The sequence below is a fragment of the Trachypithecus francoisi genome, unplaced genomic scaffold, assembly GCF_009764315.1.
Source record: "Trachypithecus francoisi isolate TF-2019V2 unplaced genomic scaffold, Tfra_2.0 Lachesis_group19, whole genome shotgun sequence".
Lineage (NCBI taxonomy): Eukaryota > Metazoa > Chordata > Mammalia > Primates > Cercopithecidae > Trachypithecus > Trachypithecus francoisi.
In genome coordinates this window covers 31141270-31213358 of record NW_022681464.1, presented here as the reverse complement: position 1 = coordinate 31213358, position 72089 = coordinate 31141270, and the positions used below count along the sequence as shown (strand labels likewise).

General features: G+C 40.7%; 1 long non-coding RNA gene across 1 annotated transcript; it reads left to right on the top strand.

The window, feature by feature from the left end:
* The first annotated feature begins 13664 nt into the window (after positions 1-13664).
* Positions 13665-55374, top strand: LOC117064041. Its single transcript, XR_004429231.1, has 3 exons — positions 13665-13887; positions 14558-14640; positions 55170-55374. It is a non-coding gene; the product is annotated as an uncharacterized LOC117064041 (long non-coding RNA).
* The last annotated feature ends 16715 nt before the right edge of the window (positions 55375-72089 follow it).

The window sequence follows — 72089 nt, the reverse complement described above, 5'->3', positions numbered from 1 at the left end:
ACGAATGCAGGGATGAAGACAGGCTTATTGACTTCAAGGAGTTTAGAATCCAATGGACATGCAGCGGGTTTCTGTTTATATGAGACCATTTGGAAATTATGTTGTGGTTCCTGGCATTATAGGTGTTTAACTTTCTTCAAAATGTGGTTCTTCTTTTTCTAGATCTTGGATGGCATAACTTGTTTCCAAATACAAAGGGCAATCTCCTTCTCTGTGTGTGCATATGCATACAAACACACTTCTACAAGTAAACATTCTTCTTTATTATCATAGTCATCATCATCACCAGGTTGGCAACTAAAAACGAAACTACAAAACTCTCATGTTAGCAGTTGAGTAACTTTTAATAACCAGATACAAACCATTCTTCACTGTTTACAAGAGGCATTAAAAAGAAAAGGAGGTTGAACCGCAATGTGACATGTAGTTAAATATGTAGACATCTTGGATTCTAGAACAGTTTGTAATGGATTAAAGGGTTAAGCTATGAAATTGTTGCCCTCTGTGATTTTTCCACACTAGAACAGACTGACATGGTTTGAAGTAGCTGGGCTTTAACCTATAGATAGAAGGACAGAGATGATTGCCTATGAAGCAATTATTAAAGTAGCTGCATTTTGGCATGTTCTAGTTGAGCATGTTCTAGTTGAAAAGTTTTAGTTTCACCTATATCAGCTCATCATCACTAATTTAATCATCCTCAGAAAATGCAAAAATAATGATATACATTTGATAAGTCATATACAAAATTATGTTTCATAGCTTTGTGGTCAGAATTAAGCCATGTTCTAAAATACAAATGAATAGTCTGCAACCCACTAATGCTTAACTGTAAGTGTTGAGTCTATGGAAAAATAAGAGACAACCTTGTGATCAGGAATAGCTTCTAATTATGAAAAATTTAAATAAAAATAATAGGATGTGCTTAATTTTTTTATCATATACAAAGTAGACAGAGGTGACCAAAATGATTCATTATGGGAATCATTTCATGGGAATAAGTTTGACAATATTAAGTGCTGGAGATAGAATATCAGGTAATCTTATATACTGTTCATAGGAATGTACTACCATTTTGGAGAACAGCTGGAATTATCTAAAGAAAGCTGGAGATTTTCCTAACTCATAATTTTAAAAATTGGCACATGCCCTCAAATAACACTTGCATACCCAAGGAGACAGGTGTAAATATTTTCACAGCAGCATTATTTGTAATAGCCCAAACTGGAAATGACCTAAAATCATATGTTCTCACAAAGGAGTACTATACAACAGTGAAAGTAAATAAACTATAGCTAAATGTTATCTATCCTGAAGGCATTTATAAGAATAATGATGCTTTTACAAAGTAAATTGCAGAATGTTATATACATTATGATACAATTCATGTAAGTTACCAAACCTGCAACACAACACATAAAATCATCCAAGGATAAGTATAAAGGCAGTAAAAGTATACATAAATTTAGGATAATGATGCTTGCTTGAATATTCTTTATACTCTTTTGCACATCTTTAATATTATTTAATAAATGAATAGACAAATCAGTAACACTAAAAGCAAAGTCCAAGGGTGCCAGATTCCATTCAAGAAGTGGAAGAAAACTGCTGGAGGACAGGTGGAGATTGCAAGACATAAATGGGTTTAGAATTTTTTTCCTGTATTTTCCTCTGTGACAGTAGATATTAAGTTGCTATTTTCTTTAGAAAATAAGTTCAAAAAGGGAGATGATCCCCATTCCATTTTTTTTTTTCCAAGACAGAGTCTTGTTCTGTTGCCCAGATTGGAGTGCAGTAGCGTGATCTCGGCTCACTGAAACCTCTGCTTCCTGGGTTGAAGCAATTCTCCTGTCTCAGCCTCCCGAGTAGCTGGGATTACAAGTGCCCGCCACCATACTTGGCTAATTTTTGTGTTTTCAGTAGAGACGGGGTTTCACCATGTTGGCCAGGCTGGTCTTGAACTCCTGACCTTGTGATCCGCTTGCCTCAGCCTCCCAAAGTGCTGGGATTACAGGCGTGAGTCACCTCACCCAGCCCTATTCTATTTTTTATCTGTCACTTTTTTTTATTCTGAGAGGGCATAAAGATATGGGGTTATGAAAGCAAGTCTTTCAGAAGGCCCTCCTCTTTGAGGGACACGAATAGTTCAGTATGTCTTAACCAGATAATTTCTGAAACAGAGTTATGTTACATTGGAACCAGATATTGATCAAACTGTGGCAGTGCTTAAATGTAAGTGTGAAGTGGTGAGACTGTGTCATAGACGTTAGAGTGCTACTAATGTATGCGTGCATGTAGGGAAACAGGATAAGGACAGATAGATTAATAGAATAGGTACATACCCTTATATACAGCTATACATAAATACATACGCATATATATCTTACATCTATAAGTATGTGTCTGTTATCTATCTATCATTATTTATGTCTATAATTATCACAACAACTATATATCCTCTTTAGAATACTCTGACTTATCCAGGATTGGGATGGGGGTGGGAGGCAGAGTGTTGAAGAAAAGTTATAAAAATATTAGCTGATGGGCCGGGCTCAGTGGCTCATGCCTGTAATCCCAGTACTTTGGGAGGCCGAGGCAGGCGGATCACGAGGTCAGGAGATCGAGACCAACCTGGCTAACACGGTGAAACCCCGTCTCTACTAAAAATACAAAAACAAATTAGCCAGGCATGGTGGCAAGCACCTGTAGTCCCAGCTACTTGGGAGGCTGAGGCAGGAGAATGGCGTGAACCCGGGAGGTGGAGCTTGCAGTGAGCCGAGATTGCACCATTGCACTCTAGGAAGTGAGACTCTGCCTCCAAAAAAAAAAAAAAAAAAAAAAAAATTAGCTGGTTTCATTTGTTTTATTACAGTATGAGAATGGAAAATGTCACTTTAAAATGAAATGCCTATATTTAAGTGGTATAGCTTTAATAATTAATAGTAACTAATAGATTCTCAAAAGACCTTTAAAGATGAGAACGCCATATACTGGGTAATGAGAATGACTATTATTGATAAAAATAGTATTAACTTGTGAACACACAATTGGGAAGGGAGATATACAAAATACTTTTTCCTATGTAAAAACAGAGATTGATATTTCTAGCTGTGGAAGGTAAACTCAGAAATTAGCTCAGTATTTCACAATTCTTTTAGAGATGTGACATATACTTCTTAAAATATTTTGTAAATTTTTCCATCTTAAAAAAGGTGTAGAATACCATATTTATTTGAGGAATTATTTTTGTTTTAATATCATAACATAAAGCCGTAACAGGTGTTTAACAAATGATTGAAATAGCACATCTCTTCTAAAAATAGCGTCCTTATATTTGATCACACTTTTTCTTTATTCTTTTACCTATTTTTTCATTAACCACTTATATAGCACCTATTATGTTTTGGGTATCATGCCAAACACCCCAAAGAAAAGACATATAGGTAAAGTCTTAGGAGAGTCGCAATCTGCGGGAGAGAACAATGTAAACAGCTGAAATGTGATATGTAGATTAAGGAGCAAGCTCTGAAAGGGCCATTAGATCAGTCTAGAGCAGGGTTTCTCAGTCTTCACACTACTGACATTTTGGGCCAGGTAATTCTTCAGTGGGTGGGTGTCCTGTACACTGTGGGTTTAGTGACAGTTCTGGCCCCTACCCACTAGTTGCCAGCAGCACTCCCCCTTATCAAAACGTCTCCACCAAAAAAGTCTCCAGGTATTGCTGAGTATTTGGAGTGCTGGGGGTCAAAATGGCCTGTAGTTTAGGCGGACTTCTCTAGACAATCTACTTATATTTCAGAAGTGAGAAAGATTTCTATAGATTTATTTTAAAATTATCACTATTATTTCAGCCATTTTTTTTTCTATTCAGCCAATATGCATTTTTTCTTTCTCTCTCTCTCTCTTTTTTTGTTTTTCTTTTTTGAGATGGAGTCTCACTCTGTTGCCCAGGCTGGAATATAGTGGTGTAATCTTGGCTCACTGCAGCCTCTGCCTCCGGGTTCAAGTGATTCTTCTGCCTCAGCCTCCCAAGTAGCTGGGACTACAGACATGCGTCACCAAGCCTGGCTAATTTTTGTATTTTTAGTAGAGACAGGGTTTCACCACGTTGGCCGGGCTGGTCTCGAATTCCTGACCTTAAGTGATCCGCCTGCTTTGGCCTCCCAAAGTGCTCAGGCAACATGCATGTATTGAGGAAGTATGGAAACTAGCATGGATGGAGAAGATAGAGTGAAAACTTTCTCCTTTTATAGGACATAAAGGATATCAGGGATTCTGTGTGAAACTTGGTTACCTGGATAGTTTCAATATTGTTATGATTAAGAAATGGGATGATCTAGAAAGAATGTGGCACAGATTACAAATTCCAAGAGGCAGGGATCAAATCTGTTTTTAAGAACTTTTATTGAGGAATGATTTAAATACCATGAAATGCACCCACACTGTAAGTGGATAGAAATTCTACAAGTGTAGGTAAATTCACACAATTACGCAGTCATTACTATGATCCAGTTTAAAACATTCTCATCATCCTGAAAGTTCCTGTGTGGATTTCTGCAGTCAATATCTGTTTCTACCCAGTCTCATGCATCCATCAATCTTTTCTTCTGTTTTGTAGTTTCCCTTTTCTAGACATTTTCTATAAGTGAAATTATATAATACATAGCCATTACTCTCTGGCTTCTTTCAAGTAGCACAAGTGTTTTGAGGTCTAGCCATGTTGTTGCGTGTTATCAGTAGTTTGTTCCTTTTCATTTATTCCATTGTATGAATACCAGATTTGGTTAATCCTTTCACTAATTGATAGCAGTTTGGATGGTTTTCAGTGTCTAGCTATTATGAATAATGCTAGTACAAACAATCTTCTTGTGGACATATTTTCATTCCTCTTTAGCAGATAACTCAGAGTGAAATTGCTCAGGGTGAAATTGCTGAGTCATACGGAAACATTTTGCTAAACTGCTAAACTGTTTTCTAAACAGACCATGACATTTTATTCTCACCAACAATGTGTGCAGTTTCCAGTTTCTCTACTTCCTTGTCAACACTTGGTAGTGTCAGTCTGTTTGATTTTAGCCATTTCAATAATTTTGTAGTGATGTCTTTTATTGTGTTTTAAGTTTGCATTTCCCTAATGACTAATGATTTTGAGCATTTTAAAATGTGCTTTTCTGCCATGTGTATGTCATCTTTGGGGAAGTACCATTCAAATCTTTTGTGATTTTAAAATGTTGTCTTATTATTGAGTTGTAAGAGTGCTTCATATATTCTGAATAGAAGTCTTTTATGAAATGTATGTTTTGCAAATCTTCTCTCCCAGTCTGTGGCCTCTATTAATTTTCTAATGATGTCTTTTGAAGAGCAAAATTTTTATATTTGATGGAGTATAATTTATCAATTTTTTTTTCTAATGATGCTTTTGATTTCATTTCTAAAAAAAATTGCCTAGCCTAAGTGACAAAAATTTTATCCTAGGAGTTTTATAGTTTATCTCACTCTTATAGTTAGTTCAGGCATCCATTTGCATTAATTTTTTTCTGTGATGAGGGTTAAGGGTCAAGCTTCTTAGTTTACTTTGTATATGAATGTCCAATTGTTCTAGCATACTTTCTGGAAAAGCCTATTCTTTCTCTGTTGAATCGCCTTGGCACTGTGTTGAAATCAGTTGACAATATATGTTTTGGTTTATTTCTGAACTCTGTTCCATTTTTTATCTACATGACTATTCTTACAACCAGTACCACATTGTCTTGCTTACTGTATAGCTTTACAGTAGGTTTTGAAATCAGTGAGTACAAATCCTAAGAAGTTTCTTATTCATTTGTTTTCAAAATTGTTTCAGCTATTTAAGATCCTTGTATCTCCATATTAATTTTATATCAACTTGTCATCAATTTCTAAAAAAAAAAAAAAAAATGCTTCTTTTGAAGCAGGGTCTCTCTCTGTCACCCAGGCAGGAGTGTGGTGGCACAATCACGGCTCATTGCAGCCTTGGTCTCCCGGGCTGAAACTATCCTCCTGCCTCATTTTTTAATTTTTTGTAGAGATAAAGTCTCACTATGTTGCCCAGGCTCACATCCTGGGCTCAAGTGATCCTCCTGCATGGACCTCCCAAAGTGCTGGGATTGCAAGCGTGAGCCACTGCACTCACACTTCCTGGGATTTTAATAAGAATTGTCTTGAATGCGAAGATCAATTTGGAGAGAATTCCCATCTTAATAATATTGACTGTTTCAACACATGAATGTGGTTTATTTTTCCACTATTTTAGGTCCCCTTTAAGTTTCGTCATTCTTTCAGTACATTTATTTCTAGGTATTTTATTATTGTTGATGCTTTTGTGAATGATTTCTTAATTGAGGTTTTGAATTGATTGGTGCTAATATATAAAAATGCCACTCATTGAATTTTGTGTATTGGCCTTATAATTGTGACATTACCAAATTTGTTTACTTTAGTAGATTTTTTGGTAGATTCCTTAAGCTTTTCTATATCAAAGATTATGTCTCTGTATAAAGACAGTTTTGCGTCTTTCTTTACAATGTGCATGCCTTTTATTTATTTGTCTCATTTTGTACCACAGTGTTAAACAGAAATGGTGAGAGCATGCATTTCTCCCTTGTTCCTGATCTTAGGAGGATAACTATCAGCCTTTAACCATGAAGAGTGATGTTAGTTGCCAAATTTTTCTGTAGATGTTCTTTATCCAGTTGAGGAAATTCCCTTCATTCCTAATTTTGTGAGAATTTGTATAATGAATCAAATCATCAAGTAATTTTTTTCTATATCTATTAAGGTGATTAATTTGTTTGTTCTATTAGTATGGAATTTTATGTTAATTGATTTTAAGATGTTAAAACAACTTTGCAGTTCTGGGATAAACTTCATTTGACCATTGAGTATAATCTTTTTCATATGCTTTTAGATTTTATTTGTTAATATTTCTCAAGGATTTAAAAATCTGTGTTCATGAAGGATATTGGGCTATAGCTTTTTTTTATTTTAATTCCTTTGTCTAGCATTAGTATCAGGCTAATAGTGGTTTCATAGAATATAATGGAAAGTATTCTCTCCTTTTCTATTTTTTGAAACAGGTTTTGTAGAATTAGTATTATTTCTTTCTTAGATGTTTCAAAGAATTAATCAGTGATGCCATCTGTGCCTGAACTTTGTGGAGAGACTTTAAATTACTAATTCAATTTCTTTACTTGGCATAAGTATATTCAAAATTTCTATTTACTCTTGAGTCAATTTGGATAATTTGTGTCTTTCTAGGAATTTGTCTATTTCATCTAAGTTAACAAATTCATTGGCATACAGTTGTTCATGATATTCTTTTATAAGCCTGTTAATTTCTATAGTGTCTGTAGTCTCGTTCCCTCTTTCGTTCCCAAATTTGGAAAAATTTTCATCTCTCTTTGTTTCTTGACTGACATCTAGCTAGCCTACTGTTTCAATTTTGTTGATCATATCAAAGAACCAACTTTTGGTTTCACTGATTTTCTTCGATTGCTTTTTTCTATTTTCTAGTTCATGGCATCCTGCTCTGATTTTTATTATTTCCTTCCTAGTACTTTGTGCTTAATTTGCTTTCTTTTTCTAACTTCTCAAGATGAAGACTTACATTATTCATGTAAGGTATTTCCCCCTTTCTAATAGAAGTGTATAAAGCTCAAATTTCTCTCTAAGCAACATTTTAGCTGTGACACATAGATTTTGATATACTGGTTCTCATTTACATTCAGTTTATGATATTTTTGAATTTCCCTTATGATTTGTTATGTGAATCATGAGATATTCAGAAGTATGTTGTTTCATTTTGAAATATTTGGGGATTTCTAAGATTTCTGCCTGCTGTTGAAAATAATGTATATTCTGTTGTTTTTGGGTTAAATGGTCTGTATTTGTCAGTTTGATCAAGTTATTCAAGACTTGTATATCCTTACAGATTTTCTGTTATGATCTTTCAATTACTGAGAAAGGAGCATTAAAGTCTCTCTATATAATTATTAAATTATCCATTTCTCCTTTCAATCTGTTTTATGTAATTTTTTTGGCCCTGGTGATAAAGTATATGCATATTTATGATTATTGTATCTTCTGGTCATGTCAATACTTTTATCATTATGAAATGTCCCTCTTTGTCTCTAGTAATAGGTCTTTTCTTAAAGTCTGCTTTGTCCGATATTAGCATAGCCACTCTAATTCTCCTACAGTTACTCTATTCATGGAATATAGTGAACATGTAAATTTAACATGTGAATATGTGAATTTAATCTGTGTGAATTTGAGGTGTTTCTCTTGTAGACTGCATATAAATTGAATCTTGTTTGTTCTTGTCTGATACTTTCTGCTTTTTGATTGGAGCACTGAGTTGATTAATATTTAATGTAATTGTTGATGTCATTGAATTATGCCTCCCATTTTGCTATTTTTTCCCTATAAGGCTCATGTCCTTTTTCTTGTCCCTCTATTCCTCTTTGGCTGACTATTTTGCGTTAAATAAGTATTTTTTAGTGTACCATTTTAAATCCTCTGTTTATTTTGTTGTTGTAGCTTTTGAAAACTTAAAAATGTGGCTGCTTTAGAGATTACAATATTCAATTTTAATTTATGACAATCTCAGGTTAATACTGGTTTAACCTGAGAAAAGTATAGTAACTAACACAACTCAATTTTCTTGTTCCTTCTACTGCTATTATTGTATATGTTATATCAATGTCAGGTATAAATAAAAAAATATGGTGTTGTAATTAATGCCCTAAACAACCTTATGTCTATAAAAAATTTGTATAAGAAAAGAGAAAAACATATATGATCTTCAATCTTTAATATTTACCAATTTACTTGCCATTTCAAATTCTCTTTATTTCTTTCTGGAGATTCCAGTTACTCTGATATTTCCTTTCATCCTGAAGAACTTAAATTTTAGTATGTATTGTAGCAAAGTTCTGCTATAAAGGAATTTTCTTTTTGTCCACCTGGATGTTTCTTTAATTTCTTTTTGAACAATGATTTTACTGAATATAGGATTTCAGATTAACTTTTTTTTCTTTCAGTGCTTTGAATATGGTATTCCACTGCCCACTGGGTCACACTGATTCTGATGAAAGTCAGCTGCTTATCATGTTATTCTTTTGTCCAGGATTAGTCATTTTCTTTTGCTGCTTTAGAGATTTTCTCTTTGTTTTTATCTTTTGGCAGTTTGACAATGATGTATCTCTATGTGGTTCTCTTTGTGTTTATTTTATCTGATGCTTGTTGAGCTTCTTGGATCTGTAAGTTAATGATTTTCATCAAGTTTTGGGAGATTTCAGCCATTATTTCTTCAGCGAATTTTCTGGACCTTTCTCTTGTCTTCCACTGGAACTCCCATTACACATATGTTGAAATGCTTGATGTTATCTGGCAAGTCTTTGAGAATCTGTTTATTTTTTTCCCTTATTTCTCTCTGTTCTTCAGATTTCCATTTATCTATCTTATCTATAAACAGTTTCCATTTATCTATCTTTAAGTTTCCTTTTATTCCTTTTGCCATTTCAAGTTTGCAGTTGTTCCTAGCTAGTAAATATTTTTCTTTCAGTTATACTCTTACACTCTAGAATTTCCATTTCGTTCTTTCATTTAGCTTCTATTTCTCTGTGTGGACTTCTTACTTCTTGACCAGTTGTTAGCATATTTTTCTTTTAACCTTTGAGCATAATTTTCTCTAACTCTTTTTTGTTTATTGTTTTAGTTTAATTATTTGAACCAATCTATAACAGCTGTCAAAAGTCTTGTCTGCTAAGCCTAACATCTAGGATCACTCAGAGTCAGTTTCTAAAAATTGTTTCCTCCCAAATCCTCCAAGTATGGGTCACACTTTCCTGATTTTTTACACGTCTATTAATTTACATTGTGGAAAATCTCTCTCACAAAATGTGCAACTGCTGATGCCTCGGCCCATCTGTTTTTTCTATTTCTAATTTTTAACCTGGCTCTCTAGAGGTCACTCCTCTGTCTGTATAGTTTAATGGTCAACTAATGATGGCTCAAGTTTTGTTCAAACACCTTGAACCTATTAGACTTCCATCCTGTGCCAACTGAGTTATGTGAGGAACATATTCAAAGTTGCAGCCAGTTCTCATGTCTCCCTTGGTTTATCACATTTCCTAAGTGTCCTTTGGCTCTCTCCTACACACAGGTAGTTTAGTTGTCAGCCAGGGATGTGTGGAGAGCTAATCTCAGCCCTTTCATGATGTTCTAAATTCCAAGATTGCCTTATTAAATTTCTGGTTGGTCACTCAGCTTAAACTGAGAAACATGACCTTAGTCTAGAAAAGCTGCAGCTTTTTACAGTCTATTCCAAACTAAAGTTGCCATATTTAGCTGTGAATGTAATAGAAGTTTGTTCCTTCCCCTATACCCCAAGGCAAGTCTACCTTCTTTGGCAGAAAAGTCCCTTTCTAATTACAGCCTGCCTAAGTTGGCATGGCCATATTCTTGCCAATTGAACTGAGAAAGGGGAGCATAGGAATAGCCCAGGCAAGAGACCACAGACTTCCATCATTCCTGCCCAAAAACTCTATCAGTTTTTGTATATTAGAATAAATTCTGCTTAATTTATTTTTTGGCTTTGGTAGGTTTCTGCATGCCAAAATAAATTTTTTAAAAGACAATTTTGTCCATTTTATGCTTGTTTTCTCTAAAGGAGAATCACCTGACCTCTTCATTATTTCTATTTTTGAGACAAGGTCTTGCTCCATCACCCAGGCTGGAATGCAATGGCATGATCATAGTTAACTACAAACTCAAACTCCTGGGCTCAAGTGATCTCCCACTTCAGCCTCTTGAGTAGCTGAGACTACAGGCACACCCACACCTGGCTATTTTTTTAAATATATATTTTGTAAAGACAGGGTCTTGCTATGTTGCCCTGACTTGTCTTCAATTCCTGGCTTCAAGCGATTCTCCCTCTTTGACCTCCCAAAATACCGGGATTACAGGCATGAGCCACCATGCCTGGCCATTATTTTTATTTTTAAAATTTATAGGTACATAGTAAGTGTATATATTTATGTGGTATGTGAGATATTTTAATTCACACCTGACCTCTTCATGTTGCCAATACCAAAAGGTCAAATCTGCTTCTATAATAAATTTGCTAGAAAGTAGTATTTAATAAATATGTGTTGAACATGATTTGTTGAAAGGTAGACTCTGTACTGAAAAGCTTTCAGAGCACAATAAACTATCCCAAGATGCCAAGTTATTCTAGGAACAAAAATAACTGTTTGTTGAGTGAATACATGATCTAAAGCATCAGCCAACTTTTTCTTTGCTTTTATGAGAAATTGAGGAATAATAACCTAGAAACTCTTTTGAAACTTTTTCTTTTTGTTGTTGTTGTTTTTTGTTTTGTTTTGTTTTTTGTTTTGAGATGGAGTCTTGCTCTGTCACCCAGGCTGGAGTGCAATGGCACAATCTCAGTTCAGTGCAACCTCCGCCTCCTGGATTCAAGCAATTGTCCTGCCTCAGCCTTCCCAGTAGCTGGGACTACAGGCACCTGCCACCATGCCCGGCTAATTTTTTGTATTTTTAGTAGAGACGGGGTTTCACCATGTTTCAGTCTCCTGACCTCATGATCCGCCTGCCTTGGCCTCCCAAAGTGCTGGGATTACAGGCGTGAGCCACCATGCCTGGTCTGAAGCTTTGTTTTGATAATAAATGTATTGATTTATTTGAGCCATTATATTAGATTCTGCTAAGATAATAAAAATTCCATACTCTTCTACATCTTAAGAAGACTTTTACAGAGCTTCAATATCTCTTAATTTTCATTTACATAAAAAAAGCCGAGCAACTATAATGTAGGTAACCTTTCCCTGTAAAGGTTCTTACCCTCTTCTAGTTCAAACTTCTGCACGAGCTTGTTAGAAGTTTCGGTGATAGTCACCGAATTTGTCAATAGGATGGTGCTGTGTTTAATTAATAAATGTTTCCATTTAGGGATTAAACAAATTCTAGCTGTGAAGGAAGCCATCTTTATAAAGCCAGGTAGTTCTGAATTAGGTTGGTAGATTGGGTTTATTATCTCACTAAAGCCCTCATTTAATCTGAAACTATACATCAGAGGTTTCAGATTGACAGCCTGGATCCAGCCCACAAACATGTTTTATTTGGCCTGTGCAGTGTTCTAACAAAATCTCTTGTTATCATTCAGAAATCAGAGATTTTGTGCAGCAATACAGATTTTCTAACTTGAAGATCTCACAATACAGCTTTGCTTCCCTGAGGCAACAGTTGGCCATCAGCCCTTTAGAAGGTCCTGGAGCTCTGCTATCCAGCTCGCCTCGGTCCTGACCTAGCCCCACATGATTCGCTTTTTAATGAGCACCTGGCCCTGTAGACATTTGATTTCATGATTTTTTGGGACTGTGAATTTCTCTAAGGCCAGGTGGCTACTAGGAGGATAAATTGATCATCAGTGGAGGAGTAAGCTGCATGTATTTATCATAAAGGAACTTGGATCAAATAAGAAGTATTTGAGCCAGGTTAGAGAATAATGTTTTGCATCCAGAGTATATATCAGTGAAATCATTTAAAACTGAATTTGGAGAGATAGGAGGAATAAGTTCTAGTGTTCTATGCCAGTGTAGATGACTATAGTTAACAATAATATATTAAATAGTTTCCAATAGCTAGAAGAAGGATACTGAATGTTCCTAGCACAAAGAAATGATAAATGTTTGAGATAATGGATGTTAATTACCCTGATCTGATCAATATACAGTATATGTATTGAAACATCACTATGTACTCCAGAAATGTGTACAATCATTACGTCAATTAAAACAATTTAAAAAAATCTAAAAAGCCAAAATGGGGGTGGGGAAGAATAGCATTGCTGTATCTAAAATAATTAAATTGAAATAATATAAATGCAATGTATTTGTTCATTCATTGTTCATTGATTCACAAAATATTTATGGATTGAGTGTTTCTGGTTCACCATCATCTCTCCCTCATTCCTCATGTATAATAAGCCTAACATAATAAGTGTTCTATATCTAATAAGCTAACTCTTCCATATACATTCTGTGGATAAATAAATGAATGAATTGCATCCATATTATTTCATTGCTCTAGAAAATGAGATAGCTTACTTCCTCAATTTTCCCCCTCCCAGCAGCCCTCAAATTTCTATTTTAATTGATTTAAAATTTGTATCTAGGGTATTAGTAAAATTTTTCACACTTCATTAATGAAAAAAAGAATTAAAAAAAAAACCAACCTGAAATATTAGACGTTTTACCTGTAATTAGGTCTGAACGGTCTAGTTCTCATAAAACAGAAAAAACCCAAACTTGTGGAAGCAAGCAGCTTATGATCATGAAGAAGACTTCAACCTTCCAGTTTCTGAATGAAACTAGGGACAGTAATATTAGAAACCGGAGTGGACCCTTTGCCTGAGAAACATGTTCATCTCTTAGTAATTGGGACTAGAGAGCACGCAAAATATGCATCAATATAAAAATCAACTAACACAAATTCCAGGGTCACAAGCCCAAATAACAGTAAGATCTGTAAATATCAAGGAAAACATAGATTTAAAATTTCAGATCAGATTTATTCCTCCACTCATAGCTTATACATATTGTGGTCAGAAGCTGCAAGGAAGTCTGTGCTCTAATGAACTGTGCTCTGGGAGGCGAGGCTCTCATGAGAGAGAGGAGAGAGCGGGGGATGGGGGGTGGAGAGGATTGGGAGCACTTCAGAGAAAAGATCTGAGAGAAAATCCTGGGACTCTGCCACCCAGCTCCCTGTCCCCTGGGAGGAGCCATGGCAGATATTTGGGATGAGGCAGCATGCTGGTCCCTCAGCAGCATCCTTATCAAGTCAGCTGTGGTAAGTGATATTCTTGGTACTTGATGTTTTGCCAGAAGTTAGAATATTGCTTTTCTCTTCAATCTATACGTGCTGCTTAGAAACCACTGGGTTTCTTGGCATGTCTATTTAGTATTACAGATATCCCAGTAAAAATTTTCAAACATCATGTAACATGTATTATCAGTCCAGGCACGTGTAGGTATTTGGACTCACGGAGACAGAGGAGTGTCATGAAAAAAGCATTGCATCAGCAATCAGGAGGCCTGGGGCCTAATTGTATCTTTGACACTAATGTGATTTTAGCAAGGGGGCTTAACTGCACGGAGGCACTGTCTTCTCTTCATGGCAGACCACCCCCCATCATTGCTGCTATCTCCATAAATCCCAAAGGAAAATAATACTCAGTCTATTCCAGAGCTGCAAGACTTACAATCTCCCAGTCAGGAATTTTAGGCTCTAATCCATATAAGAGATCCTGGTCTTTTAGCAGAAATAGAAATGTCCTCAAGTGGGGCACTCTGTTCGAGAATTTTTAAAAATAAATTGGAAAGTCATTGGTAATTTGTAGTAAGGAAAAAGACTTGTTTTACAAATCAAAATGCCAGAGTCCAAAACGAGCGAGAATTCCAATTGCTGACTATGAATATCTGAATACAGCACTACTTTCTACTTGCTTCACTTGCTCCAGAGAGAAATAAAACCGTGAGACTGTGAAGTGTATAAAGGATTCTACCGCTCTCCCGGGGCTCGGAGACCCACAGATTGGAGAAAGTAAGTGAATGCCTTTCTGACCATTGAATTCCTCACTCTCATTGCTAGTTAGAAAACTCTAAGGACTTGAATGAAACCAGTCTCTGCACGTCCTAAAAGAGTACTGAAACAGCTGGAGAGACAGCGCCACCTCGTGTCCACCTAAAAAAACTCCCTGGCAATCATCTTTGCGGAAATGGGCCCCAGTAACTTCCATGAAATAGGGCAAAGAAAATAAATCCATCAAAGCGGACTGGATAAGAGAGAAATGCCAGCTGAAAGCGTTTTTGACTGTTGATGACTTCAAAAGCCAGGAAACTTAATCCTAGCCTTATGTTTCTTTCTCCGTGCCCAAAAGGCAGCCGAGCTCGTCACTAAACCAGGGGAGGTGAAGCAGGTCACTAAGTTTATAATGTAGTTCGTTACTGGCTTTCATTTTTTCTCTGCATCCTGGCAGCAGGATACAGGCAGCTTGTTATAACTTAGAGGGGCTCCTGGAAAGCCTGCTTGCTGGGTGTATTTCTGTAGGCGTGGGCTCACTGGGAATATTATGACCTCATGGAGTCACGAGTTTAATAGCATTTCTTCCACTTCATTCAGCACAGCACCAAGTTACAGTGACTCTGGCTGCAGCACATTGCAGACGCACATTGTTCCCTGCAGCATCATGTCTTCACGGTCCCATGTGGGTCCCAGCCACGCTGCCTGCTCTTGCACACATGAGCCATTCTCACACCTGCAGGCTCTCTGGCGGGGTCTTCTCCACCTCCTACATCCCTTGCTGGTTTGCACCTCTCTCTACCCGTTTTCTCTCCCCTATTCTCCTACCTCCCTCTTCCCGCGGCCTTTCCTTCTACTCTGTCATAATGACTATCATTTGCGGCACCTGCGATCTCTTTGCACATCATTTGCTACTTGAGATACTTCTGTTTCTGTCTTGCAGCTCAGGAGACTGTGGCTCCTGCAGTCGAATACAGTCAGGGGAGAGGAGTGCTCTGCTCTCCTCATGCCGCTTGCAGTCTCCTGACGTTCCTGCGGGAGCTTCACTAGCAATTACACTCCTGACCACCTGATGCCCCTCCGGTTCCTCTAGAAGAGGAGAGGAATGATTTCATCACATGGTAAGTTCCTAGAGATAACAGGGTTTGTGCAGCGCAGTCCCCAATGCCCTGCCCGGTCCAGGAGCGAGGCCACCCGCAGAGAGACTGCATCTGGTGCCCCTGTTCCTTCTTCCCATCTGTACATTTCACAGGGCCACTCCGTCCCTGTGCTGCGGAGGAATGGGTGGGGGAGGCTGTCCAATCTGAAGACTCGGGTAGGGAAGCCCACCCCACAATTAGAAACCATGACCTCCACCATCAACCCGGTCAGTAATGAAGGTATTTTTCGTCTCCCACCTCTCTTGCTGCAGACCTGTGGTGTGTTCTCTACTGGGACACCTTGAACTCTTAACACTTAGGAAAGCATTTTTTTTTTCTTTTTCTTTTTTTTTTTTTGAGACGGAGTCTCGCTCTGTCGCCCAGGCTGGAGTGCAGTGGCCGGATCTCAGCTCACTGCAAGCTCCGCCTCCCGGGTTTACGCCATTCTCCTGCCTCAGCCTCCGGAGTAGCTGGGACTACAGGCGCCCGCCACCTCGCCCGGCTTTGTGTTTTTTGGTAGAGACGGGGTTTCACCGTGTTAGCCAGGATGGTCTCGATCTCCTGACCTTGTGATCCGCCCGTCTCGGCCTCCCAAAGTGCTGGGATTACAGGCTTGAGCCACCGCGCCCGGCCCATTTTTTTTTTTTTTTCTAATACACAGCAGAAATTCTAACTTCAGATGACTCAGCCCCAATGAGAGTTTTTTTTTTTTTCTTTTTTAGTTCAGAACCCATTTGCTGTGGTGTAGAGAATGTTCTGGCTGGCGATCAGAAGGTACGGGCTCTACATAGGGCTTGGAGCTTTCCAGCTTTGCAACTTTGAGCGAGAACCTGCTCTAGGCCTCGGTTTCCCCATCACGACTTCTGCGATTCCAGGATCAAGAGATGGCCATTTAGAGGTACCAAGAAGAGGTAATGCTCACTTTTTAAGTCCTTCATCCAGTTGAAATGAGCTACTGCTTGTTTAACTTTTCCCTTTTTTTGGCAAAGTTAATGCTTTTTCCAGAGACAGCAAAGACAGGGAGCATTTGTCTAGGACTCCCCCTTACCCTTGCCCTGCCCCCAGCCTCTATCACAGTTAAGAGCAAGACTCAGACCTTCTTTATTTGTTGTTACTCACCCTGAGCATGGAGCTGCCATGATGTTAGATTTTTTTTTTTTGAGTCCAAAATTGGTGATATTTGGATTAACAAGTTATTTTCCTTTTTGATTTGTAAATTTGTTCTAAAGTTACCCACTTTGAATCACATTAAGGTATGCATTTACTAATTTGGCTTTATTGAAAAGAATGACATAATGTGGACTGTGGCCAACTATGGAGCTTCAGGTCACCTAGAGGAAAGTAGAAGAGGCAGAAGATCCATGGCCTCTGTTTTGCAGACAGGCAAGAATAGGAAATGAGAAAGGGACGCAGTTAATCCCCTCCCAACTGTAGCCTCACTCTTCACCTCAACCTCACTCTAGTTTTAAGATATTTTAGCACTATTTTAGGTATCATTTCCCTTGAAATAGTTACTTGCTTCCTAAGACCTTGATACACTAAACGCTACTGATACCAGATACAATCTACATTCTGAGTGGCCACCACCGTATTTTCACCCCAAGTTCAAGTCCACCTCTTTTGCCACAGAAAAGAATGGGCTCTGTCCTGGACTTACGGGCAAGGGAAGAATTGGAGTGGAATGTGATTAATGGGATGCATGTTGGTTTTGATGCCATTCTAGAAAATTGACAGATATTGTCTCCTTTTTTCCTCCTTTTTTCTTTGGTGAATTCATTTCTCTTCTCTGGTTAATGCCATCTATATGCTATTAATTCCAAAACTGGTATCTCCATCCTAGACATGTCCTCCAAGTTGCAAATACACACAAACACTATATATATATATATATATATATGCACACAATATATTTATAAATATATATACATATAATTATTGCCTCCTCATCAGGAGGAGGAAACATTTGGATGCCTGACAGGAATCTCAAAGTTAGTAAGCCCCAAACTAAGCTCCAGATATTTTCCTCCCAGGTCTGCTCTTTCCTAGCCTTCTTCATCTTTCATCTCAAAAAGCAGCTTCTTTCTGGCAGCGTGGGCCAAACCTTGGAGCCGTCTTTGACTGCTCTCTCTCATCCCATGTCTGATCTGTCACCAAATTTGGTCATCTCCAGTTTCCAATTATACACAGGTTTTGATCATTTTCTTTACTTTCCCTGCTGCTACATTGGTCTCAGCTGTCCACATCTCTTGCGTGGACATCTACAGTAGCCCCCAGCCAGCCTCCCTTGCTCTCTCCAATCCCTCTCAGCCCAGCAGCTTACATGATCCTGTTAAAACACATCAGATCAAAGCACTCTGCTGAAAACCTTTCTGATGGCTGTCTATGTCATTAAGAGTAACATCTACTACATTGCACTCTTAGCTGCCTCTATTTCCTCTCTGCTCTCATCTTCTCATTCTGTTTCTGCTGCATTAATCTCCACTTTTCTTTATGCTAGGCATGCTCTCGCCCCGCATCCGTGCACTGACTGGGTCCTCTGCATGGAAGCTCTTTCCGTGGAGTCCATGTGGCTCACCCCCCACCTCCTGTAGCTCTTTGCTCCAATGCGTGGCCCTCCTCTAGTTGTTCTTCTAAAATCGCACCCCTCGCCACCAGTTGTGTCCTTGCCACTATCTCTGCTTTATACCCTTTGCATTTATTACTGTTTAATATACTCTGTATGCTACTTACTTATACTGTTTTATCCAGAAGAAGGCAAGCTCTGACAGGATGGGTTTGTTCCCAGCTATGTTCCCAGCAAGTAGATCCAGGTGCTCAGTGAACATTTGTTCAGCAATGGCAGGTGGGCTTGTGATGGGGTTGGGGAGGAGGAAGGAGACTCACTGGAGCATCCTGCTCCAATGGGAGTTAACTCAAAACAGGACCATGTTCAGAAATCAGAAATGATATTACAAGAGGTTTATTTTCTGCTTAGAGTTATTATTTAACTTCATTTGATTGAACAGACATTTATTGAGTAACCGCCTTGCCGGAGTGCTGGAGGCTGAGGGTACAATGGGCTCCGTTCTTGTGTAGAGTAAGACTGAGGTAATAAATTCACCTATAAATAGATCCTTCAGTGTAGAGCAGCGTGGGCAGTGCCGAAGCACTCCATCCAGGGTCAACGCTTCCTCCTGGTCTCTTCAATCACTTTCTCCTTTGAATGTTTACCAGCTTGTGGAGGGGAGTATATCTGACTTGGCAGGGATGGAAGGGAGAAACCATATGTATTTACTCAATAAGCACCTCATGGATAAGAACCCTTAGGAAAGGTAATCGAGGACAATCATTGCCATATAATACTTTGATGGCCTGATCCCCTATATTAAGAACTTACTGTTTACTTTGAATAAATTTTAGAAACTTTCAGTGCCTAGTAACTTCTCTCTGCAAAGGGAAATTAATGCATGCTTCCTTCCATGAGAGGAGCAGTTTAGGGTGTGACTGGGTGAGCCCATCTTCACCTTGATTCCCGCGGTAACCTGCAGCTCGCCCCTGCTCTGTCGCAGCATCATTTTGGGGTGTGGTTAGTAATTTGTCCATTCTGTCCTCTCTGGGAGCCTGAATTCCTTCTTTAGTGGTTGGCTGGGCACACTGTGGACAGGGAAACTTCCTGAGCAAAACCAGAAGTATTTCTGTGACTTGGGTGTTTGAAATCAAGACAGTGCTTTGTTGAGAATGAAACGTCCTCTTTGGGATTGAGTCTGCTTTTCTCAAGGGTTACTTGGAGCTCAAATGCTTAACCATCCTTCCTCCAGGTGCCAGAGATAATTTTTCCAGGAAGACTTTCCTGGCATTTCTTCCCCACCCCCCACAGTCTGGATCAAATTCTCTCCTTTGTGTGCCTCTGGCACCCCAAATTTCCTTTATTCTAGCCCATCCAGTGTCAGACCAAACTTTCAGATGGAGCACAGTCCTCGGTACAGATAGAAGTCTGCCCAAGGCTTCTGACACCAGCCATAGTTTGGGGGTCTTTGGGGGCACCCCCACTTTAGACCAGCTGGGTATAAATTTAGGGGTCTCCATCCCTCAAGGTACCCCCAGGTTTGATGATTCACTGGAGAGACTCACAGAACTCTCTGAAAACACTGTATTTAACCAGGAAGAAGTCTGGGAGGTTTCCAAACTCGAAGCTTCCAGTGTCCTCAGGGATGTGTTACCTTCCCAGCAATCAGTGACAACGCACAGAGAGTATTGCCAAGCAGGGAAGATCTCCCAAGCTCAGCTTCCAGAGTGTTAACTGAGGCTTCATTACATACACTGATTGATGCAATCATCGGCAGGCAGCTGAACTCGGTCTCCAGGCCTCATCCTCTCCCTGAAGGTCAGGCTGATATCTTAAGACTCAGGCACCAACCTTCTAATCATACTGTTGGCCTTTTTGGCATGGCCAGCCCCAGTCTTGAGTCATCTTTTTAGTGTCAGCTGCAGGTGTGGTCTGAGGGGTGCACCATGAATAACAAACATTCCAATCACTCAGGAATCCCAAGGGTTTAGAGGTTAGCCCCCAGTATCTGAGGTCACAGTCCAGCCAGACTCTTTATTCCACACAGTCCCTCTCACACTGTATTAGCTGCATTTTTATCTGTCTCTCTAATTAACCTCTTGAGGGCAGGGAATGTGCTACCTTGTTCATCATAGTCTTTGTATTTAACACAATGTAGATACAAAAAATAGCCATATGAATGTGAAAGAAAAACAATTATTAGACAGATTTTATTCTGGCATTTATTTTAAACCATTACCATTAGGGAATTGCTCAAATCCTAAGGCAAGTATAGTTAAGGCAACTGTCCTTGTCTGGATTTTCTTTGTGTCTTATTTGGTTCCCTTTAGCCTACGATTTTCTCCTAGACCTTGAGGTGGTCCACTCCTCACACTGATCCAAGCCACTTCCAGTCAAAATAACGAACTGTTTTCTTATACTGATATCAATATGCAGAAAGACTGTTAGTGTGGAGATTAACAAAACCTCCATCAACTGTATTTACGTAGCTGTAGCTCTTAGCTACTGCACAGATCCTTGCAAAGGCTGGAACAATCAGTTTCCTTTCTTAAATGCTCACTCTACAAGAAACTCTTTGCTTTATTTATTTTAATTCTTTTTGCTGCTATGGTATAGCTAAAGTAGGGTGACATGTGGCAGGGAGGTTTCAACAGCTGTAACTTCCACTGAAACGAAAGCTACTTCCAGGCTATATTATAGTCACTTTTCTAAGGCAAAAGGTTTTCCCCATCTTTATGAGTCAAAGTACCTTTGTTCTGTGATTACCTTTTATGCTGCATTGTTAAATGTCTCCCTGGCTACCCAAAACACCCCTTCCCACTGGCTATGGTAGTCTATAATTCTAGCTTTAACCATTTCATGCCAATGACTGTGTAGACTATACACTGAGGATAATGGTAGAAAATGGGGGCAAAGGGGAATTGGGCTATGGAGGAGCCATGGATAGAAAACCATCCCTCTGGCCGGGCGCGGTGACTCACGCCTGTGATCCCAGCACTTTGGGAGGCTGAGGCAGGTGGATCACAAGGTCAGGAGATTGAGACCATCCTGGCTAACACGGTGAAACCCCATCTCTACTAAAAATACAAAAGATTAGCCGGGCGTGGTGGCGGGCGCCTGTAGTCCCAGCTACTCAGGAGGCTGAGACAGGATAATCACTTGAACCCGGGAGGCGGAGGTTGCAGTGAGCCGAGATCGCGCCACTGCACTCCAGCCTGGGTGACAGAATGAGACTCTGTCTCAAAAATAAAATAAAATAATAAAATCTATCCCTCTGAGGGGGCTCTAGCAAGGAAAGAAGAATAGCTGCCAGCCATGAATAGAAGGCGACTTTCCTGCTCCAGCAGGGGCTACTGGCGTGTTCCCTGATAAGAGTTCCATGATGCCAACTGTGAAGTGGCATTTGCTTGCCAGCTGCAGAGCATGCATTCTTCCTGGACTTCAGCTTGCCCCTGAGTCTAGGAGACATTTGAGAAATGGGTGGTGGGGAGAGGCAGGTGCTTTGTTGGGATAAAAGGAAAGCATTTAACTAGTGTTGACCTCATCTCAGGCTCCAATGCAAAGCAGCATCCGTGGGAAGAGTGAACACAGCTTAAGGATAGCTTAAGTATTCCATATCCTTTCCAGAAATTTTAGAAAATAAAGATAAGCAAAAGATGTTCTTATCCTTATATAACACTATAAAATATATGAAAAGGACCTGGGCTCTATCCAAGGTCATCAAATGTTCAAAGTCCAACTCCTGGAGAACCCGTGATGTGAGGGACCACGCTGATCCTTTTCTTCTTTTCACTTCTCTTTCTCTTCCCGTCCCGTTTGATACAGAACAATGCGAATATTGAGACAATGGGTCAGGCTATATGGCTTTTACAGGGCACGCGCTGCTGGCTTGTGGTGTGCCACCTGAAGGGATGACAATTCTGTGACAGGCAGGGCTGAGGGGAGCCCAGGTCCCGGGCCAGATCCAACCCCTGGTGGAAACGCGCACTTGCTATTGTGTGTGTGTGTGGAGTAACAGTGACATCCTGTGGCCAGTCTGGTTGATCTAAGTGGCTCCTTTATAGATAAAGAAGACCGTTTTGTCTGCACTGAAAGGTGTGCATGCACTGGCTCCTCCTTTAGACAATGCACAAAAGAAAGAGGCAGTGCAGAATCGCTACCGCGAGCCTTCCAGCAGCTCCTTTTCAGCAGCTGTCTCTGACTTAGGTGGGGGAGATTCTTGGGACTGAGATGATGTCTCTTTCTACGCTTGATCAGTTTAAATGTTACCATTTGAGTGTGAAGTGAGCCATAATAATAACCGGGAGGACAGTGTGAGAAAATAGTGATAGGGAAGAGAAGACATCCCTGTGGATTAATGCAGAATATAATCTGTTACTTTAAAATGCCTAAGTTGCTTGACATTTAGCATTTTATATTTATAATTTTTGGATTAAATAACTTCATTTTGACGTTATTTAAAGCAGAGGAGGGAGGGGTTGGAGAAGAAAACAACTCTGGTCTGAAGTTGTTCTACATGCTTACATAACCTGCAAACTATGTGCTTGGCTGGGCTTCTCAGGGGCTGGGGAGTTTTGTGATTCCAAATCTCTAATGTGTAACCTCCCATAGTGTTAAATGGAGGTGAGGAGGAACCCCACTGTCGCCTGGCTTGGCCGTGATGAATGAACCCTCTCAGGCCTGTTCTCCATGGGGACATCCAGCACCACACCCTGAATCTTCTTGTTTCTATCAAAAAGATGCCATTGCCCCCAAAACATGCCTCAACCTGGCTCATTCCTGGGTGTTCCCAGGGCTGCTGCTAAGGGAATAAACGCAAAGGCAGCTTGGAAATCAAGGATTCATGCTAGGGAGTTACACACACTTGGGTTCTAATTCCACCTCACTGCTTGCTAGCTCTGTGACCTTGGGCAAATGCATTAACTGCTTGGAGTTTCACTTTCGTCAACTGCAGGACGGGGTCCATAATAAGTGCTTTTTTCTTGGGATGTTGTAATGCATTTTAAATACATGCAACAATGTAGGCTACCTTGCCTGGGGCCCAGCTGGAACTCACACAGCTGAGCTTCTGCTATTGCTACTGTTATGGACAGGCTGGTGTCCAGGGCTGAAGACTAAGTGGGAGGAAGCCTCTCCGTCCCCTCTTCATTGACAATCAGCAATAAGATCTCTGTAGTTGCCTGTTGAAGCAGGTTTCGGTTGAGGGCGTAAGAGAAGGCAGAAGTACATGTGTGTTGTGTTGTGTGTTTTGTGTGTGTGCTCTGTGTGTGTTGTATGTGTTTTTTGTGTGTTGTATTTTTTGTGGTTTGTGTGTGTTGTGTGTGTGTTGTTTTTTGTGCATTGTGTGTTGTGTCGTGCGTTTGTGTGTGTTTTGTGTGTGCTGTGTGTTTTGTGTTTTTTATGTTGTGTGTGTAGTATGTGTGTATTTTGTGTTTGTATTTTTTTGTGTTGTGGGTATGTGTGTGTTGTATGTGTGTGTGTTGTATGTGTTTTGTGTGTTGTGTGTGTGTGTGTGTGTTGTATGTTTTCTTGTTTTGTGGCTGTGTGTGTTGCATGTGTTTTTGTGTTGTATGTGTTTTTGTGTGTTGTGTGTTTGTGTGTTGTATGTGTTTGTGTGTGTTGTATGTGTTTGTGTGTGTGTTGTATGTATGTTTGTGTGTTGTGTTTTTGTGTTTTTGTGTGTTTGTGTGTTGTGTATGTGTGTTTGTGTGTGTTGTGTGTTTTTTGTGTCTTGTTTGTGTTGTGTATTTGTGTTGTGTGTGTTGTGTGTGTGTGTTGTATGTGTGTGTTGTATGTGTGTTTTTGTGTTGTGCATTTGTGTATTGTATGTGTTTGTGTGTGTTGTATGTGTGTGTTTTTGTGTTGTGGCTATGTGTGTGTTGCATATATGTTGTGTGTTGTGTGTATTGTAGGTGTGTGTGTTGTATGTGTGTTTGTGTGTGGTATGTGTGTGTGTGTTGTTTTTTTGTGTGTTGTATGTGTGTTTGTGTGTTGTGTTTGTGTGTGTGTTTGTGTTGTGTGTTTGTGTTGTGTGTGTTGTATGTGTGTTTTTGTGTGTTGTGTTTGTGTGTTGTGTGTGTTGTGTGTTTGTGTGTGGTATGTGTGTGTGTGTTGTTTTTTTGTGTGTTGTATGTGTGTTTGTGTTGTTGTGTTTGTGTGTGTGTTTGTGTTGTGTGTGTTGTATGTGTGTTTTTGTGTGTTGTGTTTGTGTGTTGTGTGTGTTGTGTGTTTTGTGTGTTGTGTTTGTGTGTGTATGTTTTGTATGTGTGTTTGTGTGTGTGTGTTGTGTGTGTGCTGTGTGTACTTATTGGCCCATTCTTGCTGAAGTTCAGCATGAGCATGTTGCCTCAGGTGGGTCAGATGTAAGGGCTACCCAGAGGTGATCTATAACACTTTGGATAGGGAAGAAGACATAAAAGAGGGAAGGAATAGGAGTAAGGTAGCCAGGAAAATGCCAGTAAAGGAAGGAAATGTAGGGAATTAGTGGAAATAAGGCTTTCAGCATTGAGAATTCTCCCAAGCCATTTTAAAGTTCTCCAAAATCATGATAACTTAATTCTTGTGTCAAGAAGGGTTTCACACACTTTTTGTCTAATGGCAGAAAAAAGGACAAGGCAAAAGACTCCTTCCACAGGGCATACATCTTGCGTTTTGAGTTCTTGGGTGACTTAAGTGAGAGTATTAAAGGGATGGCTTGTAGCTGACCCACTCTCCTTCTAGTTGATCAGCCAACTGTGTGGAAGAAATGTGATGATTTTTCAGTCTCCCTTAAGAGCACACAGCCTGTTTCCTAAGCTTCTCCTCCGCTCTTGTCCTCCTCTCCCTCTGTCTTTCTTAGCAGCTCCCAAATTTTGGGATGACTCTTGGCCTACACAGATGGCGTTTACTGACTTTGTCTCAAAACCTTTCTTGCCTTCCAATTCTGTCATAAGTTTCTTTATGCCTTATGGCAGACGCCCTGTTTTACAAGTTTCTACTTGTGCTTGTGGCAGATGGATTTCTCACCATCTTTTCCCTGGCTGGAAAAGATAATGAATATGTTTGAGGATAGGTTCTTTTGGGTGTCAATAATAATAATAACGGGAAAATGTCATTGTACCTATTGGAGACAGACTATAAAATTACTAGGGATCCCCAGGGAAAAGAAAAAACAAGAGTTGAAATTCTCAGAAGGTATTTGAGAGGCATCTTGGCTTGAAGACTTGACTGCTGTGACTTGGGAAAGCAGAGAAATAAAGCAAACCAAGTTTTTCACTTGCTTGGCTGGAGGTTTGTTTATCCTGATCATGTGAAGCCTGAGCCAGCAATTCCAATGATTTTAACTGCCCCTCGATGCTTCTCTGCATTTGGGCAGGGAAAGTATTAGAATGGGCCAGTTAGCTCCTATGATGGGTGCAGGACACAGATTTCTCTTGGGAACCCAAAGCTTGAGGTTCCTGATAATATGAATAACAAAGCTAATTACACTTCAAATTATGTATGAAAACACATCAAACTCAGTTTTATACACTAATAGTTATACCTTTAAGTATACGGCCCAGAAGAGTAGAGCAGTTCCAGCAAGTGCTTTGTGTAATCAGTTAATGCCCATATGGAAAGCTCCAGGGCAGCCCAGGGATGATGCGGGCACATTCCAGTTGGCGTCTTTCCTCTGTATCCTGCTTTCCACTCTCTTCTTTCCCTGCTCCTTCCCACACTACTTCTTCCCAGTTTAATAAAAAGAGAGGCGGCTGAAGAGGTGCTGATGGGCAGGTGGCTCTGAAGACATTCCATCCCCTCCATCTTGTGTCTTTGTCTCTGCAAAGATGGAGCCGACATTAAAGGTGATCAAAGTATTCCCTTCTCCTGCTGGGCCCAAGTGCGTTGTGTTCTGACTTGTCTCTTGAGTGTCAGCCGGGGTGCTTTTGGGTCCAAGGGACAGAAACCCCCATTCCCACTGGATTAAACAATAAAACACAATTTTTGGCTCCCATATTTGCATAGTCTATAAGTAGGGTGTCTTCAGGGTGTCTCCAATGCTCCAATAGCATGAACCAGGACCCAGTCTCTTTCTTTCTCTCTGTTCCACCTTTTATATTATCAGCTTCATCTTAGGACTGGATCCTTTCATAGTCACAGAATAGCTGCCAATGCCATTGGTGTGGCAATGTAACTCATTTTCCATGAAGAGACAGAGAAAACGCAAGTGAGCTTTTGTGTGTGTGTGTTGGCGGTGGGGGGGGGGTGTTGGGGGCGGGAAGAGATGTCTCAAGACCATGAAAATAAACCCCAGGCATTTTTTTTGTTGAATTAACTTAAGTTCTATATCTCAACTAATTGCTAAATTGGATGTCTAGGGAGTGTCGGGTGCTAATTGGCTTATGCCAACAAGACCTACCCCTGGAGCTGGAGGAGAAAGCAGGTGGGTAGAGGAGAGGTGACTCAAATAACATGCTGCTACTCAACATGGAAGAGATGCCCATTACTTGTTCTTATTCTTTCTAAATAAACTCTACTTCATCTTCATGATCCGCGGTGATAACCCATTGATCTGTCATGTACATAATACTAGGATAGGCAAGTATTGGCTTTATGAAATCAGTAACCTGTATTGTTGGTTATTTGAATTGTATCCACAGAGCCTCCACAACTGTCTCCATTCAGGGCAGTTGTGTGCCTGGACATCTTTGGTACTGTCTATGGGTAGGGTCTCAGTAACTTAGCAAAGGATCAAAGATAGTGCTTTTCTTTTTCACCTAACTGTGGTAACGTTTTCCTGGAACAGAACTGACACCCTAAGAGTGAAGCTTATTGGAATCTGGTAGGTTGATAAAGGTATATATGCCAAGTGTTGGAAGTTTGAGTTAGAGAAATTTATTTTGTTCTGGAGTATCTGCTTGAGATATGGACCATTGGCAGAGCAAAGCTGCCTCTTTAGATAGTGTGCTTCTCTGGGTTGAGATGGATATTTTATCAATTCCTTTCTCTCCTTCCCCTTCTGGTACTTTATTTTGTACCAGGAAAGAGAAGGAAATCAATCCACTAGCACATCTGTGTTTAAATAGGTTTGGTTGTGAAACTTACAAGTGAACCAGGGACTGTATCTACTTCCTGCTGGAAAGCACAGAGGATGAGAAGAATTCTAGGACCAAAGCAAAAATAAAATACAGATTCTCATTAGTAAGTGCTTACACCAGTTTACTAATGAAGCAAGTGAGAAGTATCAGCTTAAATTCCCACTATCACGTGGCAGTGGTGGTAATGGTTTGTCAAATGCTAATGATGTTAACTGCTTGGTTTTCTGATGGAGAGGTGAATGCCAGCTCCTACCTGCTGCTTTAAGATATTCTAGCATTCCCAAGCAGTGAAAGAGTTTGAAATGGCTATCACTGAATTATGATCATCATTTTTAATTTTCTGCACTAATGAAAATTGAGATGAGAAGCAAGACCTGAGCATGAGTTTTTCCACCTGGAGAGCAAGAAGAGACCTTGGGAGAGTAGTGGTTACCACAGCTGCAGGTTCAAGTCCTCTTCATGCAATTTCTAGGAGCTCCAGGGCTTATGATCTAGTGCAGAGCAGGTAATTGGGGTTCCTGGGGGCCTGAGGGATGCCATACTTGTTCACATCTTACAAGTGAAGAATAATTCATTTGCTCCTTCTCCTTAAAGAAGCAGATTAACTTGGGTCTGGGCCTCTTAGTTCTTGATGTACTAATTTGTTCTTCAAATGCTTGGATTACCCGCTCAAGTGACTTAACACTTAGAAAATTTCTCTTGCCAAACAACCTCTCTTTGTTTTACACATGGCTTCTGTAGCTATATTAATATATTGACTCACTTGTGCTAACCTGATGCAAGTCTGTTTCCTTAAGGTGAGTTTGCCTATCTCTGCTCTTATATGTGCCTGATCGTTTTCATAGTCAAAATATCAGAAGGCGATCTTCTAAGATCTTTTTAGGGTGCACCTTATTTTTGACTTTCCTATCTGTCCTTAACCACTGTGCTTTTCCTTTCTGGTTTCCATTGTATCACTTCTTCTTGGCTCCCCTTGAAATCTTCTTGATCAGCCTCACCTCCACAACTCAGTTATTGAGTCAATCAACTGAATGCCTCTCCTTCAGGTGTCTGCTCCAAGCCTTCTCCGTGTCAGATAGGGCTGATGTCATTTGGGAAATTCCTCCTATAACAAGACTTCCCTGGAGAACCCTGGCAGATAAGGGAGAAGCCGAGGCCGCCAGTCTCCTGCAGGTGTTTCCTGCTTTCTCCTGCATGGCTTGGAATTCTTTTCACCTGGACTCTCACCCCCTACAATAGTCCCTCTCCCCGACCTTGGTCATCTTTCGTGTTTACCTCTGTTTTGCAGGTTTGCTTCTCACAGACCAGCATTATGTGTGCCTGTGAGAAAACCACAAAACTTCTCCCTCAGAAGCCTCTCTCTGGGCACCAGCCTGACCATGCTGGTGGTGTTAGGGATGAATGGTACTAGAATATGTCATCTTGAAATGTGCCACTTTGGTATAAGGATTATTTTGAGTTAAAGAAAATTGAGAACCTGCAGACCCAGGAAAAGTTCTTTACCTCCACCTGTCTGAAAATAAAGATTTTCCCCCCACCCGTTTTTTAAAGGAAATTTATATTTATAAAGAAAATTTCCCATGAGTAACAATGTCTCTGAGGAAGAGTGCTACTTCCAAGACCTCTCTCATCACCTGGGAGATTCTTATCTGCATGACAAGATGACTCTTACTTACCATTTCCTCCTCTCCCCTTCCCGAAACTTGTCTCCCTGCCCAGAAGCCCCAAATCCCTTTTCTTTGTTTGACTTATGATGGTATGTCAGCTTCAAACATCTATAAGCTTCAATCAACTGGCTGTCTCCTTTAGTCCTATTTCTTTGTGAAATTCCCACGCTCGCTTGCTCATGTACATAATTAAACTGTTTTTCCTCTTGTGAATGTCTCTTATCGGTTTGATTCTTGGAACCAAGCCATTGAAACTAGGAGACTAGAAGGAAAAAGGTTTTTTCTCCCCTACAGTGGCCATGACAATTCATTCTGAGCTGGCATTCTTGAAGATGTCAATCTTATAAGTATATTATAAATATTTTGTCTTTAGTTGTCTTTCAAAAACTTTATTTCATGTGTATGTGACTGGGACTCCCAACCTTGAAACTGACCTAAGTTTGTATTAAGACTTCAAGTGTTACTGTCATCTCAAGTCTCCTTGCATGCTATCTCTACCTCAAAAGGGGGTCATAGTGAGCATCCCATTGGAGGAGCTCAAGCTTCCATAAGATTCCATCCTAGATACCACAGCCCTTAAAGGCCAGTAGCTCCCTCTCAGCCTATCAGTCACTTTCTTCTCCATTGTCAAAAAGGTAGTAACAAGACTAATTGCATTCGCCAGGCTTTTCTTTTCTATTTAAGTTGGTCTGTGTCTTTATTCCAGCTCGGTAAAAGGAGTGTTGGAAATGTATTAGGAGGAGATGTGAAATGTAATTCTGCTAAGGCTAGAGAAATCCTGACTGAGTTGTAGCAAGAAAACAGCTTGTTAAACACCAGCTGAGGCAGAAGGTTTCGTCTCATTGGAACTCTACTTATTCAATGCTTGAACAGCTCTTAGAACAGCGGGAACCTGGGAGTGTCTCTGTATACAAAAGGCAAGCATGGTAGATGCTAAACTGGCATTCATTTATTGGAATCCATTTTGGGTACTTTTCCTATTTCTCTCCTGGGAAGACATTGTTGGTGGCATCTTTGAGTTAGATACAGTCATACTGCAGACACTTACATCTCTGACTTGGAAGAAAGGCTGGATTTGAAAATAAAGTTGATATTCCTGTCATAGCACTAACAAAAGATATTCTCACCAAAAAAAGGAGTTTTTTGGTTTTCTTTTTAGTTTTTTAGACTGAGAAAAATGTTACATGTATTTGATCCGCATTTCAAAAGGTGGAGTGCAACCACAGGTTGCATATATCAGTCATTGGAAGACTATCGTAGTCAACAAATTAATACAGACCAAGTCTACCTCCTCTATATTTTGTTCTTCTTGTGCATGCTATTGATTGATGTACCTCAGGGAGAAGATTCTTCTGACTCAGACACTAAGCAAGTACCTAAAGAAAATATCAGCTTTAACAGGGACTCAAGGAAATAGCAGCAGCAGCAAAAAATCGCTAATCTTTCATTTATAAGAGCTACTGAACATCTGGAAAGCATGCGGCTTCTTTAACCCCCAGAGTGCAGGAACAAATGAGCACCAAAGGGCAGCCCATGCTAATGTGGTGCCATTAATTTGAATACAATAGAGGGCCTATAACAAACACCTTCAGAGCCATCTGGGTGTTCCTGTACACCTTGCACCGGTCCTTGGGGGCACTGGAGGCACAGCTTAATGGGAGAAGAAAATCTCTAGAGATTGAAGAACAGTGAAGACGTCTTTCAAGAGCAGTAGTAAGTTAAAAAAATATAATAATCAGAATGAAAAACATCAAGCTATTCATAGGAAAAATAGGTTTTAAATGATTCATGGGGGTGTTGACTGAAATTAATATTTATGTCTCTCCCTCACCCAGCATTGATAGCATTTTTAGCCAAATGTCAGTGTGTTTGTGAAAGTGTAGGAGAGACAGTGTGTATCAGGAATAACTACTGTGAAGTTCATATTGGGGGGAGAATATAGGCCTGACATGTAGTTGAAATGGTGCAACTTTTTCTATCACCTTTCCATGGGGCACACCATCTGAAGAATGTTTAACTCAATTTAAAAAATATAAGCGTGGAGATTATAATATTTATTCTCTTTTGCTCCTCTCCACGTTCTCATGGGAAAATGTAAACATGCTATGGAGTTGCTTTGTATAGAAGCCTGGGACAAATGATCAATGCAAGAATTAATGTTGTCATGCAGCAGTTGGAGCAGCCACTCCAAGTTTAGAAATAGGGACATATTTCTAAACATGTCCTTTCCTACCATCCGAAAAGATTTCCCACCACCTCCTTAGAGCAGAGAGTGCACCCTGGCAGCCAGGGACCAGATCTAGCTCATGGACTAGAACTGTTGGCTCACACAAGGTTTTAAACATTTTTTGAAGGAGTTACCAACATGGACAAAAATATCCAGACTTTTGATTTCTTTTAAAAACTGGGGCCGGGTGCGGTGGCTCAAGCCTGTAATCCCAGCACTTTGGGAGGCCAAGACGGGCGAATCACGAGGTCAGGAGATCGAGACCATCCTGGCTAACACGGTGAAACCCCGTCTCTACTAAAAAAATACAAAAAATTAGCCGGGCGAGATGGCGGGCGCCTGTAGTCCCAGCTACTCGGGAGGCTGAGGCGAGAGAATGGCGTCAACCCGGGAGGCGGAGCTTGCAGTGAGCTGAGATCCGGCCACTGCACTCCAGCCCGGGCGACAGAGCAAGACTCCGTCTCAAAAAAAAAAAAAACTGGAAAAATATGGCAATGATTGTACCCACAATTTGACACAGCAAGAGACAGTTGGAGTGGAGACTGGCTGGGATCTGAGGACATGGCATGATCTCTCTTGCTGTGACACTCGTTTACATTTGTTTGTAGGCATTTGAGTTTATAGGAAGCCACTGAAGATGTTTTTCTAAAACTTTGAGTAGCACACTGTGTTAGGGTCCTCCAGGGAAACAGAACAAATATATATATATATTTATATATATATTTATATATTTATTTATATATATGTTTATGACATTAAACAGAACCAATATATATAACATATCTATACATATATACACATATAAAATACATATGCATGTATTTTGTATGTGTATGTATAATAAATCCTTATATACAAAAATAAATATGTATTATAAGGAATTGGTTCATGCAATTATGGAAGCTGAGAAATCTAGATCTGGAAGAGCCCATGGTATAGTTCCAACCCAAGTCTGAAGGACTGATAGTCACAAGAGCCAGTGGTCTAAATTCTGTCCAATCTGAAGGCAGAAGATCTCCTAGCTCTATGACAGTTACTTAGAGAAAAAGAATTTTTTTTTTTTTTTTTGACAGAGTCTTGCTCTGTCACCCAGGCTGGAGTGCAGTGACATGATATTGGCTTACTGCAGCCTCCGCCTCCTGGGTTCAAGCAATTATCCTGCCTCAGACTCCTGAGTAGCTGGGACTACAGGCGTGTACCACCATGCCCCATTAATTTTTTTATTTTTTTATTTTTAGTAGAAACGGGATTTCACCATGTTGGCCAGGATGGTCTCAATCTCTTGACAGACCTTGATCTGTCTGCCTTGGCCTCCCAAAGTGCTGGGATTACAGGTGTGAGCCACCGCGCCCAGCCAAAGAATTATTTCTTAGCCTTTTGTTCAACTCAAGTCTTGAACGGATTTGATGAACCCACCACATTAGAGAGGACAGTCCATTTTACTCAGTCCACTAACTCAAACATTAATCTCATCCGGACACTCTCACAGACACACCCCCATTTAGCCAAATGTCTGGGTATCCCATGACCCAGTCTAGTTGACATAAAATTAACCATCACATTCACCTAATAACTGTTTAGCTTAAATGAGTTCAGGGAAGGCATCCTACATGTCTTTTACCTAAAACCCTGACAAGACCACTTGGTTAGGAATGCCTCTCAAGTCACAGGCATCTGGTATGAAGCAAGAGAGCTGGAGAAAAAGTTTCAAACAATAAGGCAGATCCCAGAAAAAAGAAACAACTATTAATTTCTCTGATGGTTTGAATATGTCCCACAGAATTCATGTGTTTGAAATGTAATCCTTATTGCAACAGTGTTGGGAAGTGGCACCTTTAAGAGGTGATTAGATCATGAGGGTTCTACCCTCACAAACGGATTGATTTCATTTTTGTGGGAGTGGGTCCATTATCTCAAAAGTGGGTTTGTTATTAAAGTGAGTTGGCCCTCTCTTGCTCTCTCTCTCAAGCCCTCTTGCCATGTGCTACCTTTTGCCATGTTATGAGGGAGCAAGAAGGTCCTAACAAGATGCAGCCCCTTGAACTGGGACTTCCCAGGCTCTAGAACTGTGAGTCAAATAAACTTCTACTGTTTGTGTATTAGCCAGTCTGTAGCATTCTATTAGAGCAGCACAAAACAGACTAAATTTATTTCTCAAAGTTCTGTTCACTTTTGATGTCATAAATAGCTATGAAATAGGTGTGAAAATCTACCTATAACTGTGAAATTGGGATGTCCACACAGTGAGAATGGTTATTTCAGAAGCTTGTAATTCCATACTCAGTGGGATCCTGGGTAATGAATTAACTGGATGTGGGAGGCTTGCCCAGGATCTGGGTGCAGATTCTGAAGGTAGCACCACCCAGAAGTTTCCCATGCAAACCCCAGTGAAAGTGCAAGGCTGCCCTTTTGGGACATGTCATTATCCATATTGGCTGATGCCCCTTGGGTGCTGGTAGTTACGAAGGAGCAAAGCATACCAGCTGGTACTTAAAAACAGTGAAAATCACAGTCAGTATATTGTTCCAACATCTTAAAGATGGTGAAAACAATTTTAACTCAAAGGCAAATTTAAGGTCACAGGTAGCAGCCCCAGTCTCCACTCACTGTGAATGAGTTGGGAGCAGATGCACCGGTTAAAGTAATTACTTTTCATGGAAAGCTTTAAAAAGAGGTAGCCACATACAACATGCTGTCTACCTCATGAGACATCAGAATAATAACATATTTTAGTTTAGTTCTTTTGGTGGACTTTTGTTTACATATAACCATTGACAGTTTCTTTTTCTTCCTTTTATAAGAAATATTTAAAATGAATGACCACTTGGTGGCTGATTTCCATCAGTGTTATTCTGTCATTTGACACATATCTTAAATCTCTGCCCCATTGGCTTTTGCTCAGTGTTCCTGCCTGCTCAGCCCCCACCTGGGCTGTGGGCGTGCCTAGCAGGGCTGAGACAGAACCAGAACAGCCTTTCCACTGTCTCTCAATAAGAACTCCCTCTCTGGGGCCCTTGCCTACCCCCTGCCCTTCAAAAGGGAAAGTGAACCTGTCCAGTGGGCGTGAGTGGTCATGAATTAAGCGGTGCCAAGTGCTCAGCTCTCCACCGGGAGCAAAGTTCTCTGCCTCGTAGCATTCCTGGCCATCTGGGCTGGGAGATGGAGACCACTCTGGCACCAGAATAACCTTGGCCAGTTCTTTTGCAGCTTCTGCTTCAGGAATTGCCATGCCCAATGCGGTGGCATGTGACACAGGGGGCACGGATGCCATGTGACCTGGAGGGGCACTGTCCTATTCTCTCACCTCTAAGGCCCTTCTTTCTCACATACTCAGTTAACATTCTCTCTCACAAGCTGATTGAAGGAGCTCTTTCTTACCATGATGCAAGCTGGGCTGAGCACGTATGTGCACACACAGACACACACACACACTCACATATACATACATACACTGAAAATGCTTACCATCCTCACAGGAGCAAAAGGGCTCCCCACAATGGCAAGGTCAGGCTCCAACTCGCTGTGACCTGTGGGAGTAAGGGGCCGTCAGGCTGGGGAGACAGTTTGATGAAGTCTGGAAGAGGAAAGGCTCTGGGGTTTTTTCTGCTGAGCCTGGAAGTTTTACTGCATGTGTCTTCAGTTATCAATTTTTGCTTTGTCTTCACAAGCAAGTTTCCTCTTTTACTGTCTTTGCTGGCACCAGTAATCACATATAACTAGCCGTTAACCCCAAAGACTCCAAGCATCATGTAACATACTATCTTTATTAGTGACATTGTATTTGATGATCTTTCATGATTTTCCAAGTTGACTAGATCCTTAAGGATTAATGAAACCAAAAGGGTGTGTGTAAGGGAATATATGCTTCATCTTTCCTGCTGCCCGCTAGTCCAAGCTACTTAATTTATCCCTAGGATGTGCAATAGTCTCCTAACTTGTCTTCCTGGTCTGATTTCATCTGCTTCAACCCATTCTCACCTAGCAGCCAAAGTGATCTTTCAAAAATGCAAGTTGTATCTTTTCTTTCAAGTAATTGAAGACATATTTATTGAGCACCTACTATGTGCCAGGCACCGTTCCAGGTGCTAGGAATATTGTGGTAAATGAGAGAGATGAAGATTTACTCTGTCTCCTTATGAGACTGACATTTTAACGGCCCCCACAGGTCGTAGGATAAAGTCCCAAGCCTTAAAATGATTGAATACAAGGCTACGCCTGATCTGGCCTCTACCCTACTCCCCAGCTTCATCTGGAACCTCTATCCCCAGCTTTTTTACTTCCACCACACTGGGGTATGCCAAGATCTTCTCCCTCAGAACCTCTGCACAGGCTGTTGGCTCTTCCCTACCCTGTCACCTACTTCACTGCCACATGCCTTTCGTATCTCAGTTCACTGCCCCTTCCTCAGTGATGTCTTGTCTGGCCAGTCCACCCCTCCACCCTCAACTAATGAGGGTCCCTTCAGATATTCTTTCTCTTAGCACCCTGCTCTTTTATTTCATGACACTTATCATAAGATATGCTCCACGATCCCTATACTATATGATGATTGGTGTCCCTGCCTTCCCCACCAGCCTGCATGCTCTGGCAGGTAAGAATCTGCTGTGTTTTGTATTTTGTTACATCATTCTTAAGTAGTGTTTGGTAAAAATTGAAGAATGAATGAATTAATGAAGGAATTTCAAAAAGTGAACAGGACAAATGAACTAAAAATAGCTTTGTGGATATATCTTAGAAATATCTAGATTTTTACAGAATTATTTAATTTTTAATGTTTTTTATTTTTGAGAGAATGCCTTGTCCAAAATCACACTCCATGACTGTCAGGAATTTTAAAAGTTTTGAGATTTTATCTATTTGCAAGCTACAAGTTAGCCTGTCACAGTTTCACGGATGCTGACAGAAGATAGGAGTTTCCTGGGTCAGAGAAAATGGATTCTAATACTCACAGAACAGCAAGCAGCATGAGCATCAGTGTATTTGCATAAGTTTCCCTTCCTCTCAAGTCCCATAGAAACGATGGGGATTGCCCCAGATGGATATGCTGCAGGAGAGCTTTCTGGAGTTTAGGGAACCCAAATCTTTTACAATGGACAATAAGCATGCCTGTCCTTTGTTCCAGAAAAAGATACTGTCTTAATCTTCTAAGACTATAAGCAAATTATCTCCTTTTTTCTGAAGGAAAACACTATCTCTATCTGTTTGCTTTATAAATGTCCTTGAAAAGATAATCCTGGAGAAAGACAATTATTGCATCATTCACAGGATGTGCAGAAACATTAGAGATGTGTCTAGAATTTTCCCCCACCAATATTCATCCCTGATTTTTACACCATCTTGGATTCTGGTGATTTTTCCATGAGTATGCCAAATCTCTGGCCACTCTAATTAATCTGATTGACAGAGACCAGGGCCAAACCTAATCAACTGATTTCATGTAACATTTAATTATGTCCACTATCAACAGGACAACTCCAAGCAGCAGGATGAGGGCAGCTTGTGGCATTGACCTCAACCATGGCCCCTGTGTCTTGGATCCAATCAGCTGAGCAAATTCCATAAACCTAAGGGACTTAACTTTAAAAGTCAGGTGACTTTCTTCTTTTGTTTCTGTATTGACCTTTTCACTTGGCTGAGGAATTCATTCAGATACAGCAGGATGCTTTAGTGATTGCTTAGACTTTGCTTTGACAAGAGAGGAGGAAGTCTAGGCCAGTTCTCTCATCATTAACAGCCCTGGCCAATGAACCAAGACTGATTTCAGTGCCTTCAAGACCCAGAGTGGTGTCATTAATCTCTTCAGCTAAGACAAATTTTGTACCACTCCCTCCCTCCCTCCCTCCCTCCCTTTCTTTGTTCCTTTCTTTTCTTTCCTCTTTCCTTTCTTTTCTCCCTTCCTTTCCTTCCTTCCTTTATTCCTTTCTTTTCTTTCTTTTTTCTCATTCCTTTTTGAGACAGGGTCTGATTCTGTTGCCCGGGCTGGAGTGCAGTGGCATGATCATGGCTCACTGCAGGCTCCAGTGATCCTCCCACCTCAGCTACTACAGTCATGCCCCATCATGCCTGGTTAATTTTTTTTTTTTTTGGTAGAGACAGAATTTTACCAGGTTGCCCAGGCTGGTCTTGAACTCCTGGGCTCAAGTGATCTGCCCACCTCAGCTTCCCAAAGGGCTGGGATTATGGGTATGAGCCACCACATCTTGCCGCTCTACTATTTCTAATTGGATGACTCCTATTGTAGAAAAAGCTGGCCTTGGGGTGGGCACAAATAACATACCCACCCTCTCTCTGGGAATCTCTCCCAAATACCCAAGGGTAGCCTCATTTTGGAGAGCTCTCCACAGTCATCTGAGAGCTATGTAATTTACTGGTGATATTTGCTTTAACATCTGACTTGAAGTTTCTTACAGCCACCCCTGAGGTGCCAGATTCCACACAATTTGTCTGAAATTTAACAGACTTCTGTGTCTGTCGTTCTCCACCAGACAGCTCTAACAAGTCCAGCAAAACAGCAGGGGATGGCCCCAGTTCCTGTACCTTCCCTGCAAAACACACTCACACCTCGGGAAGTTTTTCTCACCATGATTTCCATAGCTGTCACTATTTCCATACCTGGCTTCCATACAACAAGTGTAGTTGCAGGAGTGTTCATGGTTCCCCTAAGAAGGAATCATTGTTTACAATAGATGCCCCTCTGCCTCCTCCTTCAGGTGGGACCTACGGGAGTTTGAGGGCCCCAGCTATCCGTGCTGTCAGCTTGGGATTCCACTTGGCTGGTGGACCTTAAGGCTCCCAGTTCAGTTCCCATGTCCTTGTTTTTCACCTGAGGACAGTCAGTCCAACCTGTCCTGTTGGTCCATGCTGCCAGACTGGAGGCGTTCCTCTGCTACATGGGATGACTGAGTGACAGCTGGAAAAGAGTGATGAGGAAAACATCTAGAGGTGCTGAAAGGGTGTTTTGCAGGGGAGGTGCAGGAACTGGGGCTCCTCCCTGCTGTTTTGTTAGAACCATCTGGTGGAGAATGACAGGCACAGAAGTCAGTTAAATTTAATGTGCCTGCGTCAGGTTGAGAGAGTGACACCTTTGGAATCAAGGGTCCAGGGAAGTTTCTGAAAGACAAGTAGTATTAGTCTCCCTCACCGCTCCATCCCTCCTGGGTTCTGAGGTGTTATCTTCTCCAGTGCCAAGGTCGTTATTCTTCTTCAATGGCCAAAAAAGTAGTGTGTCCCATTCCAGGAGCTATAATATCACCTTAAAAACATCATCCTATATTCACACCCATGCCTTTCATTCAGAGAGATCAAATGTGAGAAGGACAAGGGCATTTTTATGAAACTGGCAGAGACCCATCATATCGCCTACTTTGGCACATGTGGGCCACTGTAGGGGACTCAGTGAATCGTGTACTCAACCAGGCAGTCATCATCCTTATGCCCTCTTACCATGTCAGTCCAACAAGAACACCCAGGTGGCCAAACTAAAATCAAATTTGAGTCCTGCAGGTCCCCTTCTGCCTGTGCCTCCACCCAGAGGGTGATCCAAGCAGGCTTACCTAGGGTTGTTTTGAGGGGACTGAAAAGAGTATCATGCCCCAGGAATGGTCAGGAAAGATCCAGAATTTTCAAAAGAGGCTTATGTAAACCCTCACCCCTTACATCCTAATTATTATCCAGGAAGTGAAAGAGAACATAATCCCTTCCTGGGAACAGCCACATTCAGTGGCTAAATTGTCTTAGGAAGGTATATATACTAGAAGAAGGTGATTGAGGTAAAATCAAAAATATGAAAAAGCCTTTCCCAGCTCAAAATAATACCATATACCTGTGGATGGCAGGGAGTGTTGACTGTCTATTGAATACCTTGACCACTAGCCTGTAATTGGGTAGTTTTTGTGATGAAAAAGTTTACCCTTATCAGACCACAAATGGTCCAGCAAGCCCAAAACATGATGCATCAACTTTAAGGGTTATGTGTAGCCTTCCTCACTGGGAGATAAAAGGATCAAGACAGGAGTCACAAATCTGGCATGCAGTGGGAACTTCTGCACCAGAAACATAAAGACCCTTGCTTTGTCCACAGTCCATGATGGTGGCCATGTTGCCCTGTCTGGGAAGATGAGAGATCATGGTGGCAATGGTGGCAATCTGGACACTGCAGACCCCATTAAAAGCCTGATTGTAGCCCATCTCATCAGAGCACAGACCCTTACTTTGGGCATCTGCAGGAGCAACCCAGATGGTTTGATTAGCAGCCATGATATGTTTCCACATTTCATGACCCCAAAGTGGGGTGTCTTTAATCTGCCAGTCTGCAGTTGTCTAAATGGCAGACTGAAGAGCTAAGCCATTGGCCACAGTCCAAGAGTTAGGAGAAATATACTATGGTTCATCAAAGGGAGTATTGGCTGGAGCTATGAATATGGCTTTGAGTTCTGCTCACCGAGCAGAGCAACCACATCCTGGTTCTGCATAGCTGGAAGGGAGTTGAAGAGCTGTTGGACACCATCAGGTTTTAGCTTAGCTGAACCATCAGTGAACCAGGCCCAGGCACTTAGTGGAATCTCTGTGAATCAAGGGCCTCACTGAGCCAGTGGCTTTACTTCAGGTGGCAGAATGGGGAATAAAGTTGTTCTCAAGGGATAGCTACTACTTTTTTGTATAAAGCCAAGATGCTGCTGGGGCCAGGCTCGCTTCATACATTTTTGACAAGAGGGGCTTGTTGGGCTCTTCTTATCTTGTTGGTCATTGAGTTCTAGTTCTCCCATGCCAAAAAAAAAGAACTATCAGAGAATTACAAGGCCTCCTTGCATCAGGTGTTCAGTTTGAACGACAGCCCTATGGTAATCTCATAGCTTCTTTCCAAAATGCATGTACCTGTTAATCATGTCAGGGAGGTGACAGGTCCAAAACCCCAAGGGGCGTCTCTGAGTAGAATCTACCTCCCTTTGCCAGAGACTCCAATAGACAAGTTCATCAGTCACAGGGACTCATGGCTCAAAGTGGCCTCATTAGGGTCGAGACCTCCCCAAAAGTACAACCAGTTCTTTACATGTGGCTCTTTCTGACTGGGAGAATCCCCTTTGGCACTTATAGGATGGGGAAGTACAAATATTTAATGTATGTATTGCTGTTAGACATTCAGAGGTAGAAGCAACCACAGCTCCTGCCCAAAGACGCCCCTCTCAGCATCACCTGAGCTACTCCCATCTACGGTGAACCTCACTCCAATCCCATCAATTGAATTTGGGGGCTCCCTTCTCCTATGGGACCATGTGTAATTGTGACCTGGGCAGCTGTACTTAACGGTGTCATAACAGTTTTATTCCTTCTCACCAAAGTTCCCCTACACACTCATATGGGTGCATATGGTCTTTGATTTTGCTTGGAGACAGAGAGACCGCAGGCTCACCCCTAATCATCTTTTTCCTTAAAGAAGCTGAGGTCAGGACAGCGAGAGAGGGAGGGATCAGGGCATGTAGGGAGAGAGTGGCTTTGAGTTAATCAACAAGGCTTTGCATTTATTTTCATCTGAGAGTGGCCATTTGCTCTGAGCTCAGCCAAACAAATTTGTAATGTCTTCGATACACCTAAAATTCTATGTGCTCATTGGTGGCACCTTATGTTTCAGCTTTAGGGACTCTTGGGCTCAGCAGGGACAGCCACATTGCCTTTTGGCTGGGGCCATGGGCTTGCTGCCCCATGATAACATTTTTTGTAAAATTTAGATATTTATATATATAAATTTCAATAGCTTTTGGGATACAAGTGATTTTTTGGTTATGTGGATGAATTAGGTAAGGTGAAGTCTGAGATTTTGGTACATTCACCACCCAAGTGATGTATATTGTACCCAGTATGTAGTTTTTTTAATCCCCCACTCCTTTCCTACCCTGCCCTGCTTCTGTGTCACCAATATGCATTACACCACCCCCACGCCTTTGCATACCCATAACTTAGCTCCCGCTTGTGAGAACATGTAGAACATATTTGGATTTTCATTCCTGAATCCCATGGCAACATTTCTTCCTCCTCTTTCCTGGGGTAGAGTAAGCAACAACAAATGCACCATTTGGGTGCTTGGTCAACCCTACCTATTTCTGCTCATCTTCTAAACGTTCATCAACATTCATTACTCTCCACTTGCTTACCACTTTAGTGAGTGCGTTCTGTCAAATCTCAGGGGGTCTTTACATACTCCCAAATATGCCCAGCAGGGTCCTTTTTTCCTCTCATCCCCAATACTGTCAAGAACTGAGACGAGGTCTAAGATTTTTGCCGTATTTCTCCATTTCACAAGTGAGGGACCAGAAAATAGGGCAGACATGGATATGTTAAGTTGCTTGTCAGTGTCATACAGTAATTAAGCTCTAAAGCCAGGATTTGAATCCATGCAGTTGCAAGCTGACATGGCAGCCTACCAGTTTCAAGGATGTTGGCAGAAGACACACACTCCTGGATCTCACGGTGTGGCAAGAAGCAAGAGCATCAGCATATTTGTGTCAGTTCCCTTTGCTCCCAAGTCTCCCAGAGATGATAGGGATGGCCCCAGATGGATGCCGTTACATACAGTAGTTTGTATTACAGGAAAAGACTCTGGGATTAAGAAGCCCAAATCTGTCATAATGAACAGTAAAAGCAGGCCTACAATTTACTCCAGAGGGAGTCCGTATCTTTTTTCTTCCAAGTCTCTTTGCTTTATAAATGTCCTTCAACAAATAACTCTGGACAAAGGACAGTCAGTGCCCCATTTGCAAGATGTGCAGCAATGCAAGAGACCCAGGGTGAATTGTATCCCAATAACAACTAATAATGGGTAATGGAAAGAGCTTGTTGAATTAATTAGTGACTGAACAATCCAGACCTGGGTTCCAATCTCAGCTCTACTGTTAACATCTTTGTAATCTTCGAAATGACTGAATTTTAGTTTCTTCATATATAAAATGATACATTATTAATAATAATAAGCGGCCGGGCGCGATGGCTCAAGCCTGTAATCCCAGCACTTTGGGAGGCCGAGATGGGCGGATCATGAGGTCAGGAGATCGAGACCATCCTGGCTAACACGGTGAAACCCCGTCTCTACTAAAAAAATACAAAAACTAGCCGGGCGAGGTGGCGAGCGCCTGTAGTCCCAGCTACTCGGGAGGCTGAGGCAGGAGAATGGCATAAACCCGGGAGGCGGAGCTTGCAGTGAGCTGAAATCCGGCCACTGCACTCCAGTCCGGGCGACAGAGCGAGACTCCGCCTCAAAAAAAAAAAAAAAAAAAAAAAAAAAATAATAATAATAATAAGCTTTTTTCTGAGAGCTTACTATATGCCAAACACTGATCTAAGTGCTTTTCACCTAGAGTATTATCTTATTTATGATAACTCAGGAAATAGAAACAAGGATTTTTTTTTCAATTTTATAAATGAGGAACCAGAAAATGGGGCAGACATGGATATGTTAAGTTGCTTGTCAATGTCACTCAACTAGTAAGTCCTGAAGCCAGGATTTGAATCCACATAGTTCACTCTAGTTTTAGTGGTTTTAAGTACTACCCTCCGCTCTCTACATGAGTCCTAATAACAGTATCTGCCTCTCTGGGGTGTTATATGAGGATTGAAAGAATTATTATGTGCTTAATAAAGGATGGTATTCTTTCTTTCTCTTTCTTCCTATGGTTGCTTATTAAAGCAAACAACCCCTGACTCAATGTCTTGGAATCTTCTTTTTTAGAAATGGTGATTGTTACTTTACCAAGGAAAGGTGGAAAATATGTCTCCCCAACAAAAGGGGAGAAGGGCTGAACAGTGGGTACAGTGTGGTGATGGGAGGTTAGCATGAAGGAATTAAACCCAGCCCTCTCCAGGTTGAGGAGGAAGAGCCACCCACAATGGTGCCTGAACCCCCAGGTGTCTGTGAAATGGCTACAGAACTGCAGATGCTGGCTCTGAAATACTTCTTCCTTCATCAACTCCAGATGAACCAACCCCACAGAGAGAGCAGCCTGAAAGACTGCCTGAGAAATATTCAGAGAACTAACCATGAGGCCTCTAATTCATAGCCGCCTAGAACAAGCGGCATCTCTCTGTGCTCTTGCCTGGGTGTTGTTCTTGGGGTAATCTGAGCTGCCTGCTATCATCACCATATATAACAGTCCTGGCCTGGGACTCCACTGCAGCTCCAGAAAAGAAAGAAAAAAAGTCTTGTGGTTTCAAAGGTAACTTGGCCCAAAATGTAACTTTTAAAAGCCGTGCACATGTACCCTAGAACTTAAAGTATAATAAAAAAATTTTTAAAAAGCACCTATACATGTAGTGAATGTATAACAACCAAATTTGAAACATATTTAATGGAGATATATTTATATGCCATTAATTCTCTGGGAGGGTAATTTATGCATCCCTGTGTAACGTTGGCATTCAATAGATATTGACGTCACACTGCTTAGAATCATTTCGAACAGACACTTGGGCAAAATGAGTAAAATGACATTTGATGGATTTTATGATTCAATTATTCATTCCCAAGGTATGTATTTTCTTTATAATTACATGCTTTTTAGATAAATATGAAAGATTTTTGGTGTGGATTCAGTAACCTTAAAACTCTCATTGCATTTACTTGGCGATGGCCCCTGCTGGGACAAAGGCACATTATTATAGATAAGTACTGTTAACTGGGCTGGAATGAAAACTAGAAAAGAAGAGGCAAGGCACGCGCGTCCCATAGCGATTTCAATTTGCTGGTCCTGAGAAATCCTAAACCCCAACTAGAGAGAATGAATAGAAGACTCTGTTGTACTTGCTATTACCTAAGAGAGCTAGAATTGGTCCAAGCCAGCAGAATTATGTTGAGATTGTGCTCAGAATAGTACTTTGTACCTACCACTGTTACAGCACCTCTTGGTGTCTTGTTTCTTTACCGGCATATAACCCCTTCCAGTCAGTGGGCTCCTTGAGGGCCGTGACCAGAGCTGTCATCTTTGCATTCTGGCAACTGTAACAGAAGAGGCTCACAATGCATGCTTCTTCTTTTAGTTCTGGCCACCTTCTTGCTTTTGCCATTCACATTGCTTTTGCAAAAGGTCTGCACAGCTACTTACCTTGTTTTATGCCCCTGGTTCTTTGCTTATGTTCTTCTGTCTACCCGTAACGCTGCATTCCCCATAGGTAGCTCTGTAACTTTTCTACTTGTCTTTCAGAACTCAGCTCAAAAAGAAATTGTAGAGGCCGTGATCTGATACAGATGAGAGGGAGTGTTGGTGAGGCAGTCTCAAAAATATGGGTTTTTTGGTCGGGCACAGTGGCTCATGCCTGTAATCCCAGCACATTGGGAGGCCGAGGTGGGCAGATCACTTGAGGTCAGGAGTTCAAGACCAGCTTGGCCAACATGGTGAAACCCCGTCTTTACTGAAAATACAAAAATTAGCCGGGTGTGGTGGCGCGTGCCTGTAATCCCAGCTATTCAGGAGGCTGAGGCAGGAGAATCCACTGAACTCGGGAGGCGAAGGCTGCAGTGAGCTGAGATCATGCCACTGCACTCCAGCCTGGGCAACAGAAGGAGACCCTGTCTCAAAAAAAAAAAAAAAAAAAAAAGAAAAGAAAAGAAAAAAGGGTGTGTGGGGTGGGGGGCTGTTTTCATGTTTTCTTATCCAGGGTGTACCTATTTGAAAGGATGGTGCTGCAAACCACCTATTCTAGTTGATTTTAGGTCCCTTCAATTCCTTTCCTTCTGTCTTCATTGATATCCGTTTGCATTTGGTTGACTTAGTTTCCCATCTATTTTGATTACAAGTAGAGAAGGTAGTGGGAAGCTTTCAGTAAACATCAGGCTACTAAGTTGATAGTATGATATGTATATAAATCTAGCTTGGCTACTGAGCTTTTATACTATATATGAATGTGTTATCTGATCTACCTATCTACCTGTCTATCTCAGGCTCTGCAAGGTTGATTAATGTGAGTGTGCCCCTGAGCCATCCATTTGTTGTCTAGGTATTAACAATGTTTCTGACAATAAAATCCTGGGGCTTGGTGAATTCTTCTGCTCTGTGGTGAATTGCTTGGGTGACCAGCTGGCTTTCTCTATGTGCCAACCCTTCACATTGCAGTGTGGTATGCATTTTTCCTAATGGATCTACAACAGTAATCTAATCTAATGAACAGAAAGAAACAGGTTTAACAAAATACGTAAAATAGAATAACAGAAAATAAATCAACAAAGAAGGTGCCCTTCTGTTTTCTTTTCTTTTTTTGTGAGTACTTAAAAAATTGAATTGCTAAACGATTGCTACGTGTCACAGGTTGTTAACCTGAGTTCACAGATAATTACTAAACCAGCAATCCATTGATAATGCAAATTTCAAATCACAATGCCAAGTCCTTTTTTCCAGACTCTTGGAACTCTCACCTGGAATCTCTGAGCAGGTCTGAAATAGGAAAAGAAGTAGGACAGTGAAAAGGAAGGGGATTTTGTGAGGCAGATTTACATGGAGCTGCTGGTGTGCTGTGCATCTTATGACTTCCCTCAAAAGGGTGGGTGAGTGCATCTGCCTCCTGACCCTGAGAAAAGTGAGGAGACATGGCTGAGACCTAGAGAGCGTGGAACTTGATTCCTGAAGTTGGCTAACCTAAAGGATGGAGTGCTGGGGAGCAGGAGAGATGGCTGCACCTGGGAGGGCCCAGCATACAGCATTATCTTCCTGACAGCAAGTGCGAAGAGCAGGTGGTACACTGGGATTGGCCAGCACTTCCCCAGTTTGTTGGGGCAAAGTTCCTATGTTTTCCATTAGCCTGATGTTTGCACATTTCCCAAAGCCATTGCAGAGAGAACCTATCTGGTGCTGCTTTCATTGTTGCTGTCTGTTTGCTTTGTTTTTTTCTTTGTAAATTTTTAATTGAGGACTAATATGCATATAAACTCATATATATTAATGTGTATTAGTCTTAGTGAATTAAATTCATATATATGAATCAACTTGAATTCGATTCATATACATATAAATATATATATACCCATACAATGATGCACATAGGAATTTTAAATTATTAAATATTTAACACCTACCACATACCCACAAGAATTAAAAATTAAAGTAAAAATGAAAAAAAAACAAAACAACAAAGTGGCATAAGTAAGGAAAGGAAAATTGAGAAAAATATTTTAATGGTCTCAAAATCTGTGAATCATTAGAATGCTAGAGGAAGTTCCCAAAATAATACTCTGAATGAAACATTTTAAAGTATCACCAAGAGTCTTAACCCAAAGAACTTTGGAGAGACTCTGTCTCTTTAGTTTTCTTTAATATGTACCCTTGAGAGAAATATGCCAGTGCAATAAATGTTGACTAGAACATGTTGGCTTTGCAGTTATGGTTTGCTATAGAATTAAAAGTAAATTCTAATGAACTGGGCAGAAGTGTGACCTCATAGCTAGGTAGGTAATGATATGGTCAATGCCAAAACACAGTTCTCAGAGAGAGCTGAAGCTTAAAGTTTGACCTTTTATTTCTTTTTTCCATGGGTTTATTTTTTGAGTTTCTTAATGACTATGAGATGAAGTAAATTAGTTTCCTTAAATATCCATTGTCTAAAAGCAATAGCCATTGAAGCTCCACTAATGTGTTCAGTTTGCTGTGAACAATGCAAGTAAAAAGCAGAATGTTCTACCCTAAAAATTATTAAACATTGAAAAATTTTAGCATATATAAAATTAACTTTTTAAAAATGTATAGCTCTATGCCTGGATATGTACATATTAATGTAGCCACCACTATAATCAGGACACAGAGCAGCTCTATCACCCCAAAAAATGTCCCTCCTGCCGCTCAAAATCCTCCTCGACTCCTGACCCCTGGCAACTACTGGTCTTTTCTGCAGCCCTATAGTTTTGTCTTTTCCAGAACGTCATATAAATGGAATCACACAGCGTGCAATCTTTTATGTTTGGCTTCTTTCTCTTAGCATAATGCTTTTGAGATTTATCCATGTAGTGTACATCAAGAATTCATTCCTTTTTATTGCTGGGTAGTGTTCCATTGTGTAGATGTACACAGTTCATTCAGCCACCTGTTGAAGGACATTTGGATTGTTTCTAGTTTTTGACAATTATTAATAGACTGTAAGAGTTTTTGTGTGAGCATAAGTTTTCATTTCTCTAGGGTAAATACCTAGGTATGGGATTGCTGGGTTATATGGCAAGTGTATTTTAACACTATAAGAAACTGGCAAATCGTTTTCCAGGGTGGCTGTATTATTTTGCATTCCTACCAGCAATGTATGAGACTCCTGGTTTCTCTATATCCTTATCAGTACTTGGTCTTCTCTTTTTGTTTGTTTGTTTTTTATTCTAGTCATTTTTAGTAGGTGTGTAATGGTGTCCTAGTGTGGTTTTACTTTGCATTTTTCTATTAACTAATGATGTTGAACACCATGTCTTTGTCATCTATATATCTTCTCTAGTGAAATGCCTATTTAAATATTTTGCCCATTTGTGTATGTGTAAGTGGTGGTGTTTCTTTTGTGGAGTTTTGAGAGTTCTTTGTATTTGCTGAATACAAGTCCTTTGTAAGGTACATGACTTGTAAATATTTTCTGTAGCTTGTCTTTTCATTGTCTTAATGTTTTTTTACAGGGCAAGCATTTTTGTATTTGATAAGGCCACGTTTGTCTCTTTTTAAAAATAGGTTGTGCTTTTGGCGTCTCATTTAATAAGTTTGCATAGCCCAAGGGTTACTCAGATTTTCTTTTTGGAAGTTCTGTAGTTTTATATTTTACACTGAGATCTATGATCTAAATTTTTGTTTAAATTGTGAGGTACAGGTCAAGGTTCATTTTCTAACATATGGATTCCAACTGTTTCAGCATCATTTGATGAAAGCTACTATGCTTTCTTTAATGAATTGTCTTTGCACCTTTGTCTAAAGTCAATTGGCCATATTTGTGTGGATCTATTTCTAGACTTTCTATTGTTGTCCATTGGTTTATGTGTCTAGCTCTTCACCAATACAACACTGTCTTAATGATTGTCACTTTAGAGTAAGTCGTAAAACAGGTTAGTGTGAGTACTCCAACTTTGATCTTCTTTTTCAAAATTATTTTAGCTATTCTAGTCACTTTGCTTTTTTATATAAGTACGTGGATCATAGGTGTACAGTTTGTTTAACTTTTGGAAAACTGAAAATCTCATGTAATTACATCCAGATCAACACTGTGTATTATCAGCCTCCCAAAAGTCTATTTCATACCCTCAGTAAGTTATTACCTCTCCACTGCTCACTACCCACCTCTGCCCATAGAAAACATTAATTCTGACTTCTACATCAAAGATTACATTTGTCTATTTTTGAAATTTATACAAATGGAATCATGCAATATATTCTCTTGGATGTCTGTGAGATCAGACCGCTCTGAAATTCGTCCTAATTATTACATGTAGCATAGTTTGTTTTTTGCATTGCTGACAATGGTATTAATTTTCAATAATACACCCTAATTTATGTATATATTCTGTTTTAATAAGAAATTTGGGTATTTTTAAGGCTGTTGGAAATATTGCTGCTAAATCAAAACCACAATAGGTATCATCTCACACCAGTCCTAAAAGTTATTATTAAAAAGTCAAAAAATAACAGATGCTGGTAAGGTTGCAGAGAAAAGGGAATGCTTATACAGTATTGGCGATAGAGTGTAAATTAGTTCAACCATTGTGGAAAGCAGTGTGGCGATTCCTCAAACAGCTAAAAACAGAACTATTATTCAACCCAGCAATCCCCTTACTGGGTATATACCCAAAGGAACATGAATCGTTCTACCATAAAGACACATGCACGCATATGTTCGTTGCAGCAGTATTCACAATAGCAAAGGCAAGGAATCAACCTAAATGGCCATCAGTGGAAGATTGGATAAAGAAAATGTGGTATATATGCACCATGGAATACTATGCAACCATAAAAAAGAACAAGATTGTGTCCTTTGCAGGAACATGGATGGAGATGGAGGCCATTATCCTTAGCAAACTAACATAGGAATAGAAAACCAATACTGCATGTTCTCACTTATAAGAGAGAGCTAAATGATGAGAACACAAAGAGGGGAACAGCACACACTGGGGCCTACTTGAGAGTGGAGGGTGGAAGGAGGGAGGGATCAGAAGACAAAACTATTCAGTACTAAGCTTAGTACCTGGATAATGAAATAATCTGTACAACAAATGCCTGTGACACAAGTTTACCTATATAACAAACCTGCACATGTACCCCGAACCTAAAATAAAAGTTAAAAAAAAATACTGATGCTAGAACATATTTGTATACATCTTAGTGAATATATGCATACATTTCTGTTGAGTTGCCTAGAAGAGAAATTGCTGGGTTATGGAACATGCTTATGTTTAGCATTAGTCTATATTGCCAAACAGTTCTGCAAAGTGACAGTCATAAATGTAGTCAATAAATTTAGTCAAGTTTAGGATCATAAGTTTGTATTAACCTCTTTTTAAATATTTCCAGAATCTGCAGTGATAGCCTCTTTCTTGTTTTTAGTATTAGTAATATGTTCCTCATTCTCTTTTTTCTTTATTAGTCTTGCTAAGTATTTATTAATTTTAATACTATTTTCAAATATTTGTTGTCTTTTTTCTATTAGATGATTCCTTTCTATTTCAATAATTTTTGTTTTTATTTCTATTTTTCTCCCACCTACCTCCTTCTTTCTCCTGGGTTAATTTGCAGTTTTGCTAACTTATTGTGAATACTTGTGTTAGAGATGGTAAGTTTTCTTTTCATTTCTAGTTTATGCACTTAAGACTACAAAATTCCCTCTAGCCTGTCTTTACTTGCAATAACATGTTTTCATCTACGGTCATTTTTCTTGTGCCATTGTTGTTGTTGTTGTTCCTGCTTGTTAAGTGCTTGTTTGAAATTGTCTGCTTAGCCTTTATTGTTGAAAGCTATTTTCCTTGTGTACACAATTCTAGGTTGGCAATAATTTTCTTTTAGCTCTTTAAAGACATTTTTGTTCACTGTTTCTATTGAAAAGTCAACCATAGTTATATTGTATCTCTCTGAACATCATGTGTTTGTTTTCTGTCTGTTCATAAGATATTCTTTTTAGTGTTTGTGGGTTAGCTTTATCTGTATTTATTTTGCTCAGAATTTGTAGAGTGTCAATTTACTAATATCTTTTGCTTGTTTTGGAAAATTCTCATAGTGTTTCTTCTGTTCAATTATCTCTCTCCTTTATAGACTACAACTACACTTATGAAAGTTATTTTCATCATGTTTCGTATGTCTTTTAAACTCTTTTTCTGTGTTGTTTATTCTTTGTATTTCTCTGAAAAGTATCAACCTGAATATTTTCTACTGATCTACATTCCAGATCACTAATTTTTTCTTCTGCTATATCTAATGTGCTTTTAAATCCAACTGAATTTCAATCCAGTTGGGTTTTTAATTTCAGTGTTGTATTATTAAACTCTGAGTTTTCTGATGATATTAATGGATTTCAGTAGTTGGATGAAATTTTCCATCTTTTTGTCTATTTTGATTATGTTATTTATAGTTATTTGAAACTTTATGTCCAATAATTTGAACTTAAATATTTGCCTTTGAGTCTGTTTCTAAAGTCAGTTTTTTTTTTTCAACTGTTGTTTTTGGTCATTTGATCTTGTATTCTGGCATGCTTGGTAAATGTGACCAAATGGCAGACATTATAATGTCTGCCAAAACATTGTAGATGCTGTGAATGACATCTCCCTGTAGAGAGGATTTAATTTTCTTCTGACAGGCATATAGACCACAGGAAGATTATCTTGATCTATTGGATTTGGATTTCAGATTCAATGTTAGGGTTTGTGAGAACTGGTCTATTTTAGGTTCATCTTTATTCCTAGAGCCTATCCCTTCAAGGAGCTCAAGGGTGAGTCTAGTATGCTTATTAGAGATTCTCTTTCTTGGCAGGCTATGAACTTCAATTTTTTCCAGCACCATGAGACTACTGAAATGTCTGCTTAGATTTTTAGCTTCTTAGCAGCTGCTTTTTACTTGTTTTCTTGGCAACTTGCCTCACACATGTGCAGCTAGAAGCTGGAAAATACCTCAAGGAAAAATTGCACATATAATACCCACTTTACATCTCTGCAGTTAGCTTTTCTTTCAGATCATGAGTTCTCAAGTTGTAGAGTCCTTGGTAGCCCTATCCACCAATTTTCAACTCCCCTGCCAATGAGACTGTTAGAAACTCTTGGCTGCTGATCTTTGTTCAGTATCTATGTTCCACAAAGCAAACTGGCAAATGCCCCAAGGGGGGCAAGTAGAAACTAGTGTAGTGTTCACTTCTGTCTGTTTTTCTTCTTTCCAGCATTTTGGTCTTTCAAGATCGAGGGACATTTGGAAGATATAATGGAACTCCCACAGGAAAGAGTTTATGTAGAGTAGATTGCAAGAAAACCCAGGGATGATGGTGAGGATTGAGCGGCAAATAGAGGAAAAATTTCTAAAATTACAGAAGTTTCAGCTAGATGAAGCCTGGGAAGGGAGCCTCAGGTAAATTCACAAAAATGCCCATGAGAAAGAAAGAATCAGCTTTGAACATCTGCTTGGCCCAAAGAGCAAAAAACCATCTTAGGGCAGTCCTGATTTACATAAGGGAAGAGTTTTCTTATTCCTTTTTTTCCTCCCCTTTTCCCACACTCCAACCTATACTGAATTAGTAACAACAAATAGATAATGTGGACAAGAGTCGGGGAAAAAAAGAAAAGAAGGATCCAATCCTCCCTTCCCACTAAGAGGCCAGCCTGCATTGTGTTTGTGTCAAAAGTAAACACAATGTCATTGAATTACCTATATTCTAAAATAATTCCCTAGGTTTTGCCATCTCCGCTTCCAATGGGTAAACAACTGTATCACTGAAGCTCAGGTTCCAATAGGCTCTCTGTGGTGGCTGTATGGGGGTTCTTGGAATGCAATTTGAAAGATAGAATGGTTCTTAATGCTTAAAGCCCCATCCCATCTAAAGAGAAACCTTGAAGAACAGAATTGAGCCCAATATGCTGATATATTCTTTTCTGAATTCTAAACTTTTTCCATTCTGGCCTTTGTAATTCTATCTCATTTCTAAGCACAAAATAAATATAGCATTGAAAAAGGTGTTTGTGTCCCAGTGACAAATATAATCCATGTAATTGTTAAAAGGGAAATTCCAGAATCCCCATGTGGCCTTGCCTTGTATTAGGCAGGAAGAAGCATTCCCCCAAAGACAGACTTGACTAGAGTCTCGTGTCCCCAGAGGGCCTCACTGGAAGTTAGTCTTTGGAAGTTCTAGCATAAACATACTCCCACCCACCTGGCTCATGTACAGGCCATGAACAACTTGGCTTTTCTTCCCAGCAGAGCAGTTTCTATATGAGTCACTTCTGTCTCCTTATTTTGGACTTTCTGCCTCAAGGGACCTTGAAGATCTGTCCAATACTGTACTGAGGATGCACTCAGCAAACAATGAACAATAGAAAACCTACTAAAAAGACAGTCCTCTCCTCCATGTGGGCCTGGTACTTAGTTCAATGGAAACCAATAACCTAGGCCAAAGTAACACACAGATGCAAACACACAAGGGAATATGTTAGAAGATGAAGGTTTATCTTTCTGAACAAAGAGACTGATCAGTTCGGGTCTAGAAAACACAGTGTCCCAATGCTGGGAAGTCCTGGGCAATCTTCCATAGGAGCAGTCATAATCCCCAGACCCAACCTTCGCTTCTGGAGCTGCTGTTGGAGAGCTGCCTGTTATGTACACAATGGACACACTGCACAGAGCTAACACTTGAGAAGAGAAGGCTAAGCAAAAAGATACCAGAGGGCTCACGGTGGTAGAATGGAGCACACAGGCAGTGGCCTTTCCTATAAGCATCCTTGGCTTGGTCCCAATGTCCTTAGTGAAGGTTTCAAAGTTTTGTCCTGATGCACTGGCATATTACAAATTATTTGGCTCTCTGCCTATTTTCAGATCACCATCATGGAGGAACTTCACTGAACAAGAAATATGTCCCTTCACAAGCCAAGTACAGTAAATGAGTTTTTATGCTTGTGGAGTATTTTTAATATTGTGGGATAAGAAGGGCCTTTCCTTTTCTATCTTAATTTTCTGACTATGCAAACCATTATTAGTATCTTGGGGCCCCTGCAAATAGCTAAGGTCCCTATTGGTGCTTCCTTGACCACGGACTCACTAACATTTATCTGTCTGAAGTGAAAGGTATCTCTAATGATCCCAGCTGACATTTATTCAGTGCTTCTCACTCAGCGATCCCAAAGAGCTCTACAAGCTGATTTACGGGCTGTCCGCGGAGTGGAAGTGAATGGTAATGACCACAGTGATGACGATGGTGATGGATCACCCAGGCTCTGGTATTTGATATGTCATGTTGTTTCTGGGGCGTTTCCAATTTCCTGAACTTCCCAGTGATTAGAAGCTGTAAGAGAGTGCTCCGTCCATTTCATCTTGCATTTCTCAGTGGAGATGACTCTGATTGGAGCTTTGGGAGGTCTTAATTCTCGGTCCCCCTTACACAAATTTTAGTAATGAGCAGAGGGCAGACATTTTGAAATGCTGCAGAGTTTGTCTGCATTCTTCCTCTTACAGAACGTGGAGACATCCGCTCACCTCCTCTTTTGGAGTGCCCTCAGCCACCTGAAATTCTCTGGGGCTTTTCTGCTCCACAGGGAAAAGGGAGGAGGCAGAAGCCAGGATAAACTGTCAGTTTAGAAGGTTTATGGTGACATAATCAGGCACAGTGCTTTCTAATTTTTTTTTTATTTTTTTATTTTTTTTTAAGCCATGGGAAGCCCTGGTCCCTTTTCAAACAAAATCCTTTAGGGTATCAACATGTGAAGCAGAAAAAACTGAGCTGTTCCACCCCAGTCCTTCATCCTCACCCCACATCATGGTGGCCCCTGGGACCTGGATGGAAAACCTCTGGCTTCCTGGGGTTCTGGGCTGTGAACTGTACACAGGAGACCTGAATTTCTTTCTAGGGCTCCTCACAGACTTCTGAGTAAATTATTGAATATCTATGTGCTCTCTTTGTCTCATCTCTAAAATAGAGACTGAACAGTCTTCATTGAATATTGCCATTGAGGCTTTTAAAGGTAGGGTGCAGGTATGCCTAATAGGGGCAATATGATTTCAGGCATATTTCGAAATGCTCTCCTTTATAACCTAATTTAATTCCTATACCCTCTCTATGGGGCAAGTACTATTTAATATTATTATCTCCATTTTTAAATGGTGGAAACTGAGGCACAGAGAGGTTATACACATTTCCCAAGGTCACTCATCTTGTAAGTGGTGTAGGCATGATTCAATGCCAGGCAGCCTGACCCCAAAACCCCTTGATATGAACCCCTGACATTTCCAAAACCCCTTGATATGAACCCCTGACACTTGGTTTTAAAACTTGTTTGCATATTAGAATTGCTTAAAGAATTTAAAAAATTGGAAAAATTTCAGAAGACCAGGCTGCACCCTAGACCAATTAAATTACAGTCTCTGGGTGTGGAACATTACAGCATTTTCAAAATCTTCATTTATGGATTGAGTTGGGTCCTCCCAAAAAGATACGTTGACGCCCTAAACCTTGATACTTCTGAATGTGACCTTATTCCTAAATAGGTAATTGCAGGATGTAACTGCTTAAGTTAAATGAAGTCATATTGGAGTACAGTGTGCCCTTAATCAATAGGACTGGTGTCCTTATAAACAGATGGCCGTGTGAAGTTGGGGCCTGGTGAGTTGTGAGTGGCCTCTGATTAGAGCACAGTGTAGCTAGAGAAGAGAGTGTACGCAAAAGAAAAGAAGTCCAGAATGGTAGGTGAAGGCAATTTTCTTTGGCTTCCAACTGCCCATCTTCTCCTGCTTTCTCTTGTTTTTCTAGTCTCCATCTCAATCTTCTTTGCCACATCATGCATGCCCTTGAAGCATTAGAATTCCTTAAAGCTTCATGGGAGAATGCCATGGGATGATGAAGACAGAGATTGGAGTCATGCATCTGCAAGCCAAGAAATGTACAAGATTGCTGGCAAACCACCAGAAGCTAGGAGCAGGCAAGTAAGGATCCTCCCCTAAAGGTTTCAGAGGGAGCCATGGCCTTGCTGACATTTTGATTTCAGACTTCTATCCTCCAGAATGGTAAGACACTGAATTTCTGTTGTTTTAAGCCATCCAGTTCATAGTATGCTGTTATGGAAGCCTAGAAAACTAATACAGCTTCCCAAGTGCTTTCAATGTGCAGACAGGTTTGAGAACCACTGCTGTATTTTAATTTCATTTCTTAAGAACCTACTGTGTGGATGGAGAAAATCCCCTAAGTTATTAGATAACTTAGTCTTGATTAGGGCTGGTGCAAGTAATTTGTCATCCTATGCTAGTACTGGCTGTGCCAACTTCCAAGGCATGGGTCAGTGTTGACCAGGTGTATTTGAGAAGGAAGATGGTTGGCATTAGTGGGGAGTGAGAGAATCACTCCCAGTGCTGCTGTTCACAGGGAAAAGTATAGTTGTGGGAGTGACTATGGGTATAGAGTAAGAGGTGCCTGGCACACGAGAGTTGAGGATGGAAGGGTGCAGAATGAAGGTTTCCTTTACAGCCAGTACAGTATAACACCGCAAAAAAAGAAAAAAAAAAAAAAGTGGATATGGGAGATAGAGTGCAGTCAACAAGGTTACCTGCAATCTAGTGATGCAGGCACAGGTGGAACAGAGCCCTATGAGAGACCACTGGGCGGCCGGGCGCGGTGGCTCAAGCCTGTAATCCCAGCACTTTGGGAGGCCGAGACGGGCGGATCACGAGGTCAGGAGATCGAGACCATCCTGGCTAACACGGTGAAACCCCGTCTCTACTAAAAAAAAAATACAAAAAACTAGCCGGGCGAGGTGGCGGGCGCCTGTAGTCCCAGCTACTCGGGAGGCTGAGGCAGGAGAATGGCGTAAACCCGGGAGGCGGAGCTTGCAGTGAGCTGAGATCCGGCCACTACACTCCAGCCTGGGCGACAGAGCCAGACTCAGGCTCAAAAAAAAAAAAAAGAGAGACCACTGGGGTGTCTGGAAGAAGGGGATATTTGAATGCCTCGCAGAGAAGGTGATGTTTAGGCCCAAGGGTCAGATTTGATCGCTGATATGGATGAAGGCTGTTCCAGGCACAAGGAACACCTTGTGCTGGAGTGGTGAATGGTCTCTGGTTAGAGCACAGCATAGCTGGGGAGGAGAACTTGGATATAAGAGAAGTCTAGAAAGGTAGATGAAGGCAATTTTCTTTTGGGATTTGAATATCATGATGAACGTTTCTTCCAACTTCACTTTGTAAGCAAAATGGAGTCAACAGAGGCTTTTGATCAGGGAAGAAACCCTGTCATTAACTTCAACGATCTTAATGACATTTCATAGAGGCCTTCTGTGTCTCAAGCGGAAGTGTCTCATTTAATTTTTCCAATGACTTTATGAGATAGGTACTATCATTATCCCAATTTAATGTGTTTAGGAACTGAAACCAAGGATATTTCAGTTACTGCTGAAGGTCACATTGTTAGTAAATATAGAAACCTGGATTTGAAGCCTGGTTATCTGATTCCAGAGCATGTACACTTAACTGACTTATCACTGAGGGTTTCCATCATTGGTGTCAAAGCCCCACTGGCAGTGTGAGGCAGGTGGGTAGTCAATTGCAGGAGGAGAGAACAGGGATAGGCCAGCTATAATAGAAAGTGACTTTAGAATCATATGAAATATCTCAAAAGAAGGCCAGACAAAATTTAGCAACTGCTTGTATATTGAGAGATATTCCCCTGATTAAAGATAGTTTACTGGGAGAAAGATGATACCTTTTTTGAATTAGAGAACTCAGGAAGAGGTGTACACTGGGTGGTAGAAGATAAAGAGATGTTTTTGGACATTTTAAAAAAGAAGTACTTACAGAATATCCATGTAGATGTTTGCAAAATACACGGAAATGTAATTTAGATGTAGCTATGCTGCAAGAGATGAATCACTGGACCTGATTCTGAGAATTTACAATCAGGATTGTGGAGACAGTGTAAGTGTGGTACTTAAATCCATAAGCTCTTGAACTCAACAGTTGGGTGGAATCCGTAACCACCTGTTTATTAGCTGTGTGTCCTTATACAAGCCTCAGCTTCTTCGTCTGCAGAATGGGGATACTAACTCAAATTCATATTTCATAGTACTGTGCGGAAGATGAAATGAGAGGAGCCATGTGGAGCACTTGGCACAAGACAAATGTTTAAGAAACAGGCATTGCATTTGTTTTTGCTTCTTGTAACCAGAAAGATGCCCCTTGGCGGTGCACCTCACTCTTTGTTTCTTTTCCCTACCAAGACCTTTCTGTGTCCACATTAGAACTTAGTTTTCCTTGTTTAATCTTTTAACATAGCAGCTTCCTTTATCTTAAAGCTCAATTTCTCTACTAACGCAGCATAATCTTTTTTTTTTTTTTTTTTTGACAGAGTGTTGCTCTGTCACCCAGGCTGGAGTGCAGTGGTGCCATCTCTGCTCACTGCAAGCTCTGCCTCCCGGGTTCACACCATTCTCTTGCCTCAGCCTCCTGAGTAGCTGGGGCTACAGGCACCCGCCAGCACGCCCGGCTAATTTTTTATATTTTTAGTAGAGACAGGGATTCACCGTGTTAGCCAGGATGGTCTCAATCTCTTGACCTCGTGATCCGCCCGCCTTGGCCTCCCAAAGTGCTGAGATTACAGGCATGAGCCACCGCGCCCGGCCAACCCAGGATAATCTTTTAGTGTTTCCTTTTTTCCTTTTTCTAAACTCAGTGTGGATGTGATTTTCTCCAGTGTAGCCACCTTACTTCATGGGGTTATGTGCCTTAGACTGAGGAGGGGACCAGGCAGCCCACGTTGCTCCATTCCTCCAGTTACCTTTAATGGTAGAGCTCATTTGTTTATTTCACTAGTTACCTCTGAATATCCTTAGGAAACAATTCAGGAATTTTCTTTGTATGCCTCACAAGCAGTGTCTGGTATGTAACAGATATACATGTAGAACAGATATGAATAATAGTTGCTCTTCTTAGGCAGGATTGAGTGGAATCAGATAACAATAAGAAAAACCTAAGACTGGTTTCCTACTCTTTTAGTACAAGTGTCTATAACAAAGTGTCTATAACAAGTGTCTATAACAATAAGAAAAACCTAAGACTGGTTTCCTACTCTTTTAGTACAAGTGTCTATAACAAAGGAGAGAAGTATGGAGGAAATGAGTTATTATCATGTCAATTATGATGCTAAGAGAAAGAAAAAGAACTTTTTACCCTGGAGAAAATAATGGACATGTTGTGTGGGTAGGGTCATCTGTCCCTGATGGTTTGGGGGCTGTCGTTAGAAACCAGTTTGAAAGAACGATTGTGTGGGCTTCTACAATAGCCTCATAAATGAGGTCCTTTTCAGGATTGCTCCTTTTTTCAGTCCATGCCAACCCCAAGCATTGCCTCAATTTTGGCCAGGCGCAGTGGCTCATGCCTGTAGTCCCAGCACTTTGGGAGGCCGAGGCGGGTGGATCACCTGAGGTCAGGAGTTCGAGACCAGCCTGGTCAACATGGTAAAACCCCGTCTCTACTAAAAATACAAAAATTAGCTGGGTGTGGTGGCAGGTGCCTCTAATCCCAGCTACTCGGGAGGCTGAGGCAGGAGAATTACTTGAACCCGGGAGGTGGAGGTTGCAGTGAGCCAAGACTACACCATTGCACTCCAGCCTGGGCAACAAGAGCGAAAAATACTCCATCTTAAAAAAAAAAAAAAAGAAGAAAGAAAAACAAAAACTCAACACTTTATCAAGTTACCCTCCAGCTAAAAATATTTGTATGACTTCCCTGTGCCTAAAGAAGTGAATACCAAAGCTTTTCAGTAGTCATCAAAGTGCTCTGCCCTCAGCTCCATCTCATCTCTCCACCCTTCTCTTTCCCACAGCCCTTCCATCCAGTGCATCAGAGCTTCTTGCTACTCCTCATTCCCACCTCTATGTGTGGCATTTATCTTTGTGCTACACACAAATATCCTCTGGAGTCAGCATCCATTTGCTGAGTGATCAGCAATCTTTAATTCTCTCATGCACTTTGCCTCCTAGATCAGCCCTATCCACTTGCCCTCTTGGCCTCCTTACTTTTCACAGACCCACGGCTTGCCTGCCTCCTACCCTACCTGAATACTCAAATTAAAGCTTAGATCATTTGCAAAAGATCAATAAGCAAACTAATGAAATGCATGTAATTAAAAAGAGAGTGTGGTCTGCAATGTTAAACAGTGGGTTGAGGATGAAGGCTGTAGCCTTTGGGTTTTAGCTTTTCATAGCATCTGGCTCAAGGTGGAGTAGACGCTGTGAGAGCTGCAACCTTCTAGGGGCCAAGCCTACATCACTGGTAATGTAAAGGGCTTTAGAGAGGAGGTGTGAAGAATATGCTCATGATCTGAGAGAGTAGGACTCCTTAAACATTTAATGTAGTAACAGGAAGGAGCTTGAGAGAATCTTGTTCAGTAATTATTTGTGATCCTTCTGACTGCCTATCTGAGTCATTCTATCCACCAGTCAACTGGAATTTACCAGATTTCTCTGATCCTGATTGAGGTGATTTATATGAACTATAGTGAGTTTCTTTTTGGACACAATGCTCCATGGAATTGATCAAACTTTGGGTTTGTCTACGATAATCAGTTCGATAGTTGCTTTCTGCCCAAGGATGACTCCTTGCCTTCATTAAATCTGAAGGTTTCAGCTTTTGTTAGCACATGCCATCTCAATCAATGCAGGCGAGTGCAGCTGTCTCCTAAATGAGGCTGTCAAGCCAAGGCCCCAATAACCATTGGTTACCAAATGTTTAATGATCTGCTTTGTGTGTCACAGCACCCTCATCACATTCAGTCTAGGGCCTTGAATCTTACCTTAAAAAAATACTCTTTTCTAAAATCTATCCTGTTACTTACCATTTTTATTTTCCTTTTTCAAGATGTTGTTATAATGCATCAGCACACTGCACTAGGAAATACAAAGTGAGACCCGAAAGCTGGCAGAGCTGAGAACCATCAGCTCCATGGCACCTTCTGCCTCCAAGAGGGTAGCATCTCCTTCATATGCTGCCTATTAGTGCTGTTTACCAAATGTTCTCATCTCTCTTCATTCCAAGTATGTGCATGATATAATTGTATTTCCTGACTCCCTTTCTGATGGAATCATGTGACTAGGTTTGGTCAATGAGCTGAAAAGATAAGCAACATGTGTCACTTCTTTGCTGGAGCATTAAGGTCAACATGAGACTATTCCAGGTTCAATTTTCCCTTTGCTACTGTATCAGCCTGGGTTCTTCAGAGAAACATATATATTGTAAGGAATTGGTTCACACAGTTATAGAGGCTGAGAAGTCCCAAGATCTCTGGTTGGCAAGCTGGAGACCCAGGAGAGATAATGATGTATGTTCTAGTCTGAGTCTGAAAGCCTGAGAATGAGGAAAGCCAATGGTATAAGTTGGAGTCTAAGTTGGAGTTTAAGGCCGAGGACAGATGACTGATGTCCCAGGTTAAAGACATTCAGGGGCCAGGCGCAGTGGCTCACACCTGTAATCTCAGCCCTTTGGGAGGCCGAGGTGGGTGGATCACTTAAGATCAGGAGTTTGAGACCAGCCTGGCCAACATTCTGAAAGCCCATCTCTACTAAAAATACAATCAATCAATCAATCAATCAATCAATAAGTAAGCAAGCTGGGCATGATGGCAGGCGCCTGTAATCCCAGCTACTCAGGAGGCTGAGGCAGGAGAATTGCTTGAACCCAGGAGGCAGAGGTTGCAGTGAGCTGAGGTTGTGCCATTGTGCTCCATCCTGGACAACAAGAGCAAAATTCCGTCTCAAAAAAAAAAAAAAAAGGACAATCAGGCAGAGAGAGGGCAAAGACTCCCTTACTCATACTTTTGCTCTTATCTAGAGCCATCTATCTATCTAGGGCTCAGATTAGATGAGGCCCACTCACACTGGGGAGGGCAATCTGCTTTACCCAGTCTACTGGCTAAACATTAATCTCATTTAGAAACATTCTCACAGATAAACCTTGAATAATGTTTGACCACATATCTGGGCATCCCAGGCCCAGTCAAGTTGACACATACTTGGCATCCACATGAATCTTCCTAAACCATGCTTAATCTCCAAATAAAGACAATAACAAGACTATAATTCCACCCAACATGACACAACTATCCTACATACAACTGAAAACACAGTAACCTCTTCCCCAGAAAAAGAGGTAAAATCCTTGAGTGATATTTACCCTTCTCCTTGATATCCCATACATGAAATAGTATGATGTATAATTAACAATACTTAAATGTTATGATATAAAATCAGTACAGCTTATGCTAAACAATAAGGGAGTAAGAGAGGAAAGAAAACAAAGATTTTTACTCAGTACACACACACACATATATATGTATATTTACAGCAAAATAAAAAGGAAATACTCAGGAAAATTACAGTCCTCATTTCTGTAACTGGTTATGTGGTCGTAGCCGCTGCTTGTAACTATCTTCTTCCACTATCCATTCTATATGCCTTTGCCCTCTGCAAATGCCTCGGTTAGTCATCATTTTTCATCTGGTGGAGCTGTCCAAACCCTTATTCCTGAAGGATCTGGACTGTTGTGTTTTCTATTGACTTTAATCCCAGGGCGTGGTGATACTAAGAGATGCCTTCAGGGATCTTCTATATTCCAGACATACTCTTATTTACCTCCATTATATAGTAGCTGCCCAACTGACCCATGTTAGTCAGGATCAATCGCCCCAGCCACCACAGTCACTTTCTTCTTTGCTTGCTGATTCAAAGGCATGCAGAGTTCCAAGTGGCCAGTGGCAGTGTGAATTTTCAGTTCAATGGAGTCAGTGTTTTGTTTCCTTTTAGAAGCGTTCCTTCCTTTAGAACTAAGACCTCTAGGCTAGCCAAACATTTTACTAGTAGGTCACTGAGGGTAATAGTGAGGGGTGCCACTCTCATTTCTGCCCCTGCATTCCTGAACCTGTGAATCCTGGCTTTGGGAGAAACAGCACCATATAATAGATGCTGATTCAGAGCATGCAGCCTTCAGGAGAATCTTGCCCCGACCTGCATAGTATTGCTACCTAGCTGGTATAACTGAGTCTTCGAAAGGCTATTTTACCATTCTGTTCAGGATGGTAGAGAATAAGGTAAGGCCATGAATTCTATGACCATGGGCCCTGGGCCTGAGCAGGCCCTGAAGGCACAAGTAAGTTACATGAAGATGTGGTCCTGGGCCCAGCACTGCACATCAGCTGCTGTCAAGTGAGTTCTTCAACCAGAAGCTATGATGTACGGAATACAATGATGATAGATAAGGCACTCCATAAGCCTTTTTGGCAGAAGCATTATATGCAGGGAAGGCAAACCCATATCCAGAGTCAGTGTCTATTCCAATAAGAACACATGTAACCTCTTCCATGATGGAAGTGATGCAGTGATATCAACTGCCCTCCAGGTAGCTGTCTGACCACATCAGGGAATGGTGCTATATTGTGGACTCAGTATTGGTCTCTGCTGTTGGCAGATTGGACACTCAGCAGTAATTGTAGCTGGATTGGCCTTAGTGAGTGAAAGTCATGTTTGCTGAGCCCAGGGATAATCTACATCCCTGCCACCATGGCCGCTTTGTTGATGCCTTATTGGGTCATGAATAGGATGGCTGGGAAAATAGACTGACTAGTATCCGCAAAATGGGTCATCTTATCCACTTGACTATTAAAATCCTCCTCTGCTGAGGTCACTTTTTGATGAGCATTCACATGAGACACAAATATATTTCCATTTTTTGTGCATTCGGAGAGGTCTATCTACATATCTCTTTCCCAGATACCGTTGCCACCAACTTGCAAATCATGTACCTTTTAAGTCCCTGACCAGTCAGTAAAATCATTGGCTACAGCCCATGAATTAGTATATAATTACATGTCTTGCGATTTCTCCTTCCAAGCAAAATATGCAACCAGGTACATTGCTCAAAGTTCTGCCCACCAGGAGGATTTCTCTTCATGACTGTGCTTCAGGGATATCTTAGAAAGGGGCTATAGTGGCACAGTTGTCCACTTTTAGGTGGGACCTGCATATCATGCAGAGCCATCTGTAAACCAGGCCTAAGCCGAGTCTTCTCTTTCTCTATCAGCTGATCCTAGGGAACTGCCCATGAGGGTGTAAGTGCAGGCTGGGAGAGAGAAGGCAATGTAGCAAGAGTGGGCACCATGGGAATTTGGACCACATCTTCATGTAACTTACTTGTGCCTTCAGGGCCTCCTCAAGCCTGATTGTGTATATACCATCTGTTTGATGGTGGAGTGCTGCTGTGTATGTCCAACTTTATGACTTGGTGGGTCAGATGGCATTCAGTTCATGATGGGTAGCTCAGGTTGCCTAGTAACCTGGTGGCCCATGGTTAACCATTTAGTTTCTACTAAGGGCCAGTAGTAGGTCAAGAACCGTTTCTCAAAAGGAGAGTAGTTATCCACAGATGATGGCATGTTTTGTTCTAAAATCTTGAGGGCCTGAACTACAGTTTACCTATAGGGGCCTGTCAAATGCTCCAAACAGCATCTCCATTTACCACTGACACCTCAAACACCATTGGATCTGCTGGATCATATGGCCCAAGTGTCAGAGCAGCTTGCACAGAAGCCCGGACCTTTTGCTGAGCCTTCTCTTATTCTTAGTCTCATTCAAAATTGGTAGGTTTTGGGTCATTCAATGAATGGGGTGGAGTAAGATACTCAAATGAGGAATGTGTTGTCTCAAAACGTTAAAAGAGACCCACTTGGCAATTTGAATTTTTTTTTTTTTTTTTTTTTTTTTTGGTTGTAGAGGAGGGGAGGTCAACTGCAACAACTTATCCTTCACTTTAGAAGGGATGTCTTGACATGCTGCACACCATTGAACTCATACGAATTTCACTGAAGTGGAAGGTCCCTGAATTTTTGTCATAGTTTTTCGTACCCTCTGAACATGCAAATGTTTTATCAATAAGTCTAGAGTAGTTGCTACTTTTTGTTCACTAGGTCCAATCAGCATATTGTCATCAGTGTAATAGACTGGTGTGACATCTTGTAGAAAGGAAAGGCAATCATGATCCTTGTGAACTAAATTATGACATAAGGTAGAGAGTTGATATACTCCTGAGATAGGACAAGGTATATTGCTGGCCTTGTCAGCTGAAAGCAAACTGCTACTGGTGGGCCTTATAAACAGATATGGAGAAGAAGGCATTTGCTAGATCAATAGCTGCATACCAAGTACCGGGGGATGTGTTAATTTGCTCAAGCAACGACACCGCATCTGGTGCAGCAGCTGCACTTGAAGTTAACACCTGGTTAAGCTTGTAGTAATCCACTATCATTCTCCAAGACACATCTGTCTTCAGCATAGGCCAAATAGGTGAGTTGAATGGGGATGTGGTGGGAATCGCTACCTGTCTGTGTTCTCCAGAGAAACAGAGCCAATATGATATCTCTATCTATATATCTACATCTACATCTATATGTCTATATACATGTTTATTACAAGGTATCAGCTCATACAATTATGAGGGCTGACAAATCCCATAATTTGCCATCCGCACCCAGGGGACCCAGAAAAGCTGATGGTGTAGTTCCTGTTGGGGTTCAAATGCCTGAAAACCAGAGAGCCAATGGTTTATATTCCAGTTCAAGTCTAAAGGCCTGAGAACTGGGAATGTCAATGGTGAAGCCCTAGTCCAAGGGCAAGAGAAGATCCAGGTCTCTGCTTAAGCAGTCACACAGAATGAATTCTCCGTTCCTCTGCCTTTTGGTCTACTCAGGACCCCAGTATTTTGGCTCCTGTCCACCCACATTGGGAAGGGCAATCAACTTTATTCATTCTACCAACTCAAATGCTGTCCTCTTCTGGAAGCACTCTCACAGACACACCCAGAATAATGTTTAATTAAATATCTGGACACCTCACGCCCCACTCAAGTTGACACATAAAATGAATGGTCACATCACTTCTGATCTTTCAAGTCCTTGATGGTGGCACTAATCTCTGCAATTCTTCCAGGAATGAAGTGCAGGTTGAGTATCTCAAATCCGAAATCCAAAATGCTCCAAAATCTAAAACTTAAACTGACCCGAAGCTCCAAGGAAATGCTCATGGGAGCGTTTTAAATTTTAGATTTTCAAATTTGGGATGCTGAACCAGTATGTATAATGCAAATATTCCAAAATTAAAAACAAATCCCAAATCAAAAACTCTTCTGGTCCCAACCATTTTGCATTGCAAATGCAGTGATACTGCATTTGAATTGCATTTGATTTACTATTTTTCTATGTAGAGGCAGTTCTAGTGGCTTCCACTTGGCATTTCCCATCACAACAGCCCCCACTTTACAGGTCATGGAGTCAGTGTGGGGATTTTGCCACATGCAGAGTAGATCTACTCCAATTATGCATTCTGAAACTGAGGAAAGGCCACAGGATAGGTTTAGGGACTCACTGGATCCACTGTGGGATGGACCTGAGCTAAAATTCTCTTTATCACCTGACCTCCATAAGCTCCTGTTCTAACTAGAGAGCCACAGTGACATTTCGAATTTTCTGGAATCAGTATCAGTTCAGAGACAGTGTTCAGTAGTCCCTGAAAAGCCTGATTATTTCTTGTATTTTCCCAATGTACAGTTACCCTAGTAAAAGGCAATAGGAATGTCCCCATTCCTACTTACAGAATCCTTTGGGAAATGCTGGGAGAAAGATTAACAGTACACATTTTTGGTAGTGTACATGGTCCTTCCTTGAGGGGACTCAACCTTCCATTTATTCAAAGGGTTTTGGGTCTATAAACTGGCTCAAGTCTGGTAATTGATTGAGGGGCTATGACACTCTTATTATGATTTGAGTTAGACGTTTGTTCACTTGATCTAGAACTTTTCTGCTCATACAGATCAAGTAAGAATTTAGTGGGCATCTATCTATTTCACATGTAGGAACACAGTCATTAACTAGCTAACACCATAGATCTGAGTAAGTCAGACTATTCTGATTGCTGCTTTGACCCTACTATTACAGTTACCACACCTGCTTTACCTTTGGCAATGGAATGCTGCCACTTGGCTTCTGCCACCCCATCCCATTACATTTAGATTTTCCAGCTCTGTCTGCAGTCCATATTATCAGTTCTGACCTACAGAGAAGTGATCGCAGAACTCAATGAGGATGCTGTGTTTCCCATCACAAATTTACTTCTCACAATAGTGGTGAAAGATGTCTTGTTAGAGACCCATCTAACTCCCTGAGCTGCAACATTAAATGCAGAATCTCTGCTTGGTGGACTCTTGTCAATAAATTCAGACTGATCTAATTTAATGTCCCTTCCACCATTATCCCATACCTTTAATATCCATTTCCACGTATTAACCCAGATTTCTGGCTGTATAAATTAGAAAACTCAAGTAGTTCTGGAGTATAGCACATCTCCTCATGGGTCATACTTTTTACCTCACCTGCAGGGGCCTTTTGTGACTTGAGTCTAGTTATAGGTCAAGAATCAAGGAGAGGTAGTAGAGGTAGGTGCTGAGGAGAATCAGTATTGTCTTCCATGGCAACTGCCTCAGAGGAGGCCATTATAGTTTCCTTGGGCAATGAGGGATTACTCCCCTGAGATGAGATTGGAGAAGCCACTATCCCACTCCCAGTGAGGGTGCTTCTACTGGGGATGAGGAGGTCACTTCCACTGGCGGTGGGAAAGCCTCTTTCACTGCAAAAAAAACTCATCACAATTTAAGGGCTCAATGTCCCCACCTTCATCAGGGTCTTCTCACATGTCTCCATTCTTGCTTACAGAACCTCATTCTTTGCTGATCAACACTCTTACTCTAACAGTAGATACCCTGTGAAGATGGGAGTTAAATTTGTATTGTGATTCAGCCAGTCACAGGATGAGATTCTGCATTGGATTTTCAGCAATCTCAGCCCTGTGGCTACAGGAGATAAGGGTCTCCTTCAGAGCACACATAGATCTCTTCAGATTAGTTATGCTTGAGCTGGAAATTCAAGTCCCTGAACTCATCTTTGTCTTTCATCACTTTGTTCAGCAATATCAGGAGCAATCAGCCAATTTAATAGTAATATTAATTAGTTTTCCAAAAATGTTCAAAAGTATATACACAGTCACCCAACTCGTTATTCTTATAAATGGTTAGTTAGGAGTATCCAGTGACGATATTTTGTGTCTCTATTTCCTGATCACCCTATGGCCTATCATTGCATTCTTTACTACTGGAAATTGAGTTACTAGTGTCTTTAGATCTAATTGGATTAGAGACCCAATTCCAGAAACTCTAGAACAAATTTAGAAAACTCATCCTTAAAACTCTGTTCCTCTAGAATCACTCTTGGTACCTAAATTTGTATTAGTCTGTGTTCTCCAGGGAAGCAGAAGCATCTCTCTCTCTCCCTGCCCCCCAACACACATATAATGTTTTGTATATAAAATGTATATATATAACATAAAGAGGTTTATTATAAGGAATTATCTCATGAAGTTAAAGAGGCTGACAAGTCCCACGATCTGCTGCTGGCAAGTTGGAGGCCCAGAAAAGCTGATGGTTTAGTTCTGGTCTGAGTCTGAAGGCCTGAGAATCAGGAGAGCTGATAGTGTCAATTCCAGTCTGAGCCAGAGGCCAAAGATAGCAGAAGACTGATGTTCCAACTTAAAAATAATGAGTCAGCAAGAGCGCAAGTGTTCCTTTACTCAGACTGCTCTATTCGGGTCTTCAATGGACTCATTCACATCGTGGAGGGCAATCGGCTTTACTCAGTCTGCAGATTCAAATGCTAATCTCTTCAGGAAATGCCCTCACAGATACACCCAGAGTAATGCTTAACCAGATATCTGGGCATCCTGTGTCCCACTCAAGTTACATATAAGACTAACCATCTCAGCTACTATGACTGACAATTCTTTAGACTTGGCAGCTCTGTCAGCCTTGGCCATAGTGATGATAGCAGAGATTTAGAGCAGAGCCCCCAGCCAACCTACTACAGGCAGGTAGCATGAATAAGAAATGAACCTCAATTGTTTCTAGCTACTGGTGTTTTCCAGTTTTTGTTACTGTAGCATAACTTAACTTCTCTCAGTGAGATAGGCTGCAAGATAATAATTTGAAAAAACTCTTGTAAGGTGTGTAAGGAACACATTACTAATATACTCTTGCTAATCTGACGACTCCCAGATTTACATTCCTAACTCATACTTCTTATCTGGGCTCACACTTACCTGTCTAACTGCCCTCCTTGACATATCCATTTGGATGTCTCAAAAGATGCTTCAAAATCAGGCCTGGGGTGAACTTGTGAATATTTCCCAAACCTGGAGTGTTTCCAGTCTTGCGTCACCAGTAGCACCAGTCTGGTCTGTTATTTCAGTCAGTGTCATCATAAACTTGTCTCTTATTTCATGGGAAATCTAATGAGACATAATCTTTTCATCACAAAAGCTTGATGATTCTACCTCCAGAACTTAGCTTGTCTCTCTCTGCCCATCTCCATCTTCACTGTCAACATTCTAGTCAATGCCACCACTACCCATCATTTAGATTACTGCAGTGGCCTCCAACATTCTCTCCATCTCTCTTCTGTCTTTTCAACGGACTCTGCATAATAACCAGAAAGATCTTCAAAAAATGTGAATAAGATCTTGTTTACACCCTTATTGGCTCCACATTAAAACTTAGAATAAATATACAAATTTCTTAATGTGGCCTACAAGGTCCCGTGTGATCTGGATTCTCCTACCTCTCCAGCTTCATCTCTTACCTCTCTGGCCCTGACAACACTGACCGTCTCTCAGTTGCTAGAACAAACCAAGTCTTTCAGGCATCAGGGGCTTTACTCTTGCTGTTCCCTGTGAAATTCTCTTGTGTTAGCCTACAAATTGCTTATTCCTTCCTATATCTTAGTCTCAGCTAAGCAAGATGAATAAGCTCTAGATATCTGCTGTAGAACACTGTACCTATGGTCAATGACACTGTACTGTACACTTAAAATTTGTTAAGAGGGTAGATCTCATGTCAGTGTGTTTATTACAATAAAGAGAGTAGGTCTCATTGTTATTTTCCAATTATTCCTATTTATTTCTTTGAGAGTACTTATCACAACCTGCAAATTCGTTTAATTCACTTAATTCATTTTTTATGTGTGCATTGTTATTTTCACTAGAGTGACATCTTCAAGGGGACAAGAATCTTGTCAATCTTGTCATCATGACAATCCTGGTATCCTGTGAAATGAAAATATATAGAATGTTTTCATAACATGTTTGAATGAATGAATGAGTAAATCCTTATTTCACAAATGAAGATAAGACTTAGGAGGCACATGACTTGCCCAAAATTACACAGTGAGTGGCAAGGCTGGGTCTCCAGTCACATTTTCGAACCCTGCAGTCTGTGCTTTGATTCCACATAACACAGACTTTCATGTTGTCACTTGAAAAGCAGAAAAAGGTAATGTTCTTGAAGTCCATTTTTTGCCAGAGTCCTGTGTATGCTTCCTTTTTCCCTCACCTCTAAAACGGGTGGCTTTGCAACACCAGCAGCCTGGCTAGTTTATTCATTTTTCACATTATAAAATGTTATTAAACTGCACCACACAGATAAGTGCTAGAAAAATTGCCAGGTTATTTTCCTAACATAAAATTAGCCAATTTGCCTGTGTATGGGATTGGAAAGGCTGCAAAGAATCCCATTCAAGTGATTAACCTCTTAGTTAATAAAAGCAACAATTTCATGTGTATAAATAATATAATAAAAGGAACATTCATATGAAAGTTATGTAGCCCTCCCCTTCCTGTGTTCATCTCCTTAATTGGTAAATAATTCATCAAACTCTGAAATGAATTGTGTTCCCACCCACATTTTTTCATCCAATTATCATGAAATAGGAAAGCAGGCTCTTTCTCCCTTTGGAAGGCATGAGATAATGAAATTGTTCAGGGCTTTTCTGAGCCTGTGCTAAGCTAGATATAGAACCCAGCTGGCATGCGCCTTGTTGGGTAACTGAGCGGTGCTTCTTGAGACTCAGAAGAACTGAGCTTGTCCTGTCAGTTTGACCTCCTGCACCCAAAGTTCATGTATTTGTCTTTCCACTAGAGTGGCAATAAATATTCCCTGTTGTAAGTGTGACTTTCAATAGAAGAAAGAGTTGTGTGAAAGAAACCAGTTGGCTGAAAATTTTAATATGACTTTTGCATCAAATGAGTTGCACAGATCCATTTTTACAATGCTGATGAGCCACAATTCCTGGACACAGAAATGTCCTTTTATGTTGTAAATTATGTAAGATTATTGCTGAAAGTTTCTTGTGGGAGCTATAATTTTTTCCCCTTTGGACTTCTTCGTGTGTGGAAAAAACCCTACATTAGATATAAATTAATATACTCTTGGGCTGATGACCTTTGGTTTTTTGCCTTTTACCTTTAAATTAAGATAGAATAATGCCCAACATAGTGTAATTTGCCTTTGCAAAACTCATATATGTATGTCACTATAATTCCCAAGGATGGTCTTGCTAATAAATCCCATTAAAAAATCCCTTTTTTGAATCGTTTTCGTTCCTCTCATGAGTTCTGTTTAGAATTTTATCACTATCATATGCAACAGCTTTAACTTTGTTGTAGATAGATCACAGAGGTTGTGTACTGAACTTACAATAGCAGTGTTTATACCTGGGGTTTCTTTATTTTCCCTCCAATGCATTAGAGTTTTATGGAAAAAGATAAAACAGTTACTGCCTCCTTTACTGCAGCTTTTCGAATAGCCTCTTCAGCTTGAAGTTTATGGATGCCGAAAAGTCATCTTAATTTGCAGATTGTGGAAACACTGTTTTCTGGGCCTTAGTCTATAGTCAAGCAAAGGGGGAAATGGAAATGTCAGCAGCAGCATTTATGATGGACTCGGTGGGGAAACTCTTCCTTTTGAGTCAAGATGGTGCAAATTACCCAAGTGGGCTGGTGAAATGTTGTGAATGAGATTCAGCTGTGAGCTTTCATTCTTCTTCAGTGAGTCAAGTGGTCAATTGCAATATTCAGCTTTACCTTTTGTACAGTTTGAAGTTGTAGAGTATACGTTTTCCTTAAAAATGATAGCTTGAAGACAAGACATTTTAATTCCTCTCCAAAAATGTTCCCTTCTCTTTTCAAATAAATAAACTATTCTTCACTCTTGCTTGAGAGACGGTATTGTGAAATTCTGGTTATTTCTGCTACTTACGGCTGTTCTACAGAGACAAAGACATTTCTGTAGAAATGAACAAAGGGAAAAGAACTATACTGAAATTGGATTGACTGGACTTGCTCAAGCAACTATGTCTTAATCTTAATTAACCAGCTTTTGACATCTGGATGCAGGAATTGCCGGCTCTGTCACATGAGGACTTTATAATCAGTGTCCTTGGGGTGGCTATCCTGAGAATTTTTCTCTGTAGAGTAAATTCTTCCTATCAGACACTGTACACAATATCCCAATCCACAGCAGTGAAACTTTGATCAAGGTCAGGACAAATGGACTTGGAGGAATTTCTAGTTGAGAAGGGCAGCTATTTTTTGTGTGTGTGACTGGCAGGAGAGCAGCTTTTCTTTATTTGGGAAGGGCATACTCTCAGAGCAAGGTGCAGATTTGGGGGTGGTCTTCCCATGGCATGCTGAGCACGAAGGGCTGCCTGTCTAGCCAGACCGGCCAGCAGAAACAGCTTTTATCTCTTCAGATCCATCTCCAATCT